We start from the raw sequence: 72,089 nt of genomic DNA, 5'->3' as shown, positions 1-72,089 counted from the left end.
AATTTAATCTAATTTTATTCTTTTATTTTGTTTAATTTAATTTAATTTAATTTAATTTAATTCAATTTAATTTTGTTCTATTTTATTTTATTTTATTTTATTCTATTTTATTTATTTTTATTTTTATTTTATTTTATTATTTTGTTGGCGGGTTTCACAAACTCTTGACCAATGAAAATAGTCAAACATGCTGTTATGACATTCATGGTTGAAAATGTGTAAATTCTTTGTTTATTCTCTGAAATTTTGTTTTGAGTTGGGGGCTGCGGCCCAATGGCAACAATTTATAACATTTTCTATACATCAGAAAACTGTTATTATTAATGCATTTATATATTAAAAGGAAAGTCCTCTATTCATCTTTTTTGTGTTTTATTTTACTCTGTATAGAACATTGTGATCAAGTATAACAGACTTGACTGTTGAGTGGCAGCTAGAGATAAGGGATTATAGGGTGGGGGGGTAGGTGTAGGGTTTTTGTGTGTGGTGATGAGCAAACAGTCAATAAAAGACTTTAGCATAGATGCAAATTCTTAGATTGAGGGCACAAATGTAAAAGTAAAGACATAAACTTAAAATCAAAGCCAGAAATATGAGATTAAAACTAGAATTATGGGGTTAAAAACAGAAATCAATATATATATATATATATATATATATACTAAAAATGAAATAAAAATTGAACATTGCTTTTGAATTGTGGTTCAACAGGATCACAAAAAAATGAATAATAATAATAATAATAATTATTATTATTATTATTATAATGAAAGTGGCCTGGACTAAATTGAAAATAGTAAGATTTACTCTTCTTTAGTGTATTTATTACCAGCCACCACCATAGCTGGTGTAAAAACATAGAGGAAATTCTTTTGGAGTAAAATTTTAGCCACACCCACTCCAGTTTAAATTCAGCTCCATCACTCATGAATGTCCCGGCTGCAGATCTTTAGGTGTCCCAGCTGCTGATAATCACTGGTAATCTATGTATACACCTGGTGATGAACCTTCAAATACCTGTGTACTAAAGCTTCTATCAGGTAACCTGGCTCTTCTTCAACCTTTGATTCTGGTGATTTTCACAGTTTTCTGTCTTGCCTAACTTTCTTTTTTTTGCCCTCATTTTTTGCAGTGTTTCCATCTCTCTGCCAACCACCAGCCAGAGCTCACCATCGTTTGCACTGTTGTTGTCAAAAAAAAAAAAAAAAAAACAGCTTTAACCTTACTACCCCGCCTAGTGCTCCTGGGTTCTTGTCATAAGTTCATCACAAATGTTTGTTATATTACAACATTAATTCTAATACCCATATATAGGCAAATGACATTTTGTTTCTTCCTCCATTTCTAAGTGGTCAGACAGCAGACAAAATGCCCATGGGCATATTAGGTCTGCGCTTAAGTGATTCTTGAATTTAGATCATATATCGACTTATTAAAACTAATAATATATAATCGCTGTGCTTGTTAGTCTGAAAAACTCACGTATTTTTCATCTACTTGTATTTCCTTATGTGGCGGAATTGCCTGGGTTAATATTGTGGCGATACACGAAGAAAAAAATGAAGATGTTCAGTTCAGGTGACATCCAGTATTAGACGATGAGACATGGCGGCGATATTCTGACTTCCAGTATGGGGTTGAGGTCCTCGGCTGCATCCAGGTCCCTCTCCACTTTACTGCAGATTTTTTTTAAATTTATTTATTTATTTGCCTGTCTTGGGCCCATTTTCCCATTTTTGTCATCTTTTGCCCCTTTTGACCTACTCTGCCATTTTTACCCATTTATGCAACTTTCTAACATGTTGTGGTCTTGTTTTTGCTAATTTTGGCCACTTTTTGTGCTTTTGTAATCTTTGTAATGTTTTTGTCACTTTTCACCTCTTTTTGCCCTTTGTCGCCAATTTTTCAACCACCCATTTTTGCCCAATTTTTTGTCATTTTTGGGACTTCTTTAAAGGGATACTTCAACATTTTGGCAAATTTGCCCATTGCCTTAACCCCTATAGTCTTAGTAATAGGTTCGTAACCTTTAGTTGTTGGTGCAAGCTGATTGTAGATCGGTGGGGCTGAGATGCCAGCTGCTCAACTAACGCTACGTAGACATATGGTATTTCTGTTTCCCTCATCAAACTCATCAAATACACAATCCAACAACTCCAAAACGCTTTCGTGGACAAGTTGTGACCTGCACATTCACCACGCTATGAAATAATCATGGAACATTATGAGACGGAGACGTTTTAGAGGCAAATGCAAAGCCGGAACTACACTCCAGACATGGCTGCCGGGTGGAGTGATTTCAAAAGCGCACGTTTAGTGCAGGTACTTCCGTCAAGAAAACTTGAGAAGAATCCAAAGTCTGAGCATGGCGGACATTGTGATGGACAACGAGGACGAGTTTTTTTTTTTTTTTTTTTTGGTATCAAAAAACATAACCATCCTTTCCAAAGTTTCTGCTACGTCCAGCTGATGATACTCCAGGTGAAACCAAGTAACTATGGCACTGCCTGAGGTGCGCACTGTGTCACTCCACCCAGTGGTTTACTCAAGAAAGTAGTCCCGAGTGTTTGCTTCATGTGTCGTAATGTTACATAATTATACGTTATTATTTCATAGCGTGGTGAATGTACAGGTCACAACTTGTCCACGAGAACGTTTTGGAGTTTTTGGATTGTGTATTTAATAAGTTTGATGAGGGAAAGCTGGAATACCATATGTCTCCATAGAGTTGGCAGAGCAACTCACATCTCAGCCCCGCCAATCTAAAAATAGCTTACACCAACAACTGAAGGTAATGAACCTATTACTAAGACTATAAAGATTATGGCAACGGGCCAATTTGCCAAAATGTTGAAGTATCCCTTTAACTTTTTTGCCCATTTTGACCCATTTCTCACCTTTTTGACGATCTTTATAATGTTTTGGCCTCTTTTTGCCCATATTTGCACCTTTTGTTTGTTCTTTTTACCACGTTTACTCATTTTTTGTGTGTCTTGTCACAGTTATTTTGTTCTTTTTGTTCTTTGTTCTTGTTCTTTGATCAAGTTCAGATAAAACTGGCGCTTTACGGCATCCACGCTAATCTCTTCCGCCATATCTGCACCGGCCTCTTGTCGCTGCTTGCATATGTCACGACTTCGCCGTGCATGAAAGTACTGCCCCTCGTCGCTGATTGGTCCCTTCACTTTCTAACTGGGCCCAAACGGTTCATATGGGAGCTTTGCAAGATGGATTTGCCAGTGAAAAACCCAGAAACGGGCGTATCCATCTGTTTTGCAAGGTTAGATGTTCTGCATGTTTCTCTGGCTGTTTGGATCGCTCTGCTCCATGTGGACTGACACTGAAAATAGATCTGGTGTGTATCTTGAACAGAGTGGTGCCTCTAGATTTTGCAGAAATGAGTTTTTCTTCAGTCATACCTTTATGATTGAATTTTCATGTACTGAATATAATGTTTGTGTTGAGATTTAAAGGTGAAAAGGTCCCCCGGATTCCTGACATTGTGTCTCTAATTTGGCGCAGATCCGGTCTAACAGGAGAGGAACAACCCGCTGCTGCAGCTCGACCTCACTCTGCTTATCAATCGATACGACCGCCTTCCTCCTCCACGTCTGTCTGCCTCCTCTACACACTCACACGTACGGGAGGGAGGCGAGAGTGTCAGCGGAGGAGGTAATCTGAGATGCATTTCCTCACAAGACTCATAAAGCAGCAGAGTGGAGAGCACTGATTGTCTCCTCTGGGTCCTAACGTCTGCCAGAGAGAGCTGTAGAAACCTTTAACCTTCACGTCTCACCTTTCTCTCTCCCAGCACCTGGGCGTCACTCCTGCCCCATGCCGGCTCACTGTTTATCCTACGGTTGACCCCCACAGTGCTGTCTGTTCTCTCACAAAATAAAGACCCAGCCTCGCTTCTCGCCAGCGCCACCAACTTATCCAGAAGTTTCCAACTATGGCCTACGATGGAGTCTCAGATTGAGGGAACTTTATCCGGAAACCCCCTCTGCTCACAAACATGTCCCTGCTGGTGGTTCACACTGAAACTCTGATCCCATCCCTCCCCGCCGCCACCGCTGCCTGTCAGCCATCAGTCTCAGGGCCAAAACGACAAAGAGCTGAAGTCACGACTCCTGGAACCAACAAAGAAGAGAAAAGCTTCAAGTTTCTGTGGTGAGAGCGGACCTGGAGGCCATGTTTCCCACAGCCACGCCACTGTGAAAACCAGAAGACAGTGAACACACCACGAAACCAGAGAGCTTGGTCCTTTTGTTTTTTACTACAGAAGGAGGATTATGTTCATCTGCCACCATGAAACCAGACTAACTCTGGCCATATTATCTCATTCATCACAGTGTAAACATGGAAATAACCAGAATCAACTCAGGATTAAATAAATTATTCCCATATGAAAGGAAACATAAAGAACTGCTGCATATGAATATAATTTATGCAGGATGACAGTAACCAGAGCTCAGCTCTCTTGGATGAAAATACGTCGCGGTTTAAAGTCACATAAAAGTTTTTTTCTGAGAAATTTAAAGGGTATTTCTGTACATTTGAGCTTTAGCCCTTTTCTGAGCAGACTTCAGGCTCTAAATCACAGAGCCTGATTCAGATTAGAGGATTATTTCATCCTGCAGATGGTGTCCAGAAAAATAAAGAGTGATCCTGTGGCAAATTTTTCTTATTTTTAGAAATTTTCAAGGAACGATTATTAAAATATGTGTGATTTTTGGCCATTTTCTATCACGTTATAACAGTTTTATTATATTTATGTGGTTTAAAGTGTTATTTCTGCTTAAATTCATTTAGATATTCAATATTTGTGGGGTTTTATTTAGGTTTTCTAATGGAATTAAAAGGAAAAATCAGTGGTATAGATGGTGAAATATATGTAAGTTTTACAAAAGTTTTATGAAGGTGAGAGGGACCTGGATGCAGCCGAGGACCTCCACTTCACACCAGAAGTTGGACGAGCACCGCCATATCTCATCTTCTAACACCCAGTGTTAATTTTGGCAGCTGTTTTTAAATTTAATTTTAGTTTTAGTCTTTAAAAGAAATGCATTTTAGTTTAAGTCACATTGTAGTCATTTCTACCCTTTTTAGTTTTAGTCCATAAAAGGCCTCACATTTTAGTCTTTACTTTTAGTCCAAGCATTTATGTTCTTGCCTAAATCTGGTACCAAATCATGCTACTGTGTTCTCTGCTAAACCTGGGGTCCCTGCTTTCTACAGCTGAGAGGCAGAATAGATACATATAGAGTGTTTTTGACAGATTTACCCACAGTGGAGAAAAATCACAGATTTAGAATGTCTGACAAAAACTACCCTACATTTTAGTCTAGTTTTAGTCATCACAGATCTATTTTTGTTAGTCTCAGTCTAGTTTTTGTCATCACAGATCTATTTTTGTTAGTCTCAGTCTAGTTTTAGTCATCACAGATCTATTTTTGTTAGTCTCAGTCTAGTTTTAGTCATCACAGATCTATTTTTGTTAGTCTCAGTCTAGTTTTAGTCATCACAGATCTATTTTTGTTAGTCTTTGTCTAGTTTTAGTCATCACAGATCTATTTTTGTTAGTCTCAGTCTAGTTTAGTCATCGCAGATCTATTTTGTTAGTCTCAGTCTAGTTTTAGTCATTGCAGATCTATTTTAGTTAGTCTCAGTCTAGTTTTTGTCATCACAGATCTATTTTTGTTAGTCTCAGTCTAGTTTTAGTCATCACAGATCTATTTTTGTTAGTCTCAGTCTAGTTTTTGTCATCACAGATCTATTTTTGTTAGTCTCAGTCTAGTTTTATTCATCACAGATCTATTTTGTTAGTCTCAGTCTAGTTTCAGTCATCACAGATCTATTTTTTGTTAGTCTCAGTCTAGTTTTAGTCATCACAGATCTATTTTGTTAGTCTCAGTCTAGTTTTTGTCATCACAGATCTATTTTTGTTAGTCTCAGTCTAGTTTCAGTCATCACAGATCTATTTTTTGTTAGTCTCAGTCTAGTTTTAGTCATCACAGATCTATTTTGTTAGTCTCAGTCTAGTTTTTCTCATGGAAAAAAAAGGCAGTCGACGAATAGTTTTAGTCATAGTTTTAGTCGACTAAATGAACAAAATCACTCAGGACCTGTCCACAGGGAAACAAGTTCAGGAGAATACGCAAAAGTTTTTTGTCGTATCGGTGTTTCATCCACACGGAAATGGCGTTTTGGCTGACTGTAAACGATACTTTTTAAAAATGGGTCCCAGAGTGCACAAATCTGTAAACGACTACCGTTTCGTCTCTGTACGGACAGCTATCCGTATCTGCCTTGAAATGATTACGTCACACATAGTCTTAAGGCATACGGCACAAAACCTTTATATTCATGCTCCGCAATCTTTTTCTCTCTTTTGGTGCATTTCCAGGGCAGCGTTACAGCGCTACTTACAGGCTTGGCATATGCACTACATCGGTTTCAGTCGTTTTCAGTGGTTTCTTTTTTTGTCTCCATGTGGACGGGGCCTCAAACTGAACATCTTCTTCATTGTTTTCTTTGTTTATGTAAATAATGTCTGTATGTATATATATATAAAAAATTCTTCGTGTGGCGCTGCCATATTGATAGAGGCAGGTCTGCCAAATAAGGAAATACAAGTAGACGAAAAATATGTGAGTTTTCTGATTAACAACCACATCAGTTACTTCACATTAATTTTGATGGACACATTTATGATCCAAATTCACATCAGTGAGCACAGACATTATATGCGACAGGAGACTGGCTGGTCGGACGCTGGCGTCGCTGCCATGTTGCCAGAGGCAAGTCTGATAGGTAATGCAATACAGTAAACAAGGATTGTGCATGTTTTTTTGTTTTTTTTTTTGGAATTAAAAGCTCAAATGATCAGATTAAATTGATTTTAATAAATCATTTATACTCCATGATCCATATCAATATATGGGTATGTATTTATATATTGAATATTAATTATATGCATTTATATACATTAAAAATATCAGTATTGTGTTAATCATTTACATATGCATTATATTTTATATATATTATATGTCATATTTTATATATATTAAAAATAGAAAATATCTCTACATATATGAAACTTTTAAACTATAGAGTACGTCTTATGTTTCACTGTCAGTTATTATTTTAACATGGATCATTTATTATAAATGATTCATAAAAATCCATTCAATCTCGTCATTTGAGCTTTTTATTCCAAAAACTTTTATTCCAAAATGGTGGAACTTAGAGAGGAAATCCTGCTGAATATAGTGTGAACTGTTAGAAACTACAAACATGTCTGATGCTAGCTTACCTGAGCTCACCTGAGCACACAGAGACAGCTACAGAGGATCAGACATGTGGAGGACAGAGCTGCAGAGGTGGAGGGACCTCTAACCTTTACCCCGGCGTGCACAGGCATGTGGGCAGAGAGAGCATGGATCTGTTTTCGTACGTATAAATTGTAATCGTGATAACGTGCATGCATTGTTGACTCTCCCATGTGTTCACAGTCTGATAGAGGAGGTGTCCGTGTGCACGTAGCTGGTTTTCAACCATGATGAAGAAGACAGAAGAAGAGGCGGCCATGACAGACACTTGGGTTAATATTTGTTCATGCTGCATGCAGACAATAGAGGCCATCCTGCTGCTGTGGATGTATTTATTATTTCTGAGACGCCAACGACGGCCCTCTACCTCAGAGGTTTTCACAGTGTGAGCGTCTCCTGGAAGAACAACAAACTCTGCACCCCACCTCCATAAAAACACAGTTCCTAAAATAATTCCATTTCCAGACATCTGTGTCTCATCTTTAAACATTTTAAACATCACCCAAGCCAACTAGTGTTTCAAGTCTGTATGGAGGCATTATTGTTGCAAAACTCAGGGGTGCATTTAATCGTTTTCAGAGCAGGACTCACTGATTAGTCAACGTAAATGTCTGCTTGATCTTAATCTGTAGTTGCATAAGGAGGCAGGTTTGAATTTAAAGTCAGAGGAAAAATCAGTCATGCTCTCAAAACTCTATAATTTCTCGTTTCAAAACTCAGAGAATGGGCCCTTTCTGGTGGTTTACAGCACATTGGTGCTAGCGCCCTGGCTAACAGTTCCCTCATTTTGGAGCTAAAGTGTGTGAAGATATTATTGGGTTCTGATTCTGGAATTATTTATATGTAACTTTTTAAACCCTTTCACCACCTTTTCACATCCGTTATTGTCACTAGGCTATTTTTTATTTTTTATTTTTTTCCACTTTTATCCAATTTTCAGCCGTGTTTGCCACTTTTCTTCACTGCTTAATTAATTTTTTGTGCCCCTTTTGCTATTTTTTGCCCATTTCTGCAACATCTGCTTGCAGCTTTTTGCCTGTTTTAGCTAACTTGTCAATTTTTGTCCCTTTCTTGCCACTTAATCCCCATTTTCGCCACTTTTCACCAGATTTGGGATTGTTCCCTCCCTTTTTTTCACCTTTTGACCACGTTTTTTCTACCATCTTTGCCCCTTTTCTACCGCTTTTTTTGGCCCCTTTTCACCCATTGTTGCCACTTTGAATCAATTTCTGACTATTTTCTTACTATTTTAACCTGTTTTTGTTTTTTTGCAGCTTTTCACCCTTTTTGTCTTGTTTCATAATAATTCAGTTCTTTACCCCCCAAAAAGTTGTCACCATTTCTTCTACTGTAAGCATCCTGTGCACATCATTTTTTTACCACTTTTAACTCATTTTTGCTGCTTTTTTGGACCCTTTTTGCCACTACTTGTCCATTTTTGGAACTTTTTTGCCACTTTTATCCCATTTTTACACACTTTCACCACTTTTCTTCACTGCTTGATGTATTTTATTGTCACTTTTTTGCCAGTATTTCCAATCTTTTGCCCCTTTTGCCATTTTTTGCCCATTTCTGCAATATCTATGTGCAAAAGTTTGCCTATTTTCACCGTCTTTTGTCCTTTTTTGCCCCTTTTATCTGCTTTTGCCCATTTTTGTCACTTTTGACTAAATTTTTTTCCACCACTATTCACCCATTTTTGTCCCCTTTTGCAACTTTTGATCAATTTATGGCCTCTTTTGCCCAATTCTGCATTTTTTTTTTTTTTCATTTTCTGACTTTTTTTTTTAACCTATTTATGCCACATTTCACCCTTTTTTTGTCTTGCTGTACAATTATTTTATTCTTTACCAAAAAAAAAATGTCTCAGTTTCTGCTTCTTTATGCATCCTGACTTTGTGCACATCATTTTTTCACCACTTTTAACTCATTTTTGCTTTTTTTTTTTTTTGGACCCTTTTTGCCACTACTTGGCCAGTTTTGGAACTTTTTTTTTCTACCTTTTTTGGTCTTGTTTTTAAATTATTATATTCTTTACCTAAAAAGTTGTCTCCGTTTCTTCTTCTTTATGCATCCTGACATTTGTGCACATCATGACTTCGCTATAGAGTCTGAAGTGGCCACATGCTCACATTAGCCTGTAGATTACATGTTGGAACTGTGGAGCATCAGGATAAATCAGGGTCAAATCTAGACTTGAACAGTTGTGGTTGGACTTTTCTCTTATTTCTCCTGACCTCGTCGTCTGCACTCTCTTTATCGATCCCTTAAACACTGAAGAACCGCACTAAGCAGATCACTTTCTTCCTGCTGTGTTTTCCCACCCTGCCCCTCCTGTAGAGCCCTGACGCCCCCCAGGGAAGGCCCGCCTCACAGTTTGGAAATCACTGGTCTTCATACATTCACATCTATCATGCAGCTTGGGGATGAAACGGGCTCACGTTTGGGCCTTTTCCACTACGACTTTTGGCCACGCCGAGCCAAACCAAGCCATGCTGATGTACTTTTCGCGCCGGGGATGGTCCTGCTCTGGAGCAGGCAGTGGTGGCATCAAAGCGGTTAGCATTTCTCCCTTCTTCTTCTGATATCCCGCCCTCTATGATACATTTTCAGCCCACTAATCTCAGCAACCACTGTGTGACTAAACGTTTATGTCCCAAGACCAAAACTCCAGATTTAAGAGCTCATTCTACAGCCTGATGATGGTCAGAGTTCTCACATAGGCCTTTCAGACTAGCAGGGCTTTGTTACCGGTTCTGTCTTCTGATGGGCTGTCCAGATTTTTGTGAGAAGTGTTGCTCAACTCAGCAGGAAGAACCAGCTCTTTCCACTCCCAAACTCTTCATTTGGTAGAATTAAAGCTTCATTATGAAACAAATTAGTAGCTTTTTTTTCTTTTTGGGGATATTTTGATGATTTTTGCACTCATTGCGATGGGACAGCAGCAGAATGACTGAAACTATGAGGAGACTGAGACATGCACCAAACAACGCTGATGATATGAGGAGATAATGTCTCAGCACTCAGAGAGGAAGCTGCTCTACGTGAACCGGTCCTTAGACTTTTAGACACGGGTTTAGAAGCTGCTGCAGGTTGAAGTGAAGCACAAAGACGAGCGGTCACAGCAGCACTTAAATCCTGCTGTCTGAGTCTGATTTACTCAGAGACGTGCCGGGAAAGATGCCGTCTGACTGAAACAACAATCGGACGGCTCTTTAACGTGTCAGACACTCATGATTCAGGAGCTGCAGCACAAAGACGGAGCAGGCGGCGTGACGGAGGCTGAAGTGGGACACGCAGCCTGGCGGTGGTCCCTGAGGACGTTCAGAGCGGAGAGAGAAGCAGGTTAATTATCTGGATCAGAAAATCACCAGCAGCAGATTCAACAGGAGAGGAGACAGACGGAGCGGGAGGGACGGACCTGCTCTCCATGAAGACAGGGACTCAGCGGGGGGGGCCGAGGGGGGCGTTAATGATAATGTCAGGGTGCTGTGACCTTTGACCCCAGGTCCTCTTACTTTCTGCTGCATTCATGGAAACACAGACGCTCAGACAACCGGCTTTAAAACTCAAATTGAAGCATGATAAATGCATGCTTGTGAGTGTATTTCCCTTTATACCGGATTTAAAACAGAAGCTTTCAACCATAATTCAGTATTTTAATACGAGATCTGGGAAAAGCATGTTAGAATAATCAGGAAATGTTCTGGAGCTATTTAAAGCATCAGAAATCAAAAAGTCCCACGTGACTCGTGGCTCCATGAGTGTTTTTCTGCTCACATTTGAATCCAAAGGTAGGATTTTACCATCCGTACAGCTGTAAATCCAGAGTTTTAGGAAGATTATTTTACCCTAAAAAACAAAAACAAACAAACAAAAAAAGCCCATGCTATTTCCTCCTCTACAGGCCTGTGCATGTTAATGTGGAAAATTTTGATCCTGTTCCAAAACCATATGTTTTACATCAGTGCAGTCTTTATTAATGATCAGTCGTATGAAAAACGACAAAGCTTTAAAAATCTTCTTCTATTTCATGAGGCAGGAGTGCAGCAGAGGAATAATCCATCAGAAACCACGGACAGACTCCTGCATGATCTCTGAACGGCAACGTTTGGTTGTAAATGTGCTGGAACGTTGCAAATGTGTTTTATGCATAATTGACAAAAACGTTTATTCCTAGTGAAGTCAAACTTTATATCTAGGACAAAGCAATGAGCTTCACATTCAATCAATAAAACAATGTTTGCATTGCACCAATGAAACTTTAGGCAGGTCTAGATTTACCACACAAAGACTCTACAGCAGCGTTACTCAACCAAAGAGCCAAAATGTTGAAAAATACCTTTGCAAGAGCCACAGTCTAAGTGGTGAAAAATGGCTAAAACAGCTTAAAGTAGCAATAGAAATAAGTTAAAGATGGCAACAATGGTAAAAAGGCAGCAAAAATGGATGAAAGGGGCGAAAATGGGGTGAAAAAGTAGAAAAAGAGTCAGAAAGTTGCAGAAATTACAAAAAAAAAAAAAAAAAAAAAGAATTACAGGTGGCAAAAACTTGTCCAAAAGTGGCAAAAACAAGGCAAAAAATAAGTGACTAAAATGGGCAAAAAGCAATCAAGAGTGGACAAAAAGGAGCGAACAATAGGAAACAAATGGTATTTAATGTGAGGAGGATGCTTAATGGGCAAAAAATGGTGAAAAGGGTAAAAATGGGATATAAGAGGCTAGAACAAGTAGCAAAAATGGACAAAAAAAATTTGGAAACAAGTGGTATTCAATGGCAAAAAGTTGCTCAGTTGGGTGAAAAGTGGCAAAAATTGGAAAAAAATGTCAAAAAGAAGTTTCAAAAATGGGTTAAAAATGGGGAAATGGTATTTAATGACAAATGCCTTAAATAGATGAAAAGTAGCAAAAAAAAAAAAAAAAAAATGGCGAGAAGGGGCAAATTGGGAAAAAGTGACCAAAAAAATGAGGGAAAAGCAGCATTTAATGACAAAAGGTAGCTTAAATTGGTAAAAAGTGGCAAAAAAAAAAAGGTGATGGGGAAAAAATTTGAAAAAAGTGACAAAAAAATGGTGTAATTTAATTACAAAATGTAGCTTATATGAGCAAAAATTGGCAAAAAAAATGGTGAGAAAGGGCAGAAATTGTAAAAAAGTGACCAAAAAATGGGGGGAAATGGTATTTAATGACAAACGGTATCTTAAATGGGTGAAAGTGGCAAAAAATTGTAAAAAGCAGCAAAAAAGTTTCCCTTGGCAAAAATGGGTTAAGTGGCAATAAAAGTGAAAAAATGGGTGAAAAGGGCAAAAATGGGGAGGAAATTGGCAAGTGGCAAAAATGGGTGAGAAGTGAAAAAAACATGAGTAATAGGTGGAAAAATGGTCAAAAGCAGCAAAAATGTTGGGGAAAAATGTGTAAAAAGTGATTAAAATGGGATAAAATCAGCAAAAATGTGTGAAAAATGGACAAAGCCCAGCAAAGAGTGGCAAAATGTAAAAAAAAGTAGGATTTAATGGCAAAAGGCAGCTTAAGTAGGCAAAAAGAAGCAGCAAAAATGGGCTAAAAACAGTAAAAAATGATTGAAAGTTGCAAAAAAGGGGCAAAAAACGCAAATAAGGAAAATGGAAATATACAGACAAAAGGCTGAAAATTCAATTACAAATGTAGAAACAAATTGATTAATGTGACTCACAGTGGATAATTTCTGAGGACAACGTTTCATTTTTTAAGGTTTTCTGGAGGAATAAGAAAGAGCCACAGATCATCACAACAGAGCCACGCATTGAGTATCACTGCTCTGCAGCATTCATCACGGTTGTGGGATATTAACGTCCTGATGTTTTTACTGGCAGATTTTATCTTTAGAAGTGTTTTCAGATTGGAACATCTCAGCCGATAATGACTGCTTGCAACTCTGCAAATGCACAGATTTTAAACTAAGCTAATGCTCATACTCTGTTATGTCCTACATATAAATATGACCTGATTAGGGAGGACGGATTATTAAACTTGTTAGAATACGGTCAGGTTGATGTTTATAAGTTATTAAAGACTAGATAAAAAAATCACACTCCATGGCTTCACTGAAAGTGGAAGAGTTTAGGAACAACAGCAGCTCAGCCATGAAGCAGAAGACCAGGTAAAATCACAGAGTGAGGTCAATGACTGCTGAGGATCATGGGTAAAAGTCTCCAAGTCTCTGCTGATTCCACAGCTGAAAAGTTCTGAACTTCCTCTAGTGTTAATGTAAAACTGCAGCAGGAGCTTCATGAATGGTTTCCATGGTAACAGCTGCATGCAAGCCTCACATCACCAAATCCAACACACCAAGTGTGGCATGGAGTGGAGTAAAACACACTGATACTGGACTGTGGAGCAGTGGAAACTGACCAATCATCTTCTCTGTTTACAGTCAGATGGTGAGTCTGGGTCTGGAGGATGCTGGGAGAACGTCACCTGTCTGACTGTGAAGTTTGGTGGAGGAGGGGTACTGGTCTGGGGCTGTTTTTCTGGCCCCTTATCTCCAGTGAAGGCTGATCTTAATGCTTCAGTAGACCAAGACATTCTGGACAATGCTATGCTTCCAACTGTGTGGCAACAGTTTGGGGAAGGTCCTTTTCTATCCCAGCATGACTGTGACCCAGAGACCAGAGAAGGACTAGAAAGACCAAGTCCTGACCTCAACCCCATCCAGCACCTCTGGGATGAACTGGAACAGAGACTGTGAGCCGACAACTGCTAGGGTGCGTGCATGGACGTCAGAAGCATAGCAGGAGTGGGCGGGACATTTTAATGTAGGGAGAGGTAACGAAATAAAACCTTTCCCTGCAACTTGAGACTCTTTTAGAAGATGCTTAGTGACTATTACATGTGCATTACTATTGTTATACTATATATTATTAGAACTACTTACTCAGAAAGTAATAGTTTAATAAAGTGGTTGTCAACCTTTTAAGCCCGTGACCTAAAATGGGTTAATAATGGCCAAAAATGGTGGGAAAGGTGGTGAAACTGGATTTTAAAAGTAGCAGAAATGGGTAAGAAATGCCAAAAATGAGATAAAAGTGTCAAAACATTACCAAAAAAAAAAAATGGCAAAAATTGGTTAGAGCGGCAAAAATGGGCATATTGGTCAAAGGAGATTCAAAAGTGGCTGAAATGGCATTAAAGTGGCAAAATTAGGTGGAAATTTGGTGAAATGGGATGAAAATTGATAAACTGTCAAAAAGGGGTTAGCTGAGGCAGAAAGAATGATAAACTGGCAAATATGGGCATAACAAATTGGTAAGTCTGACTTAAAAAGTGGTGAAAGGCGTTAATAGTGGCAATAATGTGTCAACAGAACCACCAATAGGCAGAGAGTGGCAAGATTTGGTTTATAAGTGGCAAAAACAGGCTGAAAAAAAGTGGTAGAAAGGGTTTAAAATTGACAAAAAAAGAGTTTTAAGTTGCAAAATTCTGTGAAAATCTTTAAAATTGGGCAAAATTTATAAAAATTGGAAAAAAATTAGGCAAAATTGGTGTTAAGTGGCCACAGTGTAATTAAAACATGTTTTTAGTTTTTTAGGGTATCTGGAGCAAGAGAAAAATGGGCAGAAGTTGGCAGAAATGGGTTCAACTGGCAAAAATGAGCATATCAAATAGCAGAATGTGGTAAAAAGTGGTTAATAGAGGCAATAATGGGTCAACAGAGGCAACAACAGGTGTAAAGTGGCAAGATTTGGTTTAGAAGTGGTAAAAACAGGCAGAAAAAAGTGGTGGAAAGGGTTTCAACTGGAAAAAATGGGTTTTAAGTGGAAAAATGTGTTAAAATTGGCAAATTTAGTGATAGAAGTGATAGAAAGGGGTTAAAATTTAGCAAAATTAGTGTGAAGTGGCAACAGTGTAATTTGAAAAACATTTCGTTTTTTTAGGGCATCTTGTGACCCCCCCAGTGTCTCGCGACCCCAAATGGAGTTCCAACCCTAACATTGAGAACCCCTGTTTTAATAGACACTGCAGTGCAGAGAGCAGGCATTGTTTGAGCTTGAGTTTTTATTGTTGAAACTGTGTGCTGGTGTAACTTCTGGTTTGATGTGATTCCAGTAGGACTAACCTGGCTGAACTGTATTTATTACTCGTGTAAATCAACACATCTGTAACTACACTGCAGCTAAAGCGACACCAGCTCTGTCAGAACTATCTATTTTCAGCCGTAGATGGAGGCTGGCTGAGGCATTCTGGGTAACATCACAGGCCTCGGGGAAACAGACTCTCCTTCACGCTCTGCAAACATCATTATCATCAACGCAACACGTCTCCGCAGCTCACCCAACATTTTCCCTGGATAGGAATGTCCTCCAAGGATTACCACTTGGTATCTGAATGCCTGAGTTAGATAAATCAGTGCTGATGCACGGTGTGAATAGGGCGTTAAGCCTCTTCACTTTAACGACTCGTGCCTCTGAAACAAACTGAAAGAGTTCTACTGTCGATTTGAAAGACAATGGGGCAGTTCTTACACCATCCCCCATGATTTTAGCTCCATCTACACTTCCCCCAACTCAACAGTTACTGTCCAGCAAGAGGTTTACCTAAAAACCCATCCCTCTATCCCAACAGTTACCCTAACTCTGCTGCAGGTTGAGCCAAAGCGGTCTGGTTTTGTCCAGTCCTGGTTCAGCTCATTTAACTCCGATCTTACCCGTGTTTTCTTCAGCTGACGTCCATCCAGTCTCACTCGTTTTAATGGGAAATCTGTCTCTTCAAAGATCAGATCATTCAGCTCAGTAGAGCTGGTTTCTCTTCATTTGGTACCAGCGTGGCTTTTTAAACGTGGATTAGATAAGGTCAAAGGATGGTGGAAAGGAAACTGGCACTCAAACAGGAGCTAGCTACACATTAAAGAGCCGTTGGGGTGCAGGTGGTCTAGTTATTTAACCCTCTAGAACCCAGCCTAGCGCCGGCGCTACAATTAGCATATCCATTTTTGATTGGCGGTAGATTTGAAACCGGATAAGATAGATGGATCATTCTTTTTGCATATAAAACCTGGGGGCTTACACTAACATTTCAAACGTTCACCGTGTTTCAGAGCGCTTTATCGTTGCAGTGACAGGTTTGTAAAAATACACAATAAAAGGCACACAACAAAAATCTTTATAAATGAGACCACACGTGTTTGCAGCACTTCCTATGTTGAAATACACGTCATCACGTTGTGAGCATGACCTGTCACATGATTCTTACGTGTCCCTACCCAATAGCCCCTCCCCTCAACAACAGGAAGTGGCGTTTTTTTCCTGGGAGTTGTAGTTCTACATCGAAGAACTTAGCCTGCACGCATACTCACCCTCACTCTTGTTTCACCCCTACCTTTTTTTTTAAATACAAAAACACTCAGACACACAACCCACACACACACACCAGACATCCATCACACACACCTTTCACACACTTCCTCACATATGTAATTATGGAGCTGCAAAACCCCGGTCATACCAAACAGTTTTAGCGCCGGTACAAAGGTTTCAAACTAATTACAGCGTCAGATGAAGAGTCCAACTACTAATCACCAGTTACAAAATGGACTATATCTCAAAAAGCAAGTTATCATTGTGGTTCCAAAGGATATTGTGCAACTTTTTTACATTGACAGATTTGAGGGATACAGCTGTGCAATTTCTGTATTCTGAAATATATGTGGAAAAAAACAAAAACGATTTTTCAAACAGCCTTTTCCTGCTCAGTGTGCCCTATGGGGATAAATGAACGTTCAGTAAGCTGCTGGCCCTCTGTAGTTGGTCTGCTCATGGATGTGCTGCTGCAATGATGAAGTACAGATGGAGCCTAAGTCCTCTGGAAGCTTCTCTCAGATAGTTTGCTCTGTTGACTGTATGAGTCACTAAAAAGTCCTGAAATGTAATAAACGTTGTGTTTTCAGCCCTGTTCAGCTCTCTGAGATACTCTTCCTGAGTATCCTGCTCTATAAATAAACTTCCTGGATTCTCCCGTTAACTGGAGCTCATCTAGCCTTGCTGTCATCTCTAGCGCCCCCTGCTGGAGCAGCTTCTCTTCTGTTCTCTGACGACACTGCGAAGAGCTGCAGGGCCGCTCCGTCACCATCCAGCAGACCCCTCCTCCTCCTCCTCCCCTCCCTCTTCCTCCCTCCACCCGCCCGGCACAGCACGGCACGGCACCGGCAGCAGATCGCCATGGCGACCGGCCCAGATAGCCGGTCAGCACAGTGTGAGGTCAGTGTTTCCATGGCGATGGAGCAGATGAACGGTAATCCGTCCTTGTTTTTGTACCGTGGAAACGGGACGGGCGGGGGGGGGGGGGTTAACATGTGAGTGTGATCTCTCTCACTAAAGCTGCAGCCTCACCCCTCCCTCCCCCTCCTCCCCCCTCCCTCCTTCCTCTCCCTGCTCTTAATAGCGAATTTGCGATCATGCACTGCAGCTCAGGCAGGAACCAGCGGAAGATTAAAAAAGGCAGCTGACGATCTGGAGCAGAGAAACAGGTCACTGCAAACGGGCGCCATTTGGCTGCCGCTGCCGCTGCTGCGTAATCAGCTCGTGCAGGACGCAGAGGACGCGCTGCAGCGACGACGCAACGACAGGACACGACACGACAGGAAGGACAGGAAAGGACACGGAGCTGATAGATGCCTGCTGAGAGGAGGAGAGGCTGAGCTTTCACATTTAGGATCCTGGACTCTCCATGTAAACCTTTGACCTCCCTGTGAACGGCTGTTTCTACTCTGGTTAACAGGATACTGACGTCCCTTCAAAATAAAACACCTTTAAACCGGCCACCTAAAAAAGAAATAAGATACACAGTCAGTCAAAATAAATATGAACAGGAGAGATCTGTTACATAAGGTTTAGTACGGAGGCCCTGAAGGACAAAAGATAAAAAATAATGAATGCAGAAAATTATTTCCCTAAATGATAAAAACATTTGATACACAAATACATTAAAAATATTTAATAAAAAGAATATTATTTTAAAAAGTCACCCACTGGGAAAATCTTCTGTGAAGAGGAAAATGTCACAGAAAGTGAAATATACGGTGGTCCTGAAGGAAAACTGCAAAAACATTTCACTGGATGCATAATCTTTTCATAGAAAGGTAGAAATACAAACAAATCACCAAAATATTTAATAAAACATTAAAGCATTATCATGTTATGAACAAAAATGTTAAATAAAAAATCCTCAACAAATTTAAAAATATATTAAAATGCAGGAAAGTTAAAAATATTTTTGTTAATATTTTGTTTTACAAATTTCCATGAACTGCAAACAAAAAACCTTTGATTAATTAAAAATATTTAGTGAAATCCAAAAAAAAATTTTTTTTTTTAATTAGGATATTTACTACAAAAAATCAGAAAAATTAAAAAGGGTTGATATTTTGTGAAAAGCAAAACATTTTACATTTTTTAGGATGAAAATATGCCTCTTCAAATAAAAGAGTATTTCAAAAATTTAAAAAACTAATTTGAAAATGCAAATACTCTAAAAACTATTTTTAACGTTCCGTACTTCAAAATGTCAAAAATCAGTAAAATGTCAAACTTCTTTTTTTAAACTTAAAAAAATAGCAAATTATTTGCACTTAAGACATTTTGTCAAATTTTTTTAAAGTTCCACTTAAGTCTATTTTTGTAAAACGCAAAAAAAAAACAAACAAACAAAAAAAAAAACAACTAAAAACATTTTGTCAAATGTTATGAATATTACTTACAGTCAAATATTTTTCTTGCATAAAAAAAAATAGTTACACTTGAAAACTTTTGTAAAACTTTAAAAGATTAGTTTTACCTTAAAACACTTTGTTAAATTTACAAAGATTAGGTAAACTTGAAAACATTTTGTTAAATTTTGAAAGAATTTCTCAATATCTTGTTAAATTAGAAAATAGTAACATTTAAACTAATATTTTGTCATTTTTGTAAAAGAAAAAAAATTGCAGAGCTTTAAAATACATTGTCAAACACAAACATTTTTTAAGAATGAATAACTTTTTAAAATTTATTTGAAATTATTGTATAGATTTTTTTCAATAGCAAAAACGTTTGTGAAAAGCAGAATAAATTTGTTAAAGATTAAATCATGAAATAAAAAGCTTTAACACGATCAATTGTGTTAATATTTTATGAAATGTTGTCAGTTGTTGTAAATCTTTTTTGCCTTGTATTCTTTTTTCTATTGTTTTCTGTTTTTATGGCATAAATGAAATCCTTCGCGGTAGAGCTGCAGGGTCACTGAAGGTGATTTTTTTTTTTAATGTTCTATTAAATGCTTCATTAAATGTCTTTTTGTTGAATGACGCATTTTTGCAGCCATGCTTTTTTTATTTATTTTTTTTTACAGTGGACCTTCAGTGCCACTGTAACATTTTTTTCACTTTTTTTGCTGAAGGTGAATTTATTTATGCCTCATTAGAGACTTCATTAAATATATTTTTATTTCATCAAACATTTTGGTCTTGTGTGATTTTTTTTTTTGGTAACAATGGAACCTTCTTTTTCAGTGGACCTTCAGGGCCACCGTACTAAATCAACCATTAGATGAAGACTCGACTGTCACTGATATCTTTAATTGATGACAAGATTCATGAGAATATGACCGAGGAGGAGGAGGGGGACGACACGGTGTATCCACGTTTCAGAGGGTGAATAAATCAAACAAACCCGTTTAAAGGCCCCACCGGTGCTGAATGTGAGAATCACCGTCTGTTATTAAATAAAACCTGGGTAAAAAAGCATATTTGAATCAACAAGCGCCATCTCCGTGTCTCTGCGGCTCACTCACAGGTCATCTATTGTAAAAAGGGAAAAACGTGTTTCATCTGGATGTCACGTGTACAGAAAAAGCTGGCCATATGGCGAGCCCTGGAGCCAACAGCTCACAGCGCGGCGTTTCAGGTTTCAGACGTGAAAAGAGTGAATTTAAAGAAACGTACTCTTTTTTTTTTAACTGCAGCCGCTGCAGACTGCCACCAGCAGCACATTCATCATCTCTGACTCCTCTTTCTTCCTCCTCTCCTCCTCCTCCTTTTCTTTTTCTCTCTGGCATCTTTCAAACGCTGCGGAGGCTCCTGATTGGCCGGCTGACAGGCTCAGTGTGAGGGGGTGTGGAGAATCAGCCAATCCGGCGTTTCCTCCATCTCCAGGCCTCCTCCCCTTCTTTCCCTTTTTTAAAAAAAAACCTTCCATGAATATTCACCCGCCTCATCCTCCCCCCCCTCCTCTTCCTCACCCAGAATCCTCCCCTCTGAGATTTAAATCTGCTCCCGCCCTCCCCCGCCTCCTCCTTCCTCTTTCTTATGTAGAAGAAGAACAGCAGCGGCCTCTCCTAACAACATGGAGGGACGGCAGCCTGCTTTGTGTTGCTAACACAATGGACTCCTGCCCCTCCCTCCGCAGAGTTTGGGTTGCAGTGCAGCAGCTCGCTATGAACTGCAGCCTCCCTCAGCTAAAGCTATAAATAACTCGGCAGCCATCTTATCTTTTCCTTTTTTCATTGTAGTAACCCCGTGGAGGAGAGGAAGAGGCAGAGGAGGGGGCTGATGTGATGAGGGCTACATTACTGACTAAATTAGTCGAAGGCCTCAAATCTGCAGCAGCTTTGGAGCGCTGTGGAGGAAATGTGACTCCGTCTGTGGGCTAAAACACGTGTGGCTGATGGAGTTTGTCTCATTGTGTTGATTTGTGACCAGATTTACGGTGAATTCACCGTGGAGGACGGTCCAAACGCTCCATGAGACTCATCTGACAGGTTTTAGAGTGAAAGCAACAAGAAACAGCATAAAGTAGGGACAGGAACATGTTTGTGTAGCTTCCTCTTCAACAACAGTCTTTAAACGTCTGGGAAGAGAGGAATGTTGTCTCATTCTTGTCTGACATATGATCAACAGTCCTGGGTCTTCTTTTCCTTTTCTGATGCCCCAGTGAAAGGTCTGGATACAGGCAGGACCCCGACTCTTCTCCTGTGAAGCCATGCTGTTGTGATGGATGTGGTATGTGGAAATAGTCAAGGCCTTCCCTGACAGAGACGTTGTCTGGATGGGAGCATATGTTGCTCTAAAACCTCTCTCTACTCTTTTTCTCTATGTTTAAAGTGGCATAAATTAGTGTAAAAAGGCAAAAATGGGCACATAAATGGGGACTTAAAAAGCAGCAAAAATTGGGTTAAGAAAGGCACAGAGGGGCAGAAATAGTGGTGAAAATAGAGTAAACTGATGATATTGTGGCAAAAAAAGGGGTTAGATATGGCATAAGTTGATTTATAGTGCAAAAATTGCTGGAGAAATGGTGAAAAGCAGTTAAAAAGTGGCAAAAATGGGTTAAAAGTGGTTAAAAAAACAATGGCTAATGTAGACATCTCTTTACCTGAATGAGGTGGTTTTTTTGGATGGGAGCATATGTTGCTCTAAAACCTCTCTGCTTTTTTTCTCTACGTTTAAAGAGGCCAAAATGGGCACAAAAATGGGGAAAAGCACTTAAAATGTGGCAAAAAGAGCTTCAAAGAGGAAAAAAATAATGGCAAAAATGGGTTACAAAGGCATTTGATTTGAAGGGGCCAAATTGGTGGGAAAATGGTGAAAAGCAGTTAAAAAGCAGCAAAAATTGGGTTAAGAAAGGCAAATGGGGCAGAAATAGTGGTGAAAATAGTGTAAACTGATGATAATGTGGGGGAAAAATAGGTTAGATATGGCATACATTGATTTATAGTACAAAAATGAGGGGAGAAACGGTGAAAAGCAGTTAAAAAGTGGCAACAAATGGTTGGGTTTATGAGTGACCCAACTTTTTTGGAATTGGGGTTGTAATGAGTAAATATTTTCATGTTGGCCATCAAGGAAAAGAAGTATTAATTCTAGCTGCACATATATTTAGGAATCTGGAATGTCTACCTGATCTAATAAACGTGAAAAAGTCAGCGGTTTGCAAACTTTTTTTTTAACACACACCAAAAAATTAAGCCAAAATCTCAGGCTTTCCATATTCATATCCACGATAAACTGCCTGTATAAGGTGCATTAGAGCAGCTTTTGTTGTTGTAGGGATCATGTGTGGTTGGATTGGACTCGCCTCATCATCTGGAAACTACTGAAATAAACAAACCCTGTCCTGTTGTAGGCGCCCTGCTCTCTGGCTTCTCTGTCCCTCCTTGTGATGTCACACCTCCAGCCTTGGCTTCCTGCTAAACTCCTGAGAGGATCCTCCTTCACTGGTCCTACAGGTGTACAGTATATCCTCCAGCATGGCTGCAAAGACCAAACTGAGTCTTCATGTCACACTCCAGCCTCTGAGGACCAAAGAGAGGAGAGGCTGGACTTTATCTTAAATGGAAACGTCCCGTCCACAGAGAAACTTGTTCATGTGTGCCAAACATTTTACGCCCGACAGCTTCATCGACCACGGACAGCACAATGAGGGGCTGGCTGCCAGACTCCTCCTGAAAGACGGGTCGGTACCAACTGTCCATGGCAGATCTACTGACAAGAGTCTCAGAATACCAGGATGGTTAGGACTGTTCATCATTCAAGTATTGACATACCAGAAACAGACAGCCCAGTACAACAGAGCAGAGTCAGACAAAGTCAGATGTAATCAAAGAATTAATAGAAGAAAAAGACAAATATCACTGAAACCGGCCTCTATGCTGAGCTCTACATTAAACCTGACACACACAAAGATTTTTAAATCAGTTTGGTTATTAAGAGCTCAACAGTGACCGCCCACTTTTCAGCTATAATTCACTGTTCCAATCCTCCAATGATATTCACAGAATCCAAAAATCAATACTTTTATTCAGGAACCAAGCCGACCAGCTACCTACAAACTCACAACAACTAAACATCTGATTCAGTGTGAAAACAGAACTGAAAACAGAGAATAAGGCTGAGGTGCAAGACTGTGTACATTTTTATATGACGATACAGTAACTATGTATCCCACAATCCAATTCCTTTTATTTAATGAACAGGAGAGTGAGGAAAAGTGTCCTGTCAAAGGAGGGACAGTGGGGCAAACACGCTGGCTGGTTGGTTTACTGGTTGGTTTACTGGTTGTTTTATTGGTTGGTTGGTTCTGTGTCCGTTTGGTTGACTGGTTGGTTTGTTAGTTGATTGGCTTGATGGCGTACAGGTTAGTAAGTTAGTTGGTTAGTTAGCTAGTTTTTTTGTGAGCTTAATGGCTGGTAAGCTATTTAGTTAGTAAGATGGTTGGTTGGTTGGTTGGCTAGTTAGTAAGCTTGTTGGTTAGTTAGCTGGTTAGTTCATAAACTAGTTGGTTTGTGGGTTGGCCTGTTGGTTGGTTGGTTTGCTTGTTGGTTGGTTTACTATTTGGCCTGCTGGCTGGTTGGTCTGTTGAATGGTTGGTTGGTGGTTGGTTAGTTTGTGGGTTGGCTGGCTGGCATGTTGGTTTTGTTGGTTTCCTTGCTATTTGGCAGGATGATTGGCTGGTAGTTTTGCTATCTGCCCTGTTGGCTGGTTGGTTTGCTGTTTGGTTGTTTGATTGGCTGGCTGTATTTTTTCTGGTTGGTTGATTGGCTGGCTGGTTTGTTGGCTGATTGGCTGGTTGTTTTTCTATCTGGCCTGCTGGCTGGTTGGCTTGTTGGTTGGTTAGGTTGTAGGGTGGCTGGTTGGTTTGTAGGTTGGATGGTTGATTGATTGGCTGGCTGTATTTTTTCTGCTTGCTTGATTGGCTTACTGCTTGGTTCGTTGGTGGGTTGATTGGTTGTTTTGTTGGTTGGTTAGTCTGTAGGTCTGTTGGTTGGTCTGTGTTTGTTCCTTACCCTGTGGTCCGCTTGCCTCCTGATTAGCTATCGTTCAGTTCTAATTAACAATCCTGTTCATGTCTGCTGGGCTGTCTTCAGTGTTCCCGCCAAACAACAGGATTTTCTTATCATAAATATTGCACATGATTAACATTTCTTTAAAAATCTTAAGTTTTAGATCACTGGACCTCTGCTAAATTTGATTAGATGTAGGAATCTGGACCCAAAATTGGAACCAAAGTTTTCTGTAGCGTCTCCTTCACTTGTAGAGAAATAATGGCAGGCCTTCACTAGAGTTTCACTGGGAAGTCATGGGAGGAGACACCAGGTGAGGGACTGGGATTATAATGACAATCACTGTGATATTAAAGATAGTAGAAGTCACTCAAAGTGTTGTTTTTCATAACATGCCCTCTATTAGGTGTGATTTGGTGCAATATTAATATAAATTCAAGTTTTTGACTTTTAATGAAATTTTACATGATATTATGAGGTGAATTTAGTTATAAAGTCAAAACTAAAACCTGTACATTTTAAAAGAAGTGAAGCAGAAATATGAATTCAAACATCTGCTCATGCAGTAGAGCTCTAAAAACGTCACTTATGTATTCAGAGAGTATGTTTAGTTCTGCAGCCGTCAGAGGAAGTGTTTCAGTTCGACTCTGCTGTAACACAAAGATAACTGTGTGTGTGGTTACAGCGGCGTGTTGCTTCACAAATACTCGCTGGTATTAACGAACACGACTCCACAGTGTTCAGATTTAGTCCGAGGCTTTACTCGATCAAACGCTTACTCAAGTGTTACAAAACAGAAAATCTGCAGAGAGAACTGAGTCACCTCCTGACGCCGTGCATGAACTCACAGACGCGTCAATATTCAGCAGATCTGTAGGAAAATGTGACCTATTCTTCCCGCAGTGTGAGAGAAACAGAGCTCATGCAGGTTTTATTCTGGAGGTTTGGTGTTTGAGCAGGAATAGGTTGGTTATTTAATAATGCTGCGTTTCCACTCAGTGGTCTAGTGTGGTTCAGTTAACCCTGATCTTGCTTGCAGTCCTGCCACCCATGTCCATCCAGCTCAGTCATAGTGATGGGAAATCCATCTCTTTTAGAGATCTCAGCTCAGTGATAAGAGCTGATCTCTTGGTTTCCATATGGCTCTGTATTTGGTTTCGACTTTTTGCCTTTGCACCAGCCATGTTAGGGCCGACAGTATTATGTTTTTGAGATTTCTGTCCTTATGTCCATCTTTGTGAGCGCAATATCTCAAGAATGCTTCTAAGCATTTCTATCACACTTTAAACCAATGGCCACTTTGTCTAAAGGAAGAACTTACTAGACTCTGGAGGCCATAGGTCAAAGATCAAGGTCATTGGGCAAAAAAGAGAATATAATAAAACCCTCTTAAAAGTCAAAATGAAAACAGGTTTCTATTTTGTAATGTCAAATAAAAATCTGTTATTTAAAATAAATGACTGCATAAATATTCACCCCTTTAAAGTGACAGACCTAATTCTGCAGAGGTGTAGCCACTGGTCCATCAGTATTCATGGCTACCATTACACCATGAAGACTAGGGCTGGGCAATTAATTGCAAATTAGATTAAATGGCACTATGGCCTGCTGCAATATCCTAATGGTAGACAGTGCAATATTTATTTAACCTCAAATGTGTCAGAATACCAGATTCAGTTTTTTTGCAGTAGATGTTTTATGCTCTACAGCAGTGTTACTCAACCCTGCTCAACCAAAGAACCAAATTGTTGAAAAATAGCTTTGCAAGAGCAACAATCTAAGTGGTGAAAAGTGACAAAAATGACATGAAGTACAATTAAAATAAGTTAAAGGTGGCAAAAATGGTCAAAAAGCAGCAAAAATGGATGAAAATGGACAAAAATTGGGAGAAAACATGGAAAATAGAAAGTAGCAAATAAGGTCCAAAAGTGGCAAAAAAATGAATGAAAAGTGACTAAAATGGGCAAAAAGCAGTCACGAGTAGCAAAAATGAGCAAAAAATAGGAAACAAGTGGTATGTAATGGCAAACGGTAGCTATAAAGGGAAAAAAGGACAAAAAATGATGAAAAACGGCAAAACTGGGGAAAAAAGTGGCAAAAAGAAGAGGCAAACATTCGGGAAAAAAGGAAACAAGTGATATTTAATGGAAAAAGGTAGCTTATTTAGATGAAAAGAGGCAACAAATGGGAAAAAAGGGGGAAAAAAGTGGAAAAAAGAAGGAGCAAAAATTTTGGGAAAAAATAAACGTGGCATGTAATGGCAAAAGGTCGCTTAAATGGGCAAAAAATGGTGAAAAGAGGCAAAAAAACTGGATTACAGTTGAATAAATGGGGAAAAAGTGGCAAAAGAAGTTGCAAAATGGCCCCCAAAAAAGGGGTATTTAATGGCAAAAGATAGCTGAAATGGGTGGAAAGTAGCAAAAAATTGTGAAAAAGGGCAAAAAAAGTTTTTATAAGGTTTTCTGAGGGAATAATATTTAAGATTAAGAATTTTGTTGATCTAATATGGTGCTCTTTTTAATAAATAGTGATTTATTGCTTGTGTTTGTTAAACAACACATAAGATGGGGAACCTAATAATAATCGCACATTAAATCACAATATTTGGAAAAATAATAGCAATAAGATTATTTTTGCAAATTGTTCAGCCCTAATGAAGACATAAGAACACTCCAAGCAACTCAGAGAAAAGGTTATTGTTCAGTTAAATCCATCGATAACAAATGAAGGAATACGTCACATGAGTAAATCTGCCTCGATCAGACCATCCTCAAGAAGGAGACTAGTGAGAGAGTCCTCCAAGACACCTATGACTACTCTGAAGGAGTCCAAGCTTCAGCAGCTGAGATGGAGAGACTCTGCAGACAACAACTGTTGGCCGGGTTCTTCACCAGTCAGAGCTTTATGGGAGAGTGGCAAAGAGAAAGACACTGTTGAAGAAAACTCAGATTCAGTCTGGACTAGAGTTCACCAGAAGGACTGTGGGAGACTCCATGGTCAAGAGGAAGAAAGGTCTTTGGTCTGATGAGACACCAAACACTGACAGCACCATAAACACAACATCCCCACTGTGAAGCACGGTGGTGGCAGCATCATGCTGTGGGGATGCTTCTCAGCAGCTGGTCCTGGAAGGTTTGTAAAGGTACAGGGGAAAATGAATGCAGTGAGGTCAATCTTATTCAGTCTGAGAGAACTTCGGCTTAGAGATTTATTTCCCAGTCAGACAATGAGCCGAATCGACAGAGAAAGCTACACAGAAATAGTTTAAACACAACGAGGGGAAAGTTCTGGAGTGGACAGATCAAAACCCAGACCTCAGTCCAAGAGGGACTAGAGACTGGACTTAAAGAAGGCTGTTCACACCTGATCCCTGAACAACCTGACAGAGCTTGAGCAGTTTATCAAAGAAGAATGGAGTAAAATCACAGAGTCCAGATGTTTGAGCCTGACTGAGACCTATCCACACAGCCTCAGAGCTGAGACTGAGACCGATCCACACAGACTCAGAGCTGAGACTGAGACCGATCCACACAGACTCAGAGCTGAGACTGAGACCGATCCACACAGCCTCAGAGCTGAGACTGAGACTGAGACCGATCTACACGGACTCAGAGCTGAGACTGAGACTGAGACCGATCTACACATACTCAGAGCTGAGACTGAGACCGATCCACACAGCCTCAGAGCTGAGACTGAGACTGAGACCGATCTACACAGACTCAGAGCTGAGACTGAGACTGAGACCGATCCACACAGACTCAGAGCTGAGACTGAGAGCGATCCACACAGACTCAGAGCTGAGACTGAGACTGATCCACGCAGACTCAGAGCTGAGACTGAGACCGATCTACACAGACTCAGAGCTGAGACTGAGACCGATCCACGCAGACTCAGAGCTGAGACTGAGACTGATCCACGCAGACTCAGAGCTGAGACTGAGACCGATCTACACAGACTCAGAGCTGAGACTGAGACTGAGACCGATCCACACAGACTCAGAGCTGAGACTGAGACCTATCCACACAGACTCAGAGCTGAGACTGAGACTGATCTACACAGACTCAGAGCTGAGACCGATCTACACAGACTCAGAGCTGAGACTGAGACTGATCCACGCAGACTCAGAGCTGAGACTGAGACCGATCTACACAGACTCAGAGCTGAGACTGAGACTGAGACCTATCCACACAGACTCAGAGCTGAGACTGAGACCGATCCACACAGACTCAGAGCTGAGACTGAGACCGATCCACACAGACTCAGAGCTGAGACTGAGACCGATCCACACAGACTCAGAGCTGAGACTGAGACTGAGACCGATCCACACAGACTCAGAGCTGAGACTGAGACCGATCCATACAGACTCAGAGCTGAGACTGAGACCGATCCACAAAGACTCAGAGCTGAGACTGAGACCGATCCACACAGACTCAGAGCTGAGACTGAGACCGATCCACACAGACTCAGAGCTGAGACTGAGACCGATCCACACAGACTCAGAGCTGAGACTGAGACCGATCTACACAGACTCAGAGCTGAGACTGCAGAGAAGGAGACTCTACTAAATACTGACTGACAGGGGGGATATTTATACACTCACTTATTTTACACTAACATTTAGTTGACACTACTTTGTAGAAATCTGTTTTCACTTTGACATTAAAGAGGGTTTTTTAAGTTTAATTATATTGACCATAATCGATTTATAAAATCAATAAAAGGGTAAAACATCCAAGAGGGTGAAGACTTTTTATGGGCAATAAAAATACAGACAACCTGGAAACATAATGCCTCAGGCGTCTATCGCTGGTGTGAAGGAATAAAAATAGAAGCCTCAGGCCAGGGGTTCGCAACCTTTTCAGCCCATGACCCCCAAAGTAAGTTGCTAAAAAGGGTTAAAAATGGCAAAAATGGTGGGAAAAGGTGGAAAAGGTGGTGAAGTTGGATTTTAAAAGTAGCAGAAATGGGTTAGAAGTGGCAAAAATTAGATAAAAATGGCAAAAATGGGCAAAATAGTTGTAAAAGGGAGTTAAACTGTGGCTGAAATGGATTTAAATTGGCAAAAATGGGTGGAAATTTGGTGAAATGGAATGTAAAATTGAAAAAAAAAATTGGCAAAAAGGGTCAACTGAGAAAGAAAAAATAGGCAGATATTAACAGAAATTGGTTAAACTAGCAAAGTTTGGCGTATCAAATGGTGAAATTCTGCTAAAATGGGAAAAATTGGGTGTAAAAAAGGTTCAATAGAGGCAATAATGGGTCAACAGAGGCAACATTCGGTTTAAGTGGCAAAACAGAAAAAAGTGTTGGAAAGAGTTTAAAACTGACTAAAACAGGTGTTAAAAGGCAAAATGTGTTAAATTGGTGGGAAAAAATGATGAAAAGGGGTAAAAATGTGACAAAATTGATGTAAAGTGGTAACAGCCTTATTTAAAAAGTATTCTTAGTTGTTTTAAGGGCATTTGAAACCCTAAGGTCGAACCACTGCCCCAAACAATCAATGCTGTGATTTTTTTTTTGTTTTAAAAACCAAAAACTGCCAGCAGACACAAGGAAAACTTTTCCTAGTGCAACTTTGTGTGCAGATTCTGGATTTCTCTACAACACCCCTTCACTTATGAAAAGATTTAGTTTCTTTAAGCTTCAGGACTTTTAATATTATGGATCATAAATATTAGACCACATGCTGATGGTGAGTATCAAACATCTCTACAACCTTGGATCTGGCTGTCTGGTCTTTAGGACCCCTGATCTGACATCTCAGCCATGTAATTATTGTCTAAAACCTGCAGAGCTGTTTGCAGGAGGAGCAGAGCGGGACCAGACTACATGGAGAATCACTCTGAAGTCGGAGCTGAAGACGTGTTGTTTGTGGCGTCAGGAGGAGACATGTTCAGACACGATCAAGTTCAGCTCTGCTTCTCCTCAAACCAACAACATCGACCACTCTCCGTACTTCAGACGAGGACAGGCCATCCATGAGAGGAAACCCCGGTCTTTTCTTTACTGGTTTAAAGTGAGCATAGACACCAAAAAGAGTGGAATTACTCTCAGTCCTGCAGCAGGAAAACAGGCTGTGATGTCTGCAACACAATTCCAAAAGATGCCCACTAATAGTCGTTAGGATTAACTCAGAGAGAGGCTTTTAGTTGCCGTCTTTAAAGAAACCAAACTTCATTTTCTCCAGTACGACGCAGGAGTTGGTCTGCTAAAGCTTCCATTGTTTTCTTTCATTTTCAGAGTATTTCAGTGTTCGCTCTGATCTACACATTACGAACAAAAACAGCCGTAACATCGTTGACTTTAAAGCAACCGCACTCCGTTAACAAACGTATTTCTACGTCAAAGAACTCAGGAGTTGCTGATCTTCTGCTTCCTAAATCAGAGAACCTGCATAAGTGAGCACTGACTTGGATTTAATCTTTACAACAAGACATTAAAAACTCAAAAACTAGTAGTTGTTGCAGCTCAGCTTCATTCTGGAGACTTTAGGGAAATGTTACTGTGTTTTTAAACTGAGCCCGCTGCAAAAGCAGAATGTGGGAGTGCTGGTCTGCCATCACATTGATAAGCTGTTGTCTGAATCTGAAAAAAAAAAGATAGTTTTAGTGCTACAGGAGCTACACCAGTCTGTTACAGCAGAGTCCACAACTAAAACAACATTTTCTCTGTTAAGAGCATAGGAGTTGCTGATCTTCAGCTTTCTTACACAGCTTGTTTCTTTGTGGCGTTTTAACACACCATGTGTTGCTGCACTAATCTTTAAAAACACCATTAATTAAAGAAACAGAAGCTCAGTTTCACTCTAGAGACTTCGAGGTAACTGTTTTTAAACAGAGTCTGGTGGACCAGGATTTGCAGGAGTTACTGGTCTGCCTTCACACTTACAAACCGTTCATCATACCGGAAAAAGTGTTAGATCTGCACCAACAACTTCAGCTTCAGTGCTGTTTTACCTGCAGAAACAGATGATACATCAGCCCTTTTAAAACTCAACTAACAATTTTTTCTTTGAAAAACACGGGAGTTGCTGATCTACAGCTTCCTACATAAGATAGCTTACATTATTGAGTATTGGTTTGGATATTTATCTTTAACATAAGAAATTAAAAACTCAAATAATACTTGCTGATGCAGTGGCAGAAGCTCAGTTTCATCTTAAAGGTAACGTCACTGATTTTAAACTGTTGCACCAGTAGAATATGGGAGTTGGTTGTCAGCCTCCACAATGACTACCTGTTCCTTGGATCTGAACAACTTATTGCTAAATTGAGTGATTTTATCCCTAAAACAGCTGCTACACCAGTCTCTTTAAGCAACTGGACCCCACTGACTAAAATAATATTATTTATTTTAAGAACATAGGAGTTACTGATCTTTAGCTTCCAAGTCAGTAGGTCTGCATTTTTGTGTTTTGTTTGCAAATTAATTTTTGAAACTAGAAATTCTGAACTCTGTCAGTGGTTGCAGACGCTCAGTGTTGTCTTCAGGACTTTGATGTAACATCACTGTGAGAACATGGGAGTTTCTGGTCTTCCTTTACATCGGGGGGTCAAACTTAGTCACAGCAGGGACCGGATTCTGGATTCAGGTCTAACTTAAACATAAACTCTCAACTTCATTTCACCGGTAATTAAATAAAAAAAAAAAAAAAAAAACTTAGCACTGATGATAAATGAGTTTGAAATAATAAAAAAATATAAAAAGAGAATTTTAAAGGATCAAAATCTGAGAAAAGTAAATTTATCAGTCAAAAAAGGTCAAAACATGAAATTAAAATTGAAAAATAATGTTTTTAAAAGGCAAATATACTAGAAAGAAAGTCAAATCATGAAACTTAAAATCAAAATATGATTACAATTTTTAAATTGTGAGTCTAAAAGGTCGAGGTTTGGGATTATGAAGTCAAAGTTAGGAATTGAAAAAAGGATGAAATACAAAATAATTAGTTAAAAAGGTGAAAATATGACTTAAAAATTAAAATTATGAATCTAAAAGTTCAATAATATTATATGAGAAGTCAAAATTATGAGTTGAAATGCTCAAAGTACAAAAGAAAAAGTCAGAATCCTAAGTTTGAGTCCTAATTGTGAGACGAAAAATTGAAAATGTGAAATTAAAACACACAAACTAATTTATTTTTCTATATTCCTGACTTCTTTCTAATTATTTTTACTCTTTATTTTTTCAGATTGTATGACTGAACATCAAGGATAAGTTAACAGTTTTGTACTTCTGCAGACCTCATACTGGTGGGCCAGTGAAAATAAAAATATATGATCTGGTGGGCCGGGTTTAACTGCACCACGGGCCGAATTTGGCCCCCGGGCCTTGAGTTTGACACCCCTGCTCTGTAGACTTTGAGGTAACCACGCCCTTTTAAACAAAGGAGAAACCATTGCTAACTTATTTCTTTTTACCCAACATCAGCGGGGTCTTAAAAGCAACCGGACTTCTGTGATTACAGGAATGAGTTGATGATCTTCATCGTCCTTCACCTTCTTCTTAACCAGCTTGTTTCTTTGTGTTATATAAAAACCGTCAGTATTGCTGCTAAACTAACCTTTGGAAACACTTCTTCCACAAAGAAACGAGGCAGTTTGAGAAGCAGAAGCTCAGGAACATGACGGGGAACAGTCAGGTGAAATACTATTTTAGCAAAAGAGTCCAACTATTTGTGGGAGCTGCTGTCTACATCCTTTTAATGAGTTGGTTTTTTTCATGACTTCTAATCTGAGGTAATAATCACAAAAGTAAGACCTTTATTCCACAGACACAGCTGCTACACCAGTCTCTTTAAGGCAACATAACTCTGCTGACTAAAACAGAGAGAAAACAGGAGTTTCTGATCTTTAGCCTATTTAATAAGTTACTTTATCAGAGTTAGGTGTTACACAAACACTGTGTTGGTTCTGGACTTACCTTTGACAATACCAAAGTTACACAATAACAGATAAACCAGTGAAGGCAACAGATGCAAGATGCTGAATAAATGTCAAAGGTTTTTCTATGTGGAGTCTGGTGGACTAGCAGACCGTGGGAGTTGCTGGTCTACCTAGGACCACTCAGACTTGGCGATCTATGCCCTGCTCAGCACCTCCGAAGTCCAGTTTGCTTGACTGGTGTGAGTGCTCCATGCTGGTACACATCCCCAGCCCCTCAGCACGGTAAGGCTGTCGTGCACGAGCACAAGCATGTTAGTACATGATAAATAATAGATGCAACTGTTCCCATGACAGCTGTTTAAAACGATGGCGGCCCAGGGTTCATGCTGGTCTGACGCAGGTCAAGTGAACGTTCACGCCATAACTGGACACATACAGTTTACATGATGCGTGGTCTCAAAGGGTCAGCATAGTAGGGATTAAACGGACAGCAATAAATAACTCTGCTCACTTTGTGGCTTTTTTTAGAGCAGTGGTTCTCAACTGGTGGGTTGGGACCCAAAAGTGGGTCTTGGAGCCGTTTTTAGTGGGTTGCGAACGTTTACCTGGAAAAAATGGTGGCAAAAGTCTATGAAGAACATGCAACCATACTGTTAATTTTACTGTTTTATTGTGATAATGGGTAAATTTGGAATTTCCCCCTTGTGGGACTGATAAAGGAATATCTTATCTTGTCTTAAATTTAAATGCTTTATTGATATTTCAACTCATCTCCTTTTCTTGCAATAAAAGAGCAGCTTTTACCTTGTTAATGATGTAATTTCTCAAAATTCCTGGAAAATTGGCTAAAATTTACGTTATCGTGGAGAAAGGTGAGCGTAAAATGTGAGTTTTGTCCTGTCACTTGTTCCTGTCATAATTTCTGTTCCATCCAACGTCTTATGTGCAATATTTTTATTTATTTAAACGTGCATTGTTGAAAATTTGGGACGCGATGTGTCATCAAAGATATTGGTGGTTCCTGAGAGTAGATCAGCTGAGAACCACTGATTTAGAGTCTTTTCATTCTGATACAGCTCTCTAATTCTCCACATTCTTAAATGCTGCAGAGAGGAATTTCTAAAGATAGAGGTCCTACCCTCTCTTGCAGAGTTTAGGACCTTGGTTTCCAGTCATTTTGTTTCCAGTTGTGATTGTTTTAATTGATTTCTGCTGGTTTTGACTGATTGTATTTGACTGTTGTGTTTTTTCTTGCTTGTCCTGATGTGCTTGTAATCTCGATGACATTGGAAATGAGGGAAACCTCCACGTCCTTTTGAGAATAAATAAAGGTTTGAAATGAAATGAAAGTATTGTATTATGAAGTGATGAGTCCTGTGTTAGAGGTACCCGTAATCAGGCCTGGTCGGGCTTGGAGCCGGGTCACAAGGCACTGGGACTAGTGTGAGTGCACCCATAATGTGGTTTTGCATTTGATCTGAACCAACCATTTCTAGCTTTACTGCCGTTTTTAACCCCTTTTTAAATACCAGACTCCCCTGACAAAAGCAGCCGTTTTAACTTTGCTGACTTTAACGGGAGTCGCTGATCCTCAGCTTTGAGTCGCACAATCACACAAAGAAACTAACAGCAGAGGAAGCAGAAGCTTGACTAAACAATGGGGAACTGTGAGGTAAAAATGCAGTTTTAGTAAATGGCCTCTGGCAGATTTGAAAATAGCCATGAAACGACTGTTTCTGGTTTCAAAAAGGGAACAAAAGAGCCAAAAAATAGAGAACAACCCAGCAAAACAGGAATTCAGTTTAAGAGTGAACTGCCGACTCAAGGGTCAGCTGTATTTATCAGATAATCTCTAGGTGTTTCCAGAGTATTTCTACTACAGGGCTGCTGTCTTTAAGCCTCTACACAGGCAGGCTGATGGGTGATGATGTGTCGGTGAAAACAGAAGAAAATCCTTCACCACAAACATCCTAGCTGTGAATCTTTGACTGGATTAAAGTGAATTTTGCATGCTCAAAAACTAGAAACACGCCTTCTTCCTGTAGCTGCTGAGATTTATTTGAACAAAAAATAAACAATTAATACAGAAAATAATAAGATATTAAACTTGAATTGAAAATAATCAAAGTTGCAGCTCTACAGCAAAAATCTCATCAGCAGATATCTGAAACATCGTCCGTCTGCATGTTCAGATAAAAAAAGTCAGATATTCAGAGGAAACAAAGTCACATGATCAAAGAACATTATCACTCCCGTCTTCCTAAATACTCCAACTTTAGCCTGAAGAATGGCTAAAATACCCCAAAAATAGTCATATTTATACTTTTTTGGTGATTTTTAGGACTAAACATGTCAAGTCACATTTTCACATGAACTCAAACTGGTGATGTATTTCTAATTTCTTCATTTTAAGCCTTCTTAATGTCTTTATCAGATATAATAAGTTGCATCACAAGCCAAGAAAGCTATTTATTTATTTATTCAACAGACTGCACTGATGGAGCAAAGGAAGTCTTCATGTTTACTATCCCATCGTTAAAGGCTTTAAAAGTTAGTGTGATGGTGAGAATGAATCAAAAAGGATGTGAAGATGAGAATCATGTTTTCTTTTTGCAGCTCCTCAGCGGTGTAAACGTCCAGACAAAGCGGCTGCTGGTCGACGATCTGCAGATTTAAGTCTCTTTTGTGGCCCTTATCGAGGCTCAATCACAAACGTAGAGTCAACTAAAGGTGAGAGACGAGCTGGATACGAACATGACTTCTTCTGTAGAGATGGACGAGGGAGGGAATGATGACAGAGCGACAGGACGTCTTCTTACTTCAGTGTTAAACTAGAAAAGACACGACAATTGAGGATTAATGTACTGACACCATGACTGTGTTAAACATAAAATACAAACAGACCGTGTTCTCAGTATTCTATGGTCACACATACTTATGGGGCTGCTTTTCAGGATCTGGTCTAGACCCCTTATCTCCAGTGAAGGCCGATCTTAATGCTTCAGCAGACCTAGACACTCTGGACAATGCTATGCTTCCAACTGTGTGGCAACAGTTTGGGGAAGGTGCTTCTTTATTCCAACATGCAGGGTGTCTACACGCTTTTAAAAATCAAATTAGACTTTTTAAGAAAAATTAATACCACTTTTTTCATGGTTAACTGTCAAAAATGAGGCAACCAAATTTTCTGATTTAATGAACCGTCTACGAAATGTCAAATGAAATAGGGCAAAGACATTTTTTGGGTCATAAACGCCCAAATGTGATGATTTCTGGCACATTAAATGCCTCTATTCTATCAATATAAAATATATTGATATTTATCAAAACACAGGTTTGGTGCCAAGCAGATGTGCTGAGCTAATTCTAAACAGTTGAACTATTAAAAAGCAGAATAATACTTTTTGTCAAGGGGAGACCTGTTAAAATGAGAGTGCTGCAAGAATTTTGAAGAGGGCAACCTGGTAACCCAGATGTTAGAGAACTGGAGGAGTGTTTCCCAACAATACCAAGTTTATTAAATCACAAGAAGTTTTGGGTCCTCCTCCGGGAAGTTTAGAACAACCAACACCGAATTCCCCGAATTATGGAGAATATTTACGCAACAATATGGGGAGGAAGACTCAAATTGTATAAGAAAACAAAGATGGGATAAGGAAATGTTTTCCTCAAATTCAAGACTTCCAAATAGTAAAAATTAAAACTTTTAAAGACATTTTACAGCCTTAAATTTCAATTTAAGACTACTTAAGAGTATTCAAGGATCTACAGCATTGGTTCCCAACTTGTATGGGCCCCTGTGTGGCGACAAAGATCTTAGGGGGGCCGGGAGACTTTGTCTGTTCTAAGGCTGCCAAAATTAGATCTGCAAATATTGACTAAAACCATGATAAAGCAGTTATTAAGTAGTTTATACTAGGACTGAACGTTTTGGGAAAATAATCTAATTGCCCTTTTTTTAACCCAACATTGCGACTGCAATTTAGCATGTAATTATTCTTCAGGTTCCTCATCTTATAAACCGTTCTATATTATAACACACAAAGCTATTTACCCCAGACATTTAAATCAAATCTCCCAAAATCTACAAATAAATGTTCAAAAATTCTAAGAAAATAACTAACAATACAAAACCTGACCCACCACCCAAAAAAATCAAATCTAATTCCCCAAAAATGACAAACAAATTCCTCATATGTTCAAAAAAATACTAAAAAACAACAAAGCGCCCCCCCCCATCAAAATTTTCAGATACATTTTTCGAGTTTTCATGAAATTACCTAAAAGTTTCAAAGCGAATTCCCCCAGAAAGTGCAATATAATCTACATTTTGATTAATTGCCCAGCCCTAATTTATACAAAGGTCTTTTTATAACGATAAGTATACTTGGGCCTTTCTAATGGTTTTACCTGTGAAACCATCAAAATCTGTGTTAACCTTTGACAGCTAGTGTCACATTTTCTGAGAGGCATCTGGCTGCAGCCCTCGAGCAAACTTCTACGCTAGTTCTACGCTGGGGCGTTCAGCTGGAGACCTGCACGCTGGGGTGGACCTCTGCGCTGGGGCGATGACGTATAATACCTGCGACAAATTTCCTACTCTATCCATTCGTCCACTGGCTTACCCTAAACCCAAGAACTCAGTTTTTAATGCCTAAACCGAACCACTCGGGTTTTAATAGTATAGACCCCTATGCTGCAGCGTAGAGGTTGGGGTCTGCTGCTACACGGCCCAGTGCAGGGGTCGGGGTCTGCTGCTGCACACCCCAGCGTACGGGGCTAAGGTCTAGTAAGCACAGCGGTGTAGTCATGGTAACAACAGCTAACACGCTACACGCCGTAGCGTAGAGATTTTGTCGAGGTCTGCAGCCAGATCCTCTAGCTTTTTCTTCTCTCTCGGTTCCTGGGGGGCTCTCTAAGGAACAATGGTTGGGACACACTGACCTACAGGAACCCTGAACATGACTGTGCTTCAGTACATTAAGCAGGAACTATAGCGCACTGGTCCTTAAACGGTGTGGAAAGGCACCAGCAGGTCTAAGTGTGCTGTGGGAATTTGGACAACCATATGCTATTACTAAACTATATGACAAAATGGAGCATGTAGCGTTAGTTCAGGCAGGCCAAGGTGTCAAGTGCTGCCATTTCATTGAGATCAGCTGATCTTACACATGGCCACATCAGCTGACTGCTAGCTGATTTATGCTAACAAACTCCTGGTGCCATATTTAAGTTGCTCTGGCTGCCCCTCTTTGCTGCACCCTCTGCAAGCTTCTTTCATCACTCCTCCACCCCAGCACCTCCATTATGCTAGATCTGACTTATTATTGTCATTCTGTTGTCACTGATGCATGCTCAGCTCTGGTATTTTGCTGCTTCTGTCCTGGCCGTAGGCTTTCCTTGAACAGGTCCGCCAGGAGCATGTGCTGCTCCTGCTTGTTGCGTTCCACGAAGGCTCTTGGAAGGGCAGGGAGGTCCCAGAACAGTCAGACCGCCAAATACACAGAATGGCAATAAATGCATTATATTAGCTGCTAATAAAATAAAGTTTTATAACAGCCAACTGTGTATTTTTTGACTAAATTATCCCGACTGAACTGAAGATACTGTAAAATGTTTTAAAGAGGCTACTGTGAAGGGAAGTGGATATGGTTGGCCTTGAGATTTGGCTTGATCTCAGGCGTGCCTTAGGAAAGAAACGGTTAAAAACCACTGCTACAGAGACATGGTTTAATGAGTTCAGTATGGAAGAACTTGACTGTCCCACACAGACCTCAACCCCATCCAGCACCTTTGGGAGATTGTGAGCCAGGCCTGACCTCAAAGATGCTCTACAGAATGAATGGGCACAAATTCACACAGAAACACTCCAACATCTTGAGGAAAGCCTTGAGGGAGAGTAGAGGCTGGTATATCTGCAAAAGGAGGCCAACTCCATATTGGAGTACATAGATTTAAATGTATTATCATTACAGTCCCTGCTCGGGTAGTGGGCAGGCATCCAAATACTTTTGTCCATATAGTGTATATCCTCGTAATGTCTGTAGGAACGCTCCCTCTCTGTCCCTCGTGGACAGAGTGATTGTCAAGGAAGCCCGACTTAAACCCCATAGAAAATCAGTGGTGGGATTTGAAGAAGGCCATTGCAGCACTTAAACCCATGAATATTAGTGAACTGGAGGACATCGGCTACCAGGAATCCTGAATGAATCCTCAGGAATGTTGATGTCTGGCTATGCATCATGTTTGCAGCAGGTCAAAACAGCAAAAGGTCGATCTTCTCAGAACCAAAGATGCTTTTAATGAAGGGTTGAATGATTCTGAGACTGTGTAAAAGTGTTATTTAGCTTTAAGTAACTTTAAATCACACATTTAACATTTAGATTCATGCCTAACAGTTTGTGTCTTATGTTTTACCTTTAAACCTGTACTTATTGATGCCATTTTCTCTTCTTTTCCACTTGTTTGCACTAGAATGTATGTTGGTAGAAAAGCTGCTCTATAATTCAGGCTGATTTTGAAGGAAGCAGCCCTTCATACCATTTTCAGTGCCTAGGGTTAGCTTACATATCTGCTATCAAATTAAAGATAAAGTTGTGTAGATTGAATTAAATCAACTTGTATTCCCTGGTTTATGTCTCCCAGCAGAAGCAGAAATATTTTCAGCTTCCTGCTGGCGTCTCAGGGGTTAAACTGGCGCTCAGTCGTGACTGAACAGGTCTGTGAAATCCGTGTTTGGGGTCACACTTACTTGAAGCTGTCTTTGTCCTGCAGGTTGAGCACCAGGCTGTCAGCACTCAGGTACACTTTGTTTTGGGACTGCGCCACCTGCAGGTGGAAGACAAACACACAGAGTGAGAGAGAGAACACACAGGTGGGAAGTTTCTCAGCGTGCAGGCCGTTCTGCAGCCCCGGCACAATGGGAACATTGTCAGCGCTCCAACACTGAGCTGATTCAGAGCGCGGCGAGAGAGCTGAGGCCCGCTCGCTCGCCGTGCGTACAGGAAACACACACGCCACCGCCAGGCTCAGATGACGTGACTGCGAGCTAAAGAGGGAGAGCGTTACACTCTGCTGTGAGGTCACGCTGCGAGGTAGAGGCTGTTAACGGAGAATTTAATCACCAATACTCCAAAACACAGAGCTCCTCTATTTAAAACCTACTACTGCTCTAACACAGGTGAAAACTTTGGTCCAGTTTTTAAGATATACCCATATGTACCACAATTCCAAAAAAGTTGGGACACTGTAACATGTTTTTATTTACATTTCACAGTCATGTTACTTACCTGTTGACCTCACTATACAGTTTTAGTTAGTTTTCGTTTTTTTGGTAAAGCTTAGTTTTAATTCAGTTTCAGTTAACTAAAGTGATTTTTGAATTTTAGTTTTAGTTATTTAGTTACTTTTAGTTAACTAGAACAACCTTGCGCTGCACCAAACTTCAAAATACCTGCCAAATTACCAATAAAAGAAGAAGACTGGGTGCATGTGGCCTAGTGGTTTAAAGCGTTTAAGGCCTGGGCTACCCACTCGCATGTCCCCCCACTCTCTTATTCCTGTTTCTGATTCTATCCACTGTCCTCCTCTGTAAATAAAGGCATAAAAAGCCCAAAAATATATATGAAAAAAAGAAGAAGACGGTGAAACTGTACACAAAACAAAACAATGCTCACTAAAGTGCAACTATTTAACTTAAGCGACTTAAAACATTGCATCATCAGGTCCAGATGCAGCCCCAAACAGGTAGCTTGGTTTGGTGGGACAGCAAATCCCTGCCGTGCCGAATCAAGCCAGTAAATGTAATGGAAAAACTCCAGTTGACTCTGCTCTGTTCGTTACTGCAGCTCATTGGTTGTGTCAAATATTCGACACCTTCAAAAGTGAAGTTTATCTGTATGAAGTGTGGTCCAATGTGGTTTAATTAACCCTGTCAGTTTTTCTGTGTATTTGACTTTATTATAGAGACGGGACTTTCCCTGAACAACCTGGTTAGAGATCTAGGCCCTGTCCACATGGAGACAAAAACGATATATTGCCATTTCATTTCCAAAAAATTTTCCGTAAAGATGGGATCGTTTCAGGAAATATCCGCGTAAGCATGAAACCACTGGAAACGACTGAAAACGCTGTAATGCATATGCCACGCCTGTTCGTGGCGCTGTACTGCTGCCACGGAAATGCACCAAAAGAGGAGAAGAAGATCACAGAACACTGACACACACCTTCTTCTAGTTGCCCTTCTGGTTGTTCTCCACGTTAGATTTAAGAACATATGGTGTGTGCGTTTCGCGGTGGTGGTAAAGGAGCATCAGTTTTTTTCTGTAAAAGCCACAACAAGCTCAGTAGCTTCTGCAGCACGAACATAACGGTGTAGTCCACTTGATTGTTTTGGCCGGACCTGCACAGGCGCCTTAAGTGAGCTACGCTGTGTGTGACATAATTGTTTCAAGAAAGATGCGGTTGGCCGTCCACACGGAGACGAAACAGTAGTCAATTACGGATTTATGCACTCTGGGACCCGTTTTCAAAAAGTATCGTTTACAGTCACCCAAAACGCCGTTTCTGTGTGGATGAAATGCCGATCCGACAAAAAACTTTTGCGTATACTCCTGAATTCGTCTCCGTATGGACCGGGCCCTAGGCTCTTGTTCTTGCATATAAGGAAAGTTCAAATGCAACTGTGCTGGAGTTTATCAGAGCCCCTCGACTTTGGAACGACCTGCCTGAGGAGATCAGGCTTGCAGAATCATTGACTTCTTTTAAATCACCTCTTAAAACTTATTTTAATAGACTTGCTTTCATGTGATGTCGTTGCCTTATTTGGTTTTTATCTTCTCACAGATTTTTTTTTTTTACCTTATTTTAGTTTCTAATCACATTTCATTTCCTTAATCTTTTACTCACATTTACTCCCTGTCAACCTCATTTTATTTCCTTGCCTCGTGACTGATTTTTTTTTTATCGCTACTGTCTTCCTCATTTTATTGCTCTTATCTCTTAATCATTTCCCTTCTGTTTACCTTTGCTATTATATTTGTTAATTTTACTGCTTTACTGTTTTAGAGCTTGTTTTATTCTGCTTTATTTATCTATTTCTGCCCTCTTTATTTACATTTTACTGACTTTTATTGTTTATGACTTGTTTTTGTTTCTCTTTTAGCTTTGCACATCTTAAATCTTGGTCCTCTCCGTCTCAGCCTGTGTAGCTGGGTTCCTGCATCGCCTGGGTTCAAACTTGGTTCTATTGTTTTTATGGTACTTGATGTCTGTGATGCCTTAGTTTGCATGGCATCACATGACATCTGGGTTTTGATGTATTTTGATGTTAATGAATTATTATCTCCATCATATATATATATATTTACAGATTTATTTTTGGGCTTTTTCGTGCCTTTATTAGAGATAGGAGGACAGTGGATAGATTCAGAAACAGGGAGAGAGAGCAGGGAGAGACATGCAGGAAATGGTGCCACAGGCCGGATTTGAACCCTGGCTGCCTGCGTACATGGTGCGCGCCCTGACCACTTGACTACCGGCGTGCCCCATCTCCATCATATTTTTGGTTAGATTCTTTAATTGTTTTGGATTCTGCTACTGTTGTCAGGTGTCATTTGTTGTCTTCTTTGTCCTTTATTTGGGTTTTGTTGCCTTACTTTTCTGTTTGCTTCTACACATGTCAAAGCACTTTGTGAACCTGTGTTTTTAAAAGTGCTATACAAATAAAGCTGTTACCTCCGCCAAGGAGGTTATGTGATCGGCAGGGTTTGTTAGTTTGTAAAGAACATAACTCAAAAAGTTAAGGACAGATTTTGATGAAATTTCCAGGAAATGGCAGAAATGGCATAAGGAAGGACTGATTAGATTTTGGGAGTGATCCAGATCACCGTCTGGATCCAGACATTTTTTTAAAGGATTCTTTACTATTGGGAGATAGGGCTTATGGTGGAGGTCTGCACCTTCAGAGTGCTTTTCTAGTTAATATTTTAATATTATTATTATGTAGCGCACTCATCAGCCAGTAGAGCTATTAAACAAACTCTGAACATCTGTCTCTTCATAAACCATTCTACCTATGCAGCACCAACCCATTTCACCCTCTGAGCTCTATGGTAGATGTGGAAGTAGGAGGCAGGTTGTTGCTGGCGTCTCTAAAGTAAAATATCCACAGTAGTAGGATGGACTCCACTGACTGAATGGAACATAAATGTTCATGTGAGTGATTGCCTCTTCTTCTTCCTTCTTCTTTTTGGTGGATTTATAAACCAGCTTTTCACATACTGTCATCTTTTCTGCTGGAAAGTTACTAATGTGAAAGCAGAACAGCGGGGTGGAGAAGTGATGGTACCGGGGAACGGTATGAAGAAATCATGCCTGTTTGGATGCAGGTGTCAGAATAACCTGCAATCAAACAGGCATCAGAATTTCTAGACAGCGAAGAAAAGGCAATTTCTTGTTTTTATTAATTAAAAAAATGCACGCACACTGTTGCACACCATCCTAATTGTACAATAATGTTGGCAACTTCTGGGGAAAGTGGGTGGAACAACAGGCAACATTCATTCTTAGCAGTTTCATCCACTTTTCCAATGTTGCCAATGTTTTTGTGCAGTTTAGACAGCGCCACCTCTCAGAAGTTCAGAAACTTTTTGTATTTTTTGATGCCACCAATCATCAGAACAATGATGATTTGATCATTCTTAAAAACAAGACAGTTAAGAGTAAAAAATGAATTTTGCTGATGTTTTAGTACGTTGCTTTGAATGAAGATGTTTGCCTACTTTTATCAACAATTAAAAGCAGAAAAAAGGGCCAATAATGGGTGTCTGGGACATTTGAATCATATCAAAATTCATCATTCTGGGTTATTACATCCATTTATTTGTTTATAGAAAAAAATCCAAATTTATTCATTCAATTTCTATCTAAAAGATACCATAATATGGTTTTGGTCCATGTTGTCCAATGTTGAAAACATCTAAAAACTCTGCACTCTCCTCCTTTATTTACATTAACATTTAAATCTATTTATCATTAATAAACAGCTGACGTAAGTGTGATGACATAACAGTCCATTTACATTTAATAAATTGCTTTTTTGTGAGTTTTACACCCACTGGAGACTGATCTGCTACTCAATGAATGCTACACACTACAAAAGAGCATTTGTTCATGTGTGTTATCATTCATCCGTGATATAAAGCACCCAATTGTTTACGCATGAATTATGGATTATTGAACAGAGGAGTTATTATAGCTCGTACTAATACATTTACAAATCTTACCCGGGGGAGAGGACAGTATTTCCTGGGTGATATTTTTAGGGTTTGATGGTTCTTTTCTACTATGTCATGATGGCTTGATTTGTCTAAACTCTACTGGTTTTACTATAGGGATCCTGGACCCTGGTACTTTAGGTGAGGCCCAGAGTGAGCTGAGCCTGAGACCAGGTACACTATCGCCTCCAGGTCCTCCAGTGATGTTGTGATGGTAAAACCGTCCCACGTTGAGGAGGTACTATCAAAGGATAGCCTGCCTGGTGTAGAGTTGAGCTGGTCCCACATCTGGATCTGAACCTTAAGAGACTAATAGGTACAAAAACTTTTAGATTTGACCGCTTTAGCCACAATCAGAGAAACAGACTGCAGGGCTGGCAACAATACAGTTAACCTCCCAAGACCCTGTATGTACATATAAGGACAATATGGCGTTCCTATAACATAGTAAAAATTTCTGCTGTTAAAATTTTTGACATTTGTTAGTGTAATTGGAGAGTTTTATTGGAAGTTTTGGAGTAAACTTGCTTTGGAATTTAATGACCTTTTAGGGGGAATTTGTTTGGAAATTTTAAGGTATTTTCATGGAAATTTGGGAGAGTTATTTGTACATGTTTGGGAATTTCACTAGGATTTTTTTGGGGTTGTCCTTTTGAAATTTTCAAGTATTTCTTGGATGTTTCAGGGACTTTCATTGGAATGTTTGGGGAACTTGCTTTTAAATTTCAGGGTATTTTTTAATGAAGATTTGGGAAATGTATTGATTAATGTTTAGGAACTTACGGGGGAACTTGCAGGGGTTGTTTTCCTTTGAAAATTTCAAGAATTTCACAGAAATTTCAGGTATTTTCTTTGGACGCTTTGGGGAATTTTCAGTCATTTTCATGGAATTTTGGGGAATGTTTGCAGAAATTGTTGGAGAATTAAAAAAAAAAATCAGGAATTTGGTTGAAAATTTTCAGGTATTTGACTAGAATCTTTGGATGAATCTTTATTGGAATGTTTTGGCTGAAGTTTCACAGCTCAGGTCTAACTGGGTTCATTAAGATTTCTCCAACAGTTTTATTTTTGTCAGCTATTTTTAATTTTAGTCTTAGTTTTAGTCTTTAAATGAAATGCATTTTAGTTTTAGTCACATTTTAGTCATTTCCACCCTTTTTAGTTTTAGTCTAGTTTTAGTCCATAAAAGTCCTCACATTTTAGTCTTTACTTTTAGTCCAAGCATTTATTCTCTTGTCTAAATCTGGAACCAAATCATGCTACTGTGTTCTCTGCACTCTGCCAAACCTGGGGCCCCTGCTTTCTACAGCTGAGAGGCAGAATAGATACAGATAGATTGTTTTTGACAGACTTACCCACAATGGAGAAAAATCACGGATTCTGAATGCCCAACGAAGTTTAAATTACATTTTAGTCATCTTGACGAAAACTAAACTTAGTTTTTGTCAGTTTTAGTCATTACAGATCTATTTTTGTTAGTCTTAGTTTAGTTTTAGTCATCCCAGATCTATTTTTGTTAGTCTTAGTCTAGTTTTAGTCATGGAAAAAAAGGCTGTTGACAAGCAGTTTTAGTCAGTTTTGTTTGATGACGTTAACACTGGTCTCCACTTAAAGTTGTTTTTGTCACTGACAGGCTTAGATTGCTATTCTGTACGTTTGACGACATAATCCCTGCAGAGATTGAGCTTTCTGTGAAATATGACAATTATTTCAAAACCATAAATAGCTGTTTCATCACACTCTAGAGACACACTAGGGATATTTCTTGGTGAATAATTTCACATCTAACAAACTCAAATTATAGCTGCATTTGTCGACTGGTCTTGCATTGAGAAAACTCAGCAAAGTTCAGCGTTATCTATTCAACACAGGATATCAGCCACAGTGGGTAAAAGATGCAAAGCTGGTTTTCAGTATGTCGCTCACTTTAGCAGTGCTAACCCCGCTGGTCTTTAAACCTCTTTGTGGGTTAATATTCACAATCCTGAGTTGAATATTTTCAATCAATGCTTTGGTTGTATCATCTGACACAGATTACGTACAACTTTGTCCCCATTTTCTAGAGCAAAATAGAGCTAAACTGCTGTTCCTACAAGATGCTATCGATGCTATCAGTTCACTGTTGTTTACATCAGATTACAGAACAACATGGCAGCGTGGCAGAGGTTATTAACCAGAGCTACAGCTGCTACAAGTGGTAGATGACTATGTTAAAATTTATACAAAGCATTTGACAGGGACTGTGAGAAAACTGATATAAAACATGAGGGATTTTAACTGTTTAGCTCCCCCAACTCCCAAAACACCGTAAAATGAAAAGGAAATAACAGTTTTATTTAATAATCATGATCTCAGTGTAGCTCAGAACAATTGTAATTATTAGATCGGCCAAAACTATGCAGCTTGTCTGACTGATCTTTGGTTTTAAGTTTCATTTCTGTTCTGCAGAGCTGCGTTAAGCTCTCACTGAAAACAATCTATTTTGCTGATATAGCCGTTTCATAATAAAAGCAACCAAATGACACAACAAGTGGGGACTTTCATTGTGAGGAAATAACATATTTATCACTGAATTAATATAACTTCAGCAGAGCTACAGCAAGCAGTGAGAGTAAAGTGTTTACAGCTGCATCTTTGACCACCATCAGAGCCACAGCCTGCTGGCTGGAATCATTTTAGGATTTACATCTAAGCAGGCAGATTCCCAAGGGAGCTTATAAGGCGAGGAGAGAACGCAGGTTTATTCTAATAAACAATAACGTGGCACTGACATAAGGAGAGATTAAGCAGGTCTGTCGGCGATGATGGTGAGGCACAGGCTAAAAAACACCTCATAATTTAGGTAAATCTGGATTTGTTGATAGAGACACAAACATTTGATGGTTACAGGATCCTAAAGATTGTTGCTTTACAGCAATGTACCTTTACCATCACATGACTATTTCAGACTGCTTGACAGCATTTCTTACATTTTATACCAATTCATCAAAAAGTCTGACTCTGTTTCGACAATAAAAATGTAGTAAGGGTATTAAATAAAAAAGTCAAGACTAAACCTTTATAGTCACACCTTACAAGAAACCAAGTAAACATTCAGATCATTCGCTAAACTAAGCTTAAAGCCATTTTATGATAGAACATTTCTGTCTTCCTGCTTTGTTTATTACACAGAGATAAATAAATAAATCTAACTGCAAAGTCAACTGCCCAAAATTTCAGTAAGTGCCAAAAAAAAAGCATTTAATGTGTAAAACCTAAGAGACAGATAATCCTCAGACGTTTGAGGATGAGCTGATGAAGCCTTGTGCTTCCTCTGATCTTTCTGCACAATTCATGATCAACTGGCGCCCCCTTGTGAACACAACGTGTAGCTTCACTGTGAATGGCACCAACGGTTCCCAAGCTGGAGCTCTAGATCCTTAAAGGGCCCCTGGCTCATTTAAGGGAGATTTTAGGGCAGTGATCACCAGACAGAGGGGACTTCTAACTTTCTGCCTCTACTATTACTACTACTGATTATTAATAATGCTAATCGAATCAACATTAAGATCTACAGCAGTGATACTCAACATGTGGCTCTTTTGTGATGATTTTTGGCTCTTTAAAAGTTTAATTTGAAATATCATTCCCCAGAAAACCTTAAAAAGATCAACTTTGACCTCAGAAATTATCCATTGCAGGTCACATTAACCAGTTCATTTCTCACTGTTATAAAGAAGCTTTAATTGTCAACCTTTATTTATTTTGTCTGTATATTTCCATTGTCCTTATTTGCACTTTTTTGCCCTCTTTTACTTTTTTCCACTTTAAATCCATTTTAGCTGCTTTTAGCCCCTTTTGCCTCTTCTTTACGCTTCTTTTCACCAGTTTTTGCCTTTTTTATCCTACTTTTTGCAAATCTTGTGCAAAGAAGAGTGGGACAAAAATCCTCCACAGTGATGTTAAAGACTCATTCTTAGTTATAGCACAAGCTTGTTTGCAGCTGATGCCACCAGCAATGGAACAACCAGTTCTTAGGTTTAGCGGGAATGACTTTTTCACATAGGACCGGGTAGGTTGGGATGGATGTTTACCTTAATAGATGAAATTGTCCTTTTAAACTGCATGCAAATATGTTAAAACAAAAGAAATCAGGAAAGGGGCAAATGCATTTTTACAGAGATCCTCCAAATTAAGGCAAACTGGCTGAAAATTTGAAGAACTCTTCCAATTTTTGTGTTTATTAGTGCTCTTGTAACACTACTTTAATTTGTCCTCCATTTCTACTGTGTTATTGTCGCCTGCTTTGTCTACCACACGTTTAGCTGCTGCAAATTGGAATTTCCTCTTGTGGGACAAATAAAGGAATATCTTCTCATATCTTATCAAAGTCGAAGGTTTAATGTACTGCTTTTTAAAAAGAATATACACTGCTTTCCACATTATTATGCAAATGACGTTTAATGGATGCAAGAATAGTGAGGGTGATTTCAAAGAAGGGCTCCTATGTTAACGTGGCCTGTTAAGATGTTTTTGATTGAAATAGCTTTGATTTCAGTAAATATGACCTAACACTGCAAATTCAACACATGACCATTTCCAGTTCTTCACAACCTATAAAATCTTTTAAAACTTTGTTCTGCATATTAATGTGGAACAGTGCATTTTGAGTTGTTTTTTTTGCTTTTCTTTTTTTAATAATTATCGTTATGAAATTTGTTCAAAAACATTTGAATTATGCTCTAACGGCTGATGACTTGAAAAATACTCTGTCATTTGCATTAATATTTAGGAAAAAAAGAGAAAATTATCATTTGCATAATAATGTGGAATGCGGTGTATAGCTTTATTTTAAGCTGAGAGACCCTTGAATTACATTGATGTGACAATTTACTCAGTATCAAAATAAAAGTGAAAAGTGTTGTCTTAGGTCTTTCCTCCTTTGTTTTTAAACTCAAACACTTCTACAAAAGCTATTTTAAATGTCCTCGGTGCAAAAATATTCAACGTTTCCTTAAAGTTGACCTGAAGCTTCAGCGGTCCGAGTCTGTTTGTATTCGTGGATGTCTTCTAGGGTTTAAGAGCAAAATTCTTTTGCTTTGTCTTGCAGGCAGCTCAAGGAGCGAATAGAAAGATCAACGGTTTGAAGAGGAGGAAGAATAAAAGCTGGAAAAACCGGTTTTAGTGTTTACATTGTCCTCTGCTTGTGGATTTAAGGTAGGCTTTAACAGTGAGAACTTTAAATGAAATTTAAGACTGATTTCTGACATCTTATTTTACTTTCCAGGACAGGAATATACAGTTGAACCTAAGCCTGCCTAATTCCCTTTTATTAATCGCTGGCCGCCTTCCTGTCCTTTGCTTTTCACCAAGCAGTCTGGTTTAGTTTAGTACATAATTTTTCCTGTTTCCACAGCCAAAAGTTGGAAAAGTACCAAATGAACTGATCAGTACCATCCGACTTTTTCAGCATCCTTCTGCTGGAAAACCAAGCGTACCTATCAAACCCTACGGGGTGGAGCTAGACATTCTGCTGGCTGTTGATTGGTTGAAACTGGACAGCGCTGTGAGGAGTGAGTGTTTTAGTGTTCAAGCGTTCCTTATGTCGCCGTCTACCAAATAAGGGTACGGTGTCCTGTTGAAATGCAACAGTTTCCCTAACTGAACCATCCCAAACTGACCTGAACAGTTGAATGTAAATGCATTGTTTATATATTCAACTGAAGAGTTTTCACTCCTCTGATTGGTAGTTGACTAATAGCAGCTCAAGACTCTTCACTTAAATTGTCAGTTAGAATCAGAATTTGATTTTTAGGAAATAAAGAAGAGGAAGTGAAACTGCAGAGAGAAAGTTGTTTTTTACCGTCTTGGCGATGTTCTGCGCCGCCCGGATCTTCCTGAGTTTCAGGTAGCCAGGATTCTTCGTCACAGCCTCGCCCAGCTGACAGAGAAACACACACACATATTTAAACAGTTAGTGTGTCAGCAGGAGAATACTGTTTCACACCGAACAGAAGGCTGAGTAGCAGCGGACCTGGCAGCAGGCTGAGCCGGTCCTCGCCATCAAAGCCACGGGCGTGCCGGCGCTCTGCTTTAATATTCTCACGCATGTTGACAGGCAGAGAAACAATTACTGCATATTTGGATGAAGTGTTTTTTTAAGTGTTTCTGTGCACAGTAAGGAGGCGAGGCCGTGTAGGTTCACCTCGGGACAGAAGTTTATCAGAGAAGTCGATCTGGAGGTGGTTTACAGTCTTCATTATGTTGTAATAAATCACTTAATTATCCTGAAACACAACAGATGCTGCCGAGACAACACTCGTCGTTACACCTAAACAACTTTTTACACAACCGTCAAACCCATGAGGATGCAGGACATGCACGGTCTTTTAAAAACCACTTTAAAAACTAGAAGAGCTGAAACCTTCAGTCAGAGAGCCGAGGATTCAGTCTCTCATTATCCTGTCATACATGTTAATTATGTGGTTAAAAAAAACCTTAGACATGTAGACGGGAGGAGGTGTCTGCAATTATGATCCTGCTGAAACTTCTAACAACCGTAACAGCTTGAGAACGCGTTTTATTAGTATTAAAATGGAAAGATGAACAGATTTAAAGATATGAAGCATTTAAAGATTCGCCCCTTTCTGTGTTTCCTGGTTAGAAAGTGACAAGACCAGTCAGCGTTGAGGGGCAGTACTTTCTGGCACGGCGGAGTCGTGATGTAAGCGAGCAGCAAGAAGAGGCCAACGCAGTTATGGCTGAAGACATTAGCGAGGGCGCCAGTTTTATCAGAACTTGACGACATTTCGTTGTTTAAAGAAGAACAAAGAACAGCAGTGAGTTGTTTTCTTTTCATTAACGTCAAAAGTCGTGCACTGACATGTCTACAGTCGCCATGGTTCATGTTATGTAGTTCTCTATGGAGTTTCATTCTCGGTAGCGCCGACGAAGTCACGTGTTTTGCTGCTCTGATTTGCCCATAAAATTGTGACAGTCCGAGTTTTTCTTTCAAAGTCTCTGCCCTTCCCCAAACGCCGTCTATCAGAGGTTTTCCAGATGGATGTGTGAAACAAATCCATCTGGCGTGTCAGGTTACTGAATAATAAGATTATTGGACAAAACCTAAGGTGTGTTAATCCAAATTTGCATAATATACATCTGAATGAGAATTTTGGATTACATGATTCCATTAATGGTTGGATATCTTTCCACAGGAACACTTTATCAAACTTGATGTTGCACTGATTGCAAGAACCAGGGTGGACGCCGATACAGATCAGAGTTTATCCAATAGGTCACATCTTCAGTGACTCAAGGAATCTCTGAATCGGCCATTAGGAGAACTTTGACAATCTGTCTAGATTCCAAGTCTCTCACATCCATCTCAGGTCTGAAACAGCAGTGCCAGGTCTGAAAATGAACCAATCAGCATCATCTGAGAAGAAGAGGCATCAGCTAAAGGTGGCATTTAAGCTGTACTGGAAGCCCACAGCAATGATTGCCAGAGGTGTAGTGATTAGTTTGGCTGTAGCTGTGGTATAACAGTAGATTTTATCAGATCTGGACAGCTTTTCCTATTACTAGAGGAGCAGAGAGCCACACTGAAACTTTTCTTGGCAGAGAAGATTTTCAAGCACTTCTCCTGACCAGCCTTGGCACGACCAAAAGCTCCAGGCAGCCGAGCTCCCGTTAGGAGTTTCACATGCCTATCGCCTCATTTTGTCTCGTCGCTCTGATTGGTCCATTATGACTGTGACAGACAGAATGTTCATCCAATCACCTACTAAGTATTTTTGAAAAGTCCTGCCCCTCCTAAACACTGTTTATGGGAGGTTTTTCAGATGAATGTGAAAATATCCATGCAGTTAATCTGTGAAACAGTCTATCTGGTTTGCCCGGTTAGTCAGGAGTTCTAAATACCAGCGTTAAATTAACGCAGCAGATAAAACATCTGCGGCTGACATCGGTTCATGCCCACATGATTTGCTGATGTTTGTCCACAGATGATCTGACTGATGTTAAAACAATGTATCTGTGCATGTCTAGTGCTGGTATTGCACTGCAACATGACAACCTGATTATCAGGTAACACCAGAAATTCAGAGAACTTCTTTAACAGGATGTAAATTCACTGAATACCTACTAATGGTGGGTTTTTGAGGTTTTGTGGAGATTTAACATTAAAATAACCCTCAAAAATACCTCACAAGAAGCAAAAAAAATCGCTACAGGTTTCAGTAGATTGTGGCTTTTTCTGAGTTTTGATGCTACACTCCAAACTTCCAGGTTTCAGGCTGTATATGAAGAAAAACAAGTTGTAATTGTTATTTCAAAAACATTTCTGGGTGAATTACTGTCATGGAAAAAGGTGCTTTATGAATATGATAGAAAGTTCTCGGGTAGCGCTCTCACGCCCTGCACGCCTGGAATGAGCTGCAGGGCGTAATTAACCTGGAATCTTTACCTCCTCCTGACATGTTCAAAAATAATCTGAAATCAGTTTTTACACTGCAAAGACGTTTAAAGAGTGACTGCATGAATCAGTCTTCATGCAGGCTCTGTGGTTTATGATCGTGTTTTTTTACCTGCTTTAAGCTCCTTTAAATCTGACTTTTATTTTAGTTTCTCCAGCTACAAGGATTCCCGGCTGTATTGGAGCCTTTTTGTTTCTTGAAGCGATATTTCTGCTTGAATTAACGAGCAGTAAAAGAGAATCACATCCGCCTGGATGATCAGACATGTAAACCGTCTGTTAGACAAAAACGCCTCGAGGACGCGACGGCGGGTTCAATAAAAACAGTAACAGCATGTCAGCCGTGACCTTCTGGAGACACGGCTGCTGTCAGCGCTGACTCAAACATATTTACTGTTGATTTATCTAAAAATGCTGTTTCACTAAACCTTTTCTGACCCTGATGTTTAGCTTTTCATCATTAAATCACCTCTGAATCATAACTCTTTGTCCACAATTATTAAAACATCTAAATATTGATCACACCTTTGACTGAAGAATGAGCTTAAGGGTTTATTTCTGTACAAGTTCTTGTTTTTTCCTCCTCAAAGAGTCTGCAGACTTACAGGAAAAGAACATAAAAGTAGTCACTTCTTTATAAAGCCATCTTCCTCTTTTTAAATATTTTTATTTACGTCCTAAAAAGCAGAGTTTCCAGGACTATTAAAGTCTCCTCTCACCATTTTAGCAGCCTGAGCTTCTCCCTCAGCCTGGATGATCTTCTGTCTCTGGTCCTGTTTGGCCTTCTCTACGTAAAACTGGGCTCGCTGTGCCTCCTGCTGGGCTGGAGAGGAATAAAAACAAACACATCAGTCTCATTCACTCTATTCACTTTTGTGTTTCAAAAATAAACATTTCCAGAGTAAAATAGAAGAAAGACAAAAAATTCTCCATGCAAGAATAACATGACATCTTGAACCCTCAGAGCTCACAGCTATTTTTTTCACCATCATGTCTCGTCTGGACTTTTTTTCTTTAAAAGCTTGTAAAACATCAACCCTGTGGTGCACAGTCAAGCTCTATACATCGTTTTGTCCAGGACAACCTGAGCTTTAAGAATATATCTACTACAGTAATGTCACTTGAATTCTGAAAAAGTTAAAGGACACTAAAGACAAAAGAACAAAAAAAAAAATCGGAATTTGAAACTCAGAGATTTTTATTAATAACACACAGAAAACAGAAAACTAACGGTTTTCAAAATATCCGAATATATACAAAGAAAAGTCCATGCGCTTTTTTTTGCACTTAGATTCATTTGTGCCATTCCTCAAAGCAGTACAGACTACAACTCCCACAATGCATTGCAATAAACAACATTGCAATTCCCTGGGCAAAAAGCCAAAGTAAGTGATCGAAAATGGATTAAAAATGGATAAAAAGACGCTTAATATCAAATGTAACGTTGTGGATTCAATCTGTAAAGACCCAGAGAAGTCACTGACGTTCCAGGCTCGCTAGAATGGCGTCCTTTGGGGCTACAGAGACATCGAGGATAGCAAACGAACGGCAGGAAAGTCAGCTTTCAGAGGGGAAAAAAAGTAAGGGGCTATGACTTATGGTTCAAAAGTTATTAACGTTTTTATAAACGGTGTCACTTTTTGTTATTTATGACAACACCATCCTCCGAGACCCCTAAAAGTCAGCCTGGGCTCACTAGAAAATGTTCTGTAAGAGCTACGAATGCATGGAGGATGTAATCACAAAGACCCAATGGAGGGTTTTCAGATAAAAGAACAATCAGGTGTCTACGACCTACGGTTCAAACGTTACTAAGTGATTTATAAAGGCATGTGCCTGGTACGGATCTGTGCTGCATGAGCTCTAAGGGTTAAAAACCTGCAATAAAAATATGAAAAAATGTCTGAAAAGACAGGATGAAATTTAGGAACGTCTACTTACTTTATCTTTATGACCAAATATTCTTAAAGAAGTATGACAGAAACCTTTGAAATGTCTACAGTGCAAAGCTTGTACCCTTTTTCTATGTTTAGATGCCTGACTGGGTTGACATGACAGAGATTGTGCTCTACTGTCACTGCGTAAAAGAATTAGAGCTGCATCTCAGAATATTAGAACAGTGGTTCTCAACCGTGGGGTCAGGACCCCCTTCGGGGTCGTGAGACACTGCGAGTATTTTTTAAGTTAAACTGTTGCCACTTGGCACCAATTATGTCACATTTTTTACCCCTTTTCATCATTTTCTCACCAATTTTAACACATTTCTGCCATTTAACACCTGTTTGCATCAGTTTTAAACTCTTTCCACCCATTTTTCTGCCCATTTTTACCACTTCCAAACCAATTCTTGCCACTTAAGCTTAATGTTGCCTCTGTTGCCTCATTATTGCCTCTATTAAACCCTTTTTACACCCAATGTTTCCCATTCAACTACATTTCACCATCTGATATGACCAATTTTGGTAGTTTTAACCAATTTCTGCCTATTTTTTCTTTTTCAGTTAACCCTTTTTGCCAGTTTATATCTATTTTCCCATCCCATTTCAAAAATTTCCACCCATTTTTGCCAATTTAAAGGCATTTCAGCCACATTTGAACTCATTTTTGCCACTACCTATGCCCATTTTTGCCACTATTATCCAATTTTTGCCACTTCTCATCCATTTCTGATACTTTTAAAATCCAACTTCACAACCTTTTCCACCATTTTTTGCCATTATTGACTCATTTTAGCAATTTTTAAACATTTTCGTTCTTTTTTTTTTTGACAATAAGGATTTATATTTTTTAGGAAGGCCTTTTACTACACACATGAATAAATATATTTGTTTCTTTGAGTGGTTATTAACCAGGTTCAATATAAAATATGGTTATCACAGCTTAACTTTACAATAGACCATGGTTTTGCTGACCTCCATGGGCCCCCAGTTTTGCTCGCCTATTTCCCCCCCTTATGGACGGCCTTGTCTCCACATGACTATTCTTGAACGTGCATGGCTGTGTTCAACCACCTTCAGGTACAGTGGGGGTACAGTGGAATTTTTACCACCCTCCACATCAAAATGATGGACAGAAGAAAAGTCTAGCATCACCTCTGCCTGGTTTGTCTCCCTAAACCGTCAGGGGGGCGTGACCCAATTCAAAACAGGTCAGGTTTATAGAGTGTGGCAGCTCTATCCGAATTATCCTGATCTCTCTGCTGGTTAATGAAAAGTCCATTAATTCTCAACTATAACCACGACCAAAGTAACACTGGTGTTTTCTTAAAACCTCATGTGTATTTCTGTAGATTTGAACAGCTGTTTTAGTTACTACTCAGTTAAAACTCATTTAACATCCTGCTGGTACTCACCAACTTGTTTGGCCTCGACGGCGGCGGTGTACTCTCGGCTGAAGCTCAGCTCGGTGATGGCCACGTCGTCCAGGATGATGTTGAAGTCTTTGGCTCGCTCAAACAGCTCTCTGCGGATCAGCAGAGAGACCTGCAGGAAGGTGGGATGGTTTTAAATGACAATACTTTAATCTTTATGCAATGAAGAGTGCATCTGTGTGACTAATTAAGTATTTTTTAAATTTAAACTTAGTGAATTGACATTGTATGATGTAACAGTACTTCTTTTCTTCAGCACTTCCTGCATGACAATACTATGACTTGGGATATGACATTTTCATATTACTGCATCGCCAATCTGGGGAAAAATAAATATTAATTTGATGAAGCACAGATGAAGTGTCCCTATTTGGAGGTTTGAGATATGGTAACCCTAAAACTTCCTGTGTCATTGTCACGTTTTTAACCCCAGGGTCGTCTATTCCAGTGGTTTCTACAGTAGAGGTCGCTTTCCAAAAACAGAAATTTAAGATGATTTAAAGAGGTCAATTTTATCCATTTTTATAAAAATATTGTTATGTAAGTTCAATTTGAAATAAAAACGCAGCTATTATGTGAGACAGTGCTTAAATGTAAGTAAAATGTGCAAAAACGACCTAAAATGTATATTTGTACATGACGCTTTGAGCATCCTTGTACGCTTTAACCACGTCCAGGGAAGGTGGCGGTCCCTGGCACTGTGATTTTGGGCGTCAGTGGCTAAAAAGTTAGGGTCCCCCTGGTCTATTCTGATGTAAGGACCAGTGCCAAAATATTAAAATGACTTGGCTTCAGTGCTGCCTGAAAGGTTTAGATTCTTTTTGGCGACACAGTCTCAGTGTTTGTGATGTTTTACTAAAATGCTGCATTATTTCACTGCCATTAAATGATAACTGTAATTAACCAGTATTACATTTTCTTCAAACAATCAAGGTTTGCTAAGAAGCTGCAGAGCTGTAGTTGCTCATAATCTGATTTTAGTTGTAAAAATTTAGGCAGAGCTTTCTCAAGAAGCGTAAAGGTGAGTGTTTGTTACCTGGGCTCTCTGTGTGATCAGCTGGGAAGCGTTGAACTTTGCCACCACACTCTTCAGAACCTCGTTGACGATGGACGGCAGCACGCGCTCGTCGTAGTCCTGACCCAGCTGCTGGTAGAGGGTGGGCAGGTTGGACGCCAGCGGCCGGGACAAAACTCTCAGAGCGATGTTCACCATCTGGAGATCTGAGAGCAGAAAGAGACTAAACAAACCAGTTTATAGGTGCTGAACAGTCGACACTGTTGTCTAAAACACAAATGCTGGACCTTACAGACAATATAAAAAAACACAACATCTTATTTTTGAGTAAATTAATCTTTATAGTTTTCTCTGGCATAAGAGAGAAAGGCTGTATTTAATATTTGGAACAACTTACAGTGGAAAAAAACAATCATCAGCGCTCTCTGGTGGACAAACTCTAAATTACCTAAATTACTCTAAATTAAATGTTTCTCCGCTCCTTCCCCTGGTTTTCATTAGTACCACTTACTTGTCCAGCCTTTGTTGCCCTGTCCCTACTTTTTCGATATGGTGCTGCCATCAAATTCAAAATGAGCAAATATTTTTCATGAAATGGGAAAATGTTTCAGTTTAACATCTGATATCTTGTTTATGTTCTATCATAAATAAAATATGGATTTAGGAGATTTGACAATCGTTGACTTCTGTTATTTACATTTTGCAGAGTGCTCCAACTTTTTTGGAATTTCTGTCGTACATTGAAAGAAGGGAAACATTTTTAAAAATGAAAAAAACTTGCATAGGGATAAAAAGCTTCCCTAAAAAGTAAATTATCAAAAGGGGATTTAAAAGTGTAAACAGAGTTAGCCGTGTTTGTGTTTCTGGTTTCTAACCTTTGCTTCCAGTGAGGGAGGAGATCTTTCTGGGTTTAGCTCTAATGTCGTAGATGATGGGGTACTGGAACCAGGGTATCCTGGAAAAAACAAACAATCCACCACAGATGTCAGAGCAGAACAGGAAAAGCTAACCACCAGAGTATAATTCTGTTTACCAAAGGAACAAAGCACAGCCAAGTGGTAGTGATTTTAACACACTCGTAATGCTTATCTGCATTTTATATCAACAATATCAAAACTCTGGATTTCTGAGATCATGAAGTCGAGATTTACAAGGAAAAAATTATAATTTTTAAAACTTATTATGTTGTTTGCATTCATGTGATCCATGTGATTCATGTGGAGTCACAGGAAGTAAAGAACAGCGGTTCTGGGTGAATGTAAATGTAGTAAAGTTAGTCCCTTAAAGCTCTAGGTGGCGCTGCACGCTGCAGTTATCATCAGAACATTTCTACATCCACTGGCTATGGTCCCTACACTTTACAAAAAAATGATTTTTACCAAAGGCTATCTGATTTAGCTGGAGAGGAGGTGATCTAGATCGGGGTTCTCAACCTTTTCAGCCCGCGACCCCCAAAATAAAGGTGCCTGAGACCGGGGACCCCCGCTGTACCTGAAGGTGACTGAACACACAGCCATGAACATTCAAGAAAAGTCATGTGCAGACAAGGCTGTCTATTAGGGGGGAACAATGGCCCAGCCAAACTGGAGGCCAGCAAAATCCTGGTCCATTGTGACGTTAAGCTGTGGTATTTTATATTTAACCTGATTAATAACCACTCTTATCAAAGAAACAAATATCTTTTTAATTCATTTGTGCATTAAGTAGCCCTCTTAAAAATGTTAATCCTTCTGCTTAAAACAGAAATAAAATAAATTAAAAACAGCTAAAATGTGTTAATAATGGCAAAAAATAATGGGAAATGTGCTGAAATTGGAGTGTAAAAGTAGCAGAAATGGGTTAAAGTGGCAAAAACCTGCATATTAAGTGGTAAAAGGGGGTTTAAAAATTGCTGAAATGGTGTTAAAGTAGCTAAAATAGGTCAAAATTTGGTTTAATGGGATGGAAAAGTGATATAAACTGGCAAAAAAAGGTAAGCTGAGGCAGAAATAGTAAGAAACTGGCAAAAATGGGCATATCACATTGTGAAATGTGGCTTAAAAAGTTGTGGCTATAATGTGTCAACAGAGCCAACAATAGGCAGAGAGTGGCAAGATTTGATTTAGAAGTGGCAAAAATGTGTTAAAGTTGGAAAAATTGGAGGGAAAAAAGTGATGACAATGGGTTAAAATCTGGCAAAATTGGTGTAAAGCAGTGTTACTCAACCCTGCTTAAACAAAGAGCCAAACTGTTGTAAAATACCTTTGCAAGAGCCACAATCAAAGTGGTGAAAAGCGGTAAAAACGGCTTGAAGTAGCAATAAAAATAAGTTAGAGATGGAAAAAATGGTCAAAAAGCAGCAAAAATGGGGAGAAAAAGAGTCAGAAAGTAGCAAAATTGATGAGAACTTACAAAAAAATGAATAACAGGGGGCAAAAAATACTCCGAAAGTGGCAAAAAAATTAGTGAAAAGTGACCAAAATGGGCAAAAACCAGCCAAGAGAGGCAAAAATGGGACAAAATTGGAAAAAAGGGGTATTTAATGGCATACGGATGCTTAAATGGGCATAAAGTGGCAAAAAAATGTGAAAAGGTCAAAAATCGGGAGAAAATGGCTAAAAGAAGTGGCAAAAATGGGGAAATAAGGAAACAAGTGGCATTTAATAGCAAAAGGTAGCTGTAATGGGTGAAAAGTGGCAAAAAAATGTGAGAAAAGGCAAAAGTGGGGAAAAAGTGGAAAAAGAAGTGGAAAATTGGCAAAAAGTATGAAAAAAGTGGTACATAGTGACAAAAGGTAGCATAAATGGGTGAAAAGGTCAAAAACAGCAAAAAGGGGCAAAAGTTTCCCTTTTTTTAGGTTTTCTTGGGGAGCAATATTTCAAATTAAGACATAAAAGAGCCACAAATAATCACAAAAGAGCCACACGTTGAGTTTCACTGATGTAAAGTATTTAAATATTCCTAGTTTCTTTACGGCATCTGGAGACCCCCTCTCAGTGTCTGGCGACCCCAAATGGGGTCTGGAGCCCAACATTGAGAACCACTGATCTAGATCACTAACAGCTCAGTCCTGCAGACCTCCTACTTCAGGTCTAGACTGATGAAGGGAGACCAGAGCCTAGAGGAGTCTAGCGGGGCTTATCAACTACATGGAGGGAGTTGGCTCTACTCGGTGTAACTCGGCACGGCGGCCCGGTGCAGCAGGGGCTTTTTAATCACCACAACGGAGCGAGCTGATGACGTGGTGGTTTGAGCCCTCATCGATCTCATCCACAGTCTGATCTCTGCACTGTCAGATCTGATTGTCTTTACATCATTTCAACCAATCAAAGATTTTTATGTATTAAACACAGCAAATATTAATGAATAAGGTTTTCTTTGCACAAACTCGTTCTCCTATCTCTTTGGGACCAAGGAATTAAAAAATAATCATTCTGTGCCAAATAGTCTTCAAAATATTCACACATTTACAAAAAAGTCCTTGTACTTTTGGGAATTTGAAGCAGTTCCTGTCTGCAGAGACAAAGAGAGACACGTCACGGCCTCTGTGTCTCTTTCTCTCTGTTTGAGTCATTCAGGCTTTCTCCTTTAGTTTATAAGCCTGTGCACATGTGACATTCAGCAAAGCATGACGTGACGACGGAGCAGCCTGCCATTGGTTGTCACAGTCCAGTCACAATGCATTCTGGGATACAAACAGACAATATGGCAACGAGCTAACCCCGCTGGCTGCTGGGACGATCCAAAAACAGATGATAAATGGATAAAAGGAAGTTTAATATTAGAACTACTGGGGTGGATTTTAATCTTTAAAGACCCCAGAAAGTCAGCCAAGTCCCAGACTCGCCAGAAAACGTTCTGTAAGAGCTACGAAGGAATGGATAGCAACATTAGAACAGCACAATGAGGAAAAAAACAAGCAAGAGGCTGTGATTTATGGTTCAGAAGTTCAGAGATTTTTTGGGTGCTCATAGTTCTTCCTGGTGGAGCGGCGTACCTAAAGTGGAGTCCCTCAGACAGGACTGTGTCCATCTGTATCCCTCCGATCCTGTTAAAGATGATGGCTCTCTGCCCACCTTCAACTGTAAGAAACAAACAGCAGCAACAGGTAAGAATCTTAATTTCTGCAGATATAGTTGTGCAATTTAGACAGCATGCAAAGGTTTGCCTTCAACTTCTGGTAAAAACAAGAGGTTACTCAGCAACGGACGCTTAGGGCTCCTAGTTTAGTTACTGTGTTATCAAACAGGCATAAATACTGTTATATTTCTCTACTACATAAATGTAATGACAGTCTAGCCCACCCTTGTGCAGACGACATGCCTGTATACCTGTGTATGTGGCTTCCTTTACTCCATAAGCCAGAGCTCCAGCACCGAGCAGCAGTTTGACACCCAGTCCTGCTCCTCGAGGTCCTGATGACATCCTGCCTGCGATCTGTCGCAGCTGCTGAAGAAAACCCTGAAACACGAACATCTTTATTTAAAAACCGTGTTCACTAGAAGCCTTCCCTCAACCTCAGGGCTGCGACACAGGCTTTACAATCAAATTTAAGACTTACAAAACAGTTAAAGACCCAAACAAGAAAGATCAAAACCAATCTGCACTGCCTGCCTGGTTTTATGTGGTACTCAGTGGTTTTCATTTCCATTTTTCCATGTTTCAAAGCTCCATACATAACTTGCAAGCTGCTTTGTTGTCACTGTTTAAACCAGTAGTTCTCAACCTTGGGGTCGGGACCCCATTTGGGGTCGCGAAACACTGAGAGGGGGTCTCCAAGATGCCTGAAAAAGACTAAGAATATTTTTTAAATTACACTGCTGCTACTTTACACCAAATTTTACGAAATGTTAATCCCTTTTCATCACTTTTAACACCAATTTTAGCACATTTTTGCCACTTAAAACCCATTTGTGTCAATTTTAAACCCTTTCCACCACTTTTATCTGCCTGTTTTTGCCACTTCTAAACCAATTCTTGCCACTTTCTGCCTATTGTTGCCTCTATCAACCACTTCTTACACCCCTTTTGCCCATTTTAACCACAGTTATCCCATTTTTGCCAGTTTATATCAATTTTTCATCCCAGTCCACTAAAGTTTTTGCACTTTAAAGCCATTTCAGTCACTTTTTTTTTACCCTTTTATCACTTTTGTGCCCGTTTTTGCCAATTTAATCATTTTTGGTTATTTTTTGCCACTGTTAACCTATTAATGTTCTTTAAAAATCCAATTTCAACACCTTTTCCACAACTTTTTGCCATTATTAACTTATTCAAGCAATTTTTTACCCATTTTAAATGCTTTTAACAAAATGTATTTTCATTTTAAGAAGGCTATTTACTACACAAATGAGTAGAGATATTTGTTGCTTTGATAAGAGTGGTTATTATTCAGGTCTAATATAAAATATGGTTGTCACACCTTAACTTCACAATGAACCATGATTTTGCTGACCTCCATGGGCCCCAGTTTGGCTGGGTCCCAAAACCCCTCCCCCTTTTCCCCCCTTATGGGTGGCCTTGTCTGCAAATGACTATTCTTGCATGTCCATCTCTGTGTTCAACCACCTTCAGGTAAAGTGGGGTCCCCGGTCTCTGGCACCTTCATTTTGGGGGTCAGACCTCATGATTAAAACGAAAACTTCCTAAGACTGTTTAAAACAGAACAGTGATACTAAACGTGTGGCTCTTTAGTGATGATTTGTGGCTCTTTTATGTCTTAATTTTGAATATCATTCCCCCAGAAAACATTGAAAAAGGGACACTTCTCTGGCCCTTTTTCAACATTCTTTGCCACTTTACACCCATTTAAGCTACCTTTTGCCATTAAAGACCTCCTTTTTTGCCCATTGTTGCCACTTATTTTTGTCACTTTTCTCCAATTTTGCCACTTTTATCCCATCGTTTGCAACTTTTCACCCATTTAAGCCAAGTTTTGCCATTAAATACCCCCTTTTTCCTATTTTACCCATTCTTGCAACTTCTTTTTGCCACCTTTATCCCATTTTTGCCCATTGTCACAATTTTTGCCCATGATGCGCGACTCCTTTTTCCGAAATCGGAGGAGCATGGGAGGAGAGGATGAGACCGCTGACCAACAGGAGAAGACTGCAACCGAGCCGCCATTAGCCGAGCCGCGTCTCGATGATGAGGCAGAACCAAAAGGCTCCGGAAGAGTTCTTTAAAAAGCCAAGACGGATTTCATGCACCGATACAAAATGCAGCCTGTGCAACAAAAAGTAGCCTCTGTTCAAAGAGCTCCCTGTTATTTTTACCCCGGGACTTGGCCATGTTTGCATCTATATTAATGTTAATTTATTTTACTTTTAAGACAATATTTATTTTAATTGTGTTTGTTAAAACAGTATTTCAGTGTGCCTTTTTTGTAAGACTATAGTTGGTGTGTAAGTCTTGTTAATAAATGTCTTACAATAACGCATAATAGTCATAATTTCGTATTTCTGTCAACTTTTAACAGTTTGTTTTACAAACACATGGTGGGCCACCGATGGGCTGCCGGTGGCCCACTGGCGGGTTTCCCTAGCAGCCTGACCACCAGGCTTAGCAAGATTTCTGGGGGAAACCCTGATTGGTGTACTCAAATGAATCAAAAATAGATTAGGTGTCTTGTTTCTTCAAGTCGTTATTATTATCATTAATTAATGACTTCTCTTGACTTTCCCTCAGAGACTGGAGACTTGACTTAGACCAGTAAGAAGTGACTTATCTGAGCCTTAAAACAACCACGGTGGAGCCTGGTGAATCTGCTCCACTAAAGGGGACAAGTGGATCAGCTTAAAGCTCTGAAAGATTGATCTGCCTGATTACAGACATGTAATCTGCCAAGTTCAACTGCTTTAAAAGGTTACGTGCTGTTGTAGGTTTTAAAAGGGCACATAAAGCTTACTGTTAAATATACATTTTAAATATAAAGTACATGCAAAACAAAGGAATTACTCCCACTTCTGAACCCTGTTATTTGAAAAAAAGCATGCATTTATCATGCTGTAAAACTGTAACTGTAAAACAAAATTTTGTCGTTTTCCACACCAAATAGGCCGTAAAAACAAGAGGAACGGGACCTTCTACCACATCAGAGGCTGACTGTCCGATTAAAAGCATGCGCAGTAATTTGGGCACATCAGATACTGACAGAAAACAATATTACAAATCCCAAGTTTTGTTCAAGTTCCAGTACTTTTGATACCACTGAGCCTTAAAATAACAGAATTTATCAATTAAAAACGTGAGATTGAAAAGTATCAAAGCATCAGCTTCTGCTGACATCTTTCCAGATGTTCCATACAGATCAAAACGTCCAGTTATAGGTGTGTGCTCAGAGTATGTTATATGCAGATGACTTAATCTTAATGATGAACCAGTGCTTTGGTGGAACATCGGCATTGGTTGATGATGGCCCTGTGAATTTATCGGCCCATTTGAAAAAAAAATCTGAAAAACAGTTGCTAATGTGTGTCAAATATGAAAAACAGCTCTAAAGTGCATGCTGTTGTGAGGGATAATGTCACAGTTTGCTAAAATCAATGACAAACAGCACTCTGACACACCCTCCAGCTGACTGTCCAGATCAGCCAATGCATCATGTAGCATCTTTCATGTAGCCGCCATAATTGAAAAATAGGACGCTTACAACATTCTTGAAACTAATAAGTACACTATAAGGCAGGGCTGGGCAGTAAATCTGCATCTTAAGCCGAATTTCAGCCAGTTCAAATAAGAATTTTGACTTACACGACTCACTTGGAAATTGCGCCGACTTTCAGTCAGATCGTGTGTCGTTTATTGTGCAGTGTATGGGAGGACACAACCGCCAACCACGCCCTGACTTGCTGCTTCTGACTGGTCAGAAAGATTTCTGGCACGTTTATATTTTAGTCATTCGATTGCATAAACTCCACAAAGTCAGAAGCAGAATCCTCAACTTTGGGACATTTTTTTCTTTGTGACCTGTCAGACAATGTCCTAAATCACCATGAAAACGGCAGGAATGACTTTCTAATGTGAAGAGACTAGACTACTTTTAAACTAAACTCCATAGATTTTCGTCACAGACTGCCCAAACTTCAGTTATACAGTGTGTGCACTCAGGTCGTTCGCGACTGTGTGTTGTGAGCACATAAATCATGTGTAATGGTCGTGCATCATAAGCACTTCAGACGCATGCATGAGCTTATGTTCTGCCGTGACTGTTAGAGAGTTGACTGGGAATCACAAGTAGGCCTTTCAGACCGGCAGGGCTCCGTGCCAGTTCTGGTTCTTGAACCTAATTTTGAACCAGCTGGTGCATTCAAACTGGGAAAAAAATGGTTCTGAACCTGAAAAGTTGGTTCTCAGGTGGAACCAAAAATAGTTGGTTCTTTGTTGGAACCGTGACATCATCAGTGGACGTGTCACATTCTAGGTTGTGAAGATGAGCAGAAATTGTAGGAAAAGTGGTCTGCTGGGGAGAGCAATGTTTGCTGGTAATCTGGGCATCGACAGAATCCCAGGGGAAGCTGGAGAGCAGAACAAAGGGAACACCAGACTAAGTGAGTCATAAGCTCAAGAAGCTGAAGAAGGAGTCCTGGGACAGCAAGACAGACTTGGACAAAAGTGGAGCTGGAGGTGGTGATGCATGTCCATCATGTCCTCCCACTTTGGTTCTGCTTAAACTGGTGTGAACGCGGGCGGGTTCACCAGAGAGCACCAAGGGTCTGAGACTCCAGAACAGAATCAGAGCCAAAACCAGAACCGTGTCTGTCTGAAAACACCTACAGCAGTGATCATCAACCGGTGGCCCAGGGGCCAGATCATGCCCCCAAAGTTTCCTGTCCGGCCGCCCAAAGATCATTTAGTTCAGAAAAGATGTTGTGGTTTAAAGAGTATTCTTTGGCTTTAAATGTCTGCAGCTGTTAAATCCATCCCACAAACAATGAATATTGAAATAGTTTGAGAATGACTTAACATTTGATCTGTTTTTCCTAAAATTTACTGTCATAATTAATAGATATTTAAAATTAGGGTTAAGGTTGACAGACTTGCCGCAAAAATGACCAGGTAAAGTGGTGAAAACAGGTTCAAATGTGGCAAAGATTGGTTAAAGAGGGAAACATGGGCAAAAAGTGTCATAAATTGGTTACAAATTACAAAAATTGTTCAAAAAACAATGAAAATGGATTAAAAAGTGGCAAAAATATAAGAAAAGTGGCAAGAATGGATAAAAGAGTGTCCCAAAGGGAATAAAATATGCAGGAAAAGTGGTTTAAATGGATTCAAGAATGGCAAAAATTTGGTTAAGAAAGCAAGGGCATATGGTTAAAAGGGGTTGGAGAAAAGAAAAATGTTTTAAACAGGCAAAAAGATATCAAAAACTGGTTAAAAGTGGCAAAAATACAGCAAAAATAGCCTGGCAAATTAGTGAAAAGAGGTTCAATAGTGGCACACAAGGGAAATACTTTGCAGGAAAGTTGCAAAAGGGGGCTGAAGAGTAGCAAAAAGTGGGTGAAAAGTGCAAAAAATTGGTCGAATTTTGCAACTATTGTTAAAAAATTTAATGAAAAAGTGGCAAAAATGGATCTGGTTTATAAAGGATAAAGACTGGCTAAAATTGGGTTAGAGAGGCAAAAAGGGGTGAAATGACTTAATACTGGTATTAAATCACAATTGTGGAGGGTCCATTCTCTTGGATTTTCAGGGGTCCAGCCAGTTCTGCTGTCAGGCCTGTCTCTGAGTGCATAATAGCCTAGATAATAGGGACATATCTCATCCATTTCAGCTATCTTCTGCCATTAAATACCAATTTGCAACTTCTTTTACCACATTTTCCCCATTTATTCCACTGTAATCACATTTTTTTGGGCCCTTTTTCACCATTTTTGCCACATTTTGCCACATTTATGAGACCTTTCGCCATTACAGACAACTTTTTAAAAATTTCCCAAATTTTTACCTCTTCTTCTTGACACTTTTTCCCCCATTTTTGCCCCTTTTCACCTTTTTATTTGTCATTTTTGCCATTACATACCACTTGTTTTTGCTCATTTTTGCTGCTCCTCACTGCTTTATGCCCATTTTAGTCACTTTTCATTCATTTTTTGCCACTTTTAGATCATTTTTGCAACTGCCTGACTATTTTCCACTTCTTCTCCTAATTTTTTTCCTATTTTCATCCATTTTTGCTGCTTTTTGACTATTTTTGTCACCTCTAACTTATTTTGATCGTACTTCATGCCGTTTTTGTGACTTTTCACCACTTAGATTGTGGCTCTTGCGAAGGTATTTTTCAACTGTTCTGCTCTTTGGTTGAGCAGGTTTGAGTAACACTGCTGTAGAGCATAAAACATCGACTGCAAAAACGGTATCTGGTATTCTGACACATTTCAGGTTAAAGAAATATTTCACTGTCTGCCATTAGAATACTGCAGCAGGTCATGGTGCCATTTAATCTAATTTGAAATTAATTGCCCAGCCCTAGACAACACTGATGGTAAATCTTAAAATCATAGCTATTAAGTAAAATTAGGCCTTTAACCAGCCGCCATAGCTGAGGCTGTTCAACAGTAAAGCAGGTTTTCCTTTTACTGACTGTAGTAGTAAAAATACTGCTACTACTGCAGTAGTGTTTCCATATGTCAGCCGCTGATGTGACACACGTGATTGAAGCGCCACTATTCGAATATTCTGTGTGTATTTGAGGAAATAAACTGAGTATAGTAAGGTTACAGGTATGCCGAAGTGAAGTCAGGATCCTTAAATTGTCCTTCAAGGTTGAAACGACTGAGTTTTATCGAGATTAGATCAGCCTGAACGCGAGGAAATGTAGAATTGCAGGATTTTCAGACGGACTTTGGGTTAGCTAGGGTGGCCAAGCAAACTTTACTTTGTTAATACGAAATTTTATTTGTTTATGACATTTTAAATACCCTCCACATTTATCACTCATCTCTAAGATGACTCTAACTCTCCCACTACAGCCTCATTGACATAAAACTGTCAGCTAACGTTAGCTTACATCAGACTCAGACACACTCACGTGCAGTAACTTCTTGTAAAAATGCAAATGTCACGAGCCGGAGAGCAAAGAGCGGGAAACAGCAGCGCCATTAAATCCACCAGAGGTCAGAAATGAGACAAACATGCATTAATATTGGAAATAAAGTGGATTAATTCACTTACACCGGGCTCTTTATTCGCCATGCTTGTCCTCTCCTTCTGATAGAAATCCTACTGAGGAAGAAAACCAAGGTCAGGCGTGATGACGTGATGACGCACTTCCGTGTGCGCGGGGTAGCATGGGAAATGTAGGACAACGCCGAGGTAAACTGTAGTATTTGTTTTTAATTATAGAGCTTATGATTATCTCCTTTGTTTTTGTTCAGAAATACGTGATGTATAATGCAGTGGTTTTCAAACTTTTTCGCCCAAGGCACACCACATTTAAATGGATACAAAACAGACTTTTTAAATAATGTTATAGTCAAGGTGGACTATAAGGGGAGAAAGGGGAGAGCTTACTGGGGCCCAGTCAACTGGGGATCATGGAGATGGCCAAAGTGGGCAAAAGGTGGCAGAAATGGGTTAAAGGTGATAAAAATATGGCAAATTTGGGCAAAAAGTGGCTAAACAAAGACAGAAATTGGCAAAAAATGATTAAAAAATTGCCAACTAATGGGTTGAAATAGGCCAAAACTTGTTTAAAGCGTCAAAATGGGTTATAATTGGCCTAAAAGGATTAACTGTGTAAGAAGATGGTAAAAATGGGATAAAATTGATAAGAAAAAAGGGCAAAAGTGGGGAAAAAGTGGCAAAAAGGTGGCAAAAAGGGTTAGAGTTACTACAAGGTGGTAACAAAGGGTTAAAAGTGATGGCAAAAAATGGCCAAACAATAGCAAAATTGTGCGAAAAATGGCAAAAAGGTAGCAAAAATGTGTTAAATGTGATAAAAAGTCCCCAAAAAGTAGCAAAAATGTGTTTTTGGTCAAAAGTAGTACGAATTAATAACTTTTACACCAATTCACCCAACCCAATAATGGCTTGCCATGCTTTTCTGCTCTTAATTTTGCGACTTTTCCCCATTTTTGCGTATTTAAAAAAGTTGCGACTGTGTTTTAGCCATTTGTTTCCATTTTGAACTAATTTTTGCCAGTTTTTGACCTGTTTTCACAAGTTTAACTGGATTTTTTTTTTTTTACCTGTTTTTGCCTCTTCAACCTATTTTTGTCACTTTTAACCACTTTTCACAATTTTCTTCACATTTTTTCTCTTGTTGCATTTCTATAGTAATTTTTTTTTTGCCATTTTAATCCCATTGTTGCCTCTTTTGAACCCTTTCACCACTGCTTTCACAAGTTATGCCACTTTTTTCTACATCTATTTCATTTTTTCCACTTTTAAATTATTCAGCCAATCACATGACCACATCAGAATGTTCAGTGTGTTTCAATCAGGGATTTTTTTAGTTTAAGCCAAGAAAAAAGCTATGAAAGGTCTCTTAGAGGACCTTTGAAGGTCATGTGACACCTGGTTTATGGTGGGTCCTTATGGGTTAAAAACAAATGATGTGTAAACACTGCCTGTAAATATGAATTTGATATTATTGTTATTAATGTCTAATTATGTCATGTTTAGAATTGACATCCTGCTTCTTTTTATCCCACAATTTAAAATAAACTTGAATTTCCTCAATTTTAATCAGTCAAAATGTCTCAGGCCCTTTTTTTTGGGTCCTGTTTTAATTTTTTTTAGAAGGAAAACAGATCTCCATTATATATCTGGCACATTAACATTATAAGCCTAAGGCCATTATAAGCCTCCTAGGTGTTTTTTAAATTATTATTTTAGTTAACCATGGCATGTTATTGTGAAAATAATAATTTACTAGAATTTTCTACAAGCATGTTTGTGTCATTTAACTTCTAAAAAGTAAGAATCACAGACACACCTCTGGCTGCAGTATATTGATACTTGAGTTATCTGCATTTTTGGCTCTCTGATTGTCATTTGAACCATTGAATCGACCAAAAAAATAAACCACCACCAATAAACCACTCCATATACAAACCAGTCATTATCATCACTTCACTATCACAAATGTACGGAAAAGTATTAGGGCCACTAAAAATAAATAAATTAACAAAGTGAGATGATTTTTTTTTCACTTGTGAGAAAAAAATCAGAATTCTGATTACAATCTCAGAATTCTGACTTTAACCTCAGAATTCAGATTTTAATCTCAGAATCCTGAATTTAATCTCAGAATTCTGACTTTAATCTCAGAATTCTGACTTTGATCTCAGAATCCTGACTTTAATCTCAGAATTCTGACTTTGATCTCAGAATCCTGACTTTAATCTCAGAATTCTGACTTTGATCTCAGAATCCTGAATTTAATCTCAGAATTCTGACTTTAATCTCAGAATTCTGACTTTAATCTCAGAATCCTGACTTTAATCTCAGAATTCTGACTTTGATCTCAGAATCCTGAATTTAATCTCAGAATTCTGACTTTAATCTCAGAATTCTGACTTTAATCTCAGAATCCTGACTTTAATCTCAGAATTCTGACTTTAATCTCAGAATCCTGACTTTAATCTCAGAATTCTGACTTTGATCTCAGAATCCTGAATTTAATCTCAGAATTCTGACTTTAATCTCAGAATTTTTTTTCTCACAAGTGAAAAAAAGATTGTATTTTTTTCGGTGGCCCTAATACACTTCCGTACAAATGTAAACGTGTGTTACTTTTAATTAAAAAAAAAAAAACCTTCATCCCTTATATTTCTGAATTTGTTAATGGAACGGTCTAGCTTCTGGCAATATGGCGGACACGATGACGTATGGCGGCGGCGGGAAAACGCAGTCAACGAGGCTTCTACCGATATAATGCCTCTGGGTTTCCCTACCTCTCTTTCTAGGGTGCCCCCAGGTTGGCTACCTCACCCCGTATATGAGGAGTGGAGGAGAGTGGCAGAATCTCATCCTGCTGCATTTCACACAAGTTTATCTCAGCTTTCCTACCTGGAGGTGCTGCATTTCCAGCCCGCCATGAGCCTTCCATAGGTGAATCTGGGAAACCCGAGGCAACGCATTTCCGCATTGTAAATAGGCAAGAAGGCGCGGAATGATGGCTTCCGGTTTGAAAACAAATGCTGGTTTGTTTGTTTGTTTGTTGCGTTTTTCTCTTCGAGTATGACTTTGTTGTTGACTAGAAGGATAAGTGAAATCACGCTGCAGAATTCTTGGGGGTTTAAAAGTTTAAACTGTGTTCAAATAAAGAGAAAATACGTTTTTGATGAAAAATATGATTAAAAACTTCCGGTGGGAGGAGCCACAGGATATAAAAGAGAACCGCGGTGGCCTGCTCAGGTGAGAACTGCCTGGAGCGGAGGGTAACAGCTCACGTGCGCGTTGCTTGCAACAAAAATGTAAAGGAGAGGAAAACAACGATGAGTGAGGAGGAAGAGCAGAGAGGAAGGAGCTGTCCTGTGACTGCTGGAGGACTGAGTATGAAAGATGGAGTGGTGAGAGGATGACAAACGAGTGTGGCAGTAAGTCAACTTCATGGATGCAAGCTACCCTAAAACACCACAGAAGAAGAGGACGACGACGGCTCACGTCTGCTGTACTGCAGGTAACCGCTCCTTATTTTCACACCTGTTGTCCTCGTCTGTGTTTCATGGCTGAGATTTGTGAGGAAACAGCTGCAGTCAGATTAGGCTTCAGAACTTTGGCTTCCTTTACCTGTCCGTTTAAATTCTTACCTGTCCGTTTAAATTCTTACCTGTCTGTTTAAATTCTTACCTGTCTGTTTAAATTCTTACCTGTCCGTTTAAATTCTTACCTGTCCGTTTAAATTCTTACCTGTCTGTTTAAATTCTTACCTGTCCGTTTAAATTCTTACCTGTCCGTTTAAATTCGTACCTGTCCGTTTAAATTCTTACCTGTCTGTTTAAATTCTTACCTGTCCGTTTAAATTCTTACCTGTCTGTTTAA

At 39.4% G+C, this 72,089-nt stretch overlaps 1 protein-coding gene across 2 annotated transcripts; it reads right to left on the bottom strand.

The window, feature by feature from the left end:
- Nucleotides 1–35,039: 35,039 nt before the first annotated feature.
- Nucleotides 35,040–71,181, bottom strand: LOC121520454 (prohibitin-2-like). Of its 2 annotated transcripts, none has more exons than XM_041803912.1 (10): nt 71,115–71,181; nt 61,430–61,559; nt 61,096–61,180; nt 57,995–58,074; nt 57,141–57,325; nt 56,087–56,216; nt 53,454–53,557; nt 50,122–50,199; nt 39,755–39,831; nt 35,040–35,834 (listed from the first exon to the last, which is right to left on the bottom strand). In XM_041803912.1, the coding sequence occupies exons 1-10, from the start codon at nt 71,127–71,129 to the stop codon at nt 35,819–35,821; spliced, it is 900 nt and encodes a 299-aa protein (XP_041659846.1). In that variant the 5' UTR covers nt 71,130–71,181; the 3' UTR covers nt 35,040–35,818. The 2 variants fall into 2 exon arrangements, with proteins under 2 accessions (XP_041659846.1, XP_041659845.1); XM_041803911.1 differs by lacking the exon at nt 71,115–71,181 and adding an exon at nt 68,274–68,330.
- Nucleotides 71,182–72,089: the final 908 nt, after the last annotated feature.

Source organism: Cheilinus undulatus, linkage group 13 (assembly GCF_018320785.1).
Source record: "Cheilinus undulatus linkage group 13, ASM1832078v1, whole genome shotgun sequence".
NCBI lineage: Eukaryota > Metazoa > Chordata > Actinopteri > Labriformes > Labridae > Cheilinus > Cheilinus undulatus.
Note: the sequence above shows the minus strand (reverse complement) of the source record. Positions and strands in the feature narration are given on the sequence as shown.

What these genes read in the sequence shown, in the direction of transcription:
- LOC121520454 (XM_041803911.1), bottom strand. Translation starts at nt 68,294, where the DNA reads ATGGCGAATAAAGAGCCCGGT. An exon ending in TGATCACACAGAGAGCCCAG is followed by an intron (nt 56,217 to 57,140) that starts GTAACAAACACT and finishes ACCTTCCTGCAG; the next exon opens with GTCTCTCTGCTGATCCGCAG. An exon ending in CGCAGAACATCGCCAAGACG is followed by an intron (nt 39,832 to 50,121) that starts GTAAAAAACAAC and finishes TTCCACCTGCAG; the next exon opens with GTGGCGCAGTCCCAAAACAA.